The 72089-nt window shown below is 44.8% G+C and overlaps 1 protein-coding gene across 5 annotated transcripts; it reads left to right on the forward strand.

The window, feature by feature from the left end:
- The first annotated feature begins 491 nt into the window (after positions 1–491).
- On the forward strand, positions 492–26548 carry MTURN (maturin, neural progenitor differentiation regulator homolog). 5 transcript variants are annotated; one of them, XR_013811074.1, is made up of 4 exons: positions 492–821; positions 10223–10345; positions 24309–24470; positions 25867–26548. XR_013811074.1 is itself a non-coding variant. In XM_079711194.1 (4 exons), exons 1-4 carry the CDS (start codon positions 660–662, stop codon positions 24857–24859), a joined length of 447 nt encoding a protein of 148 aa, XP_079567320.1. In that variant the 5' UTR covers positions 492–659; the 3' UTR covers positions 24860–26548. The 5 variants fall into 5 exon arrangements, 4 of the variants coding, with proteins under 4 accessions (XP_079567320.1, XP_079567317.1, XP_079567318.1 ...); XM_079711194.1 differs by having other exon boundaries at positions 24309–24404; positions 24794–26548; XM_079711191.1 differs by having other exon boundaries at positions 24309–24404.
- Positions 26549–72089: the final 45541 nt, after the last annotated feature.

Genomic DNA, 72089 nt, shown 5'->3' on the forward strand with positions numbered 1-72089 from the left:
AGTCGCATTGGGGAAAACGCTTTCCCGGCCTTCCAACGGCAGAAAAACGCGATCCAGATAACTCCACTTCACTGCAACCTGGGAGCCGCGGATTTCGGGCCCGCGCTGTGACGTCACCGGGCTCGCAGGCCGCGGCGCTGGCCTCAGGCTCGGCTGATTGGCTGGGGCCCATGACGTCACGGGCCGGGGCGGCCCTGGGTTCGGGAGGGCCCAGCTATGCTCCGGGTTAGTTTTTAAAAAGGGCGGGGCGGGGTGTGAAACAGGGGAGCTCGCGGAGCGTCCGGTCCCTCCCGCCGCGCCGGGTCCCGCCCAGTCGCGCCCACCGCCAACCCCGCCCGGCCGCCGCGCCAGCCTCGGTGGCGGCCCGATAGGGGGCGGGCGGAGAGGCGGAGCGGGGAGGAGCCGGGCGCGGCGCCGCGCTGTCCCTGGTCGCCGCCCACCCCGTTACACACAGCATGTAAACAGTCCCCGCCGGGAGGAGCCCCGGGACAGGAGGGAACCCGCGTCGCCCGGCCCCGCCGCCTGCCCGAGAGCCCACAGAGCCGCGCGCTGCCCGCCCGGGAGGAGGGCGCCCGAGGAGAGGAGGGCGGGCGGCGAAGGGAGCGGGAGGCGGGCGGCGCGTGAGGAGGCTGAGGGAGCAGCGGGCGCGGCGGGCCAGGATGGATTTCCAGCAGCTGGCTGACGTTGCGGAGAAATGGTGTTCCAACACGCCCTTCGAGCTCATCGCCACCGAGGAGACCGAGCGCAGGATGGATTTCTACGCCGACCCCGGCGTCTCCTTCTACGTGCTGTGTCCGGACAACGGCTGCGGGGACAATTTTGTGAGTGCCTGGGGGAGGGACCGCCGCAGCGCGCGGGAGTGTGGACTCGCAGCCGCTTCCCTGCGCCCGAGCTCCCTCGCCGCGAGGCGGTGGGGCGGGAGGTGGGGGGGCGTAACCGGCTGACCGCGGCGCACCCAGCTGCTCCGCGCTCCGCCGGGGGAGCCCTCGGGCCCGGCCCGTTGGGGTCAGCGCTCCGGGTGCGTCCGGTAGGCGGCAGGCAGGGGCGTCCTTAGGATCCGGGGAGCCGGGCTAGAGAGGGCTGGTTCCGGGACGCGACCCCACGGCTGGAGCGCTGTGCTCGGCTTGGAGCATCTCCGGGGGTGTCTCAGCCTCGCACTAGTGAGGGCCAGGGCGCGCGGACCGGGGCGCACGGACCCTCCCCTCCCACAGGATCCGGAGTCGGGAGCTTCCTACACCCAGGCGTCCCGCCCAGGTGGGGAACCCCGTTACCCTCTAAATGCGCAGACACAACTCCTCGAGTTGTCCCCGCCGGGGAGAACCCGCTCCCGTCCCCCTCCCCCATGTTATTCTCAGCGGTGTTTGGACACAAAGCCTCCGTCCACACTAGCGATGCCCCATCTCCTGCACCTTCTTTGCGGAATTACACCTCGGATCTTAAAAACGCACTCGCGCGTGCGCATACACACACAAACACACACAGGCACGCCTATCCCCCTTTCCTCTCGTGCTTCCATTGCTTCTCTGTGAGCTTCCAACGAGGTGTGTGGAGCCCGAGAGGTTCTGTCCAGCTGAGGCGGCGGCCTCGGCCCTGCCAAAGCCCTTCGGTTTTTCCAGATGAGGGGGAATTCCCCCTCCCCACCCCACTCCCCGCCCTGCCCCAGTCTCGGAGGTACCGGGACCTGGAACTGCGGTTTGGACAACTGCGGTGTCCAAAACCTCGACTTTGCATCCTGCGCCCACCTGGGATCTTGGCGCTGGTAGTTTAGGAAGGGGATGTAGAGGGCCGGGGAGCTGGGCTGGGAGGTGCAGAGACTGGGCGAGGATGGCGCTTCATGAAGTGTTTGTAAGGACGAGGAAAAAATAATGGTCCCCAAATGTAAGATGGAGGCGGCTATGGGCTCAGGTTACCGGCCTGAGTCGCCGGCCTGAGCCTGGAGCTGGCGCTGCTGCCGCCCCTGCGGACGGAGGTGGGGCAGCGCCTCGACTAGGCCTGGCGCTGGCTCCTCAGGTGGGGTGAGACAAAGCTGGGCCGAGGTCCAGGCTGTCGCGCGCCCCTAACACCCACGGGAAGTTCGAGAAGGAGTTACAGAGACAGCAAGATTGTCTCTCTTGGCCCCAGGGAGATGAAGGCTTCTGTATGACTTGTCGATAAAGCATGCCCCTCCCACCACCTCCACCCCACCCCGCAAAGGTGAACAACCCACCTGGCCCCAGCCCTGCGACACTCTAGAAGAGGGATGGCATTGGGGGACAGCCAGATTTGAGTTCTGGCTGGGTGACTCTGGTCAAATGCATTTTAATGTTTTCAGATACTCAGTGTACACATCCAAAAAATGGGTGTAATACCAACCCCCAGGTGATCAAATAGATAAAGCACCTAATAGTCTCCACTGCACAGCAGGGGCCCCACAAATTTGGGTCAGAGATCTGGGGTTCCCCAGAGTTTAGAACTTGTCTCTTTTTTAAGAACCAATTTCTCACCTGTAAAATGAGGTTAATCAGAATGCCTCCATCATAGTACTTGTGAAAGAGCAAGTAAACTATAAATGTATGTAAGAACGCTGTTAACTGTAGTTAAAATAAGTAAATTAGTGTTGTCAGTGGGAGGTCATTAAAAAGGGATTTACTCCATTGTAAAAGTATAAGTATGCTCCAGGGATATAGTGGAAAGGGCATCAGGGTCCAAGTAATTGCAGTGTTAGGGTTTGATTAAGAGTCCCTTCTAGCCCTGGGCTTCCTTGGACTGTCAGTGACCTTTCCCCCCTCTTTATTGCTCGAGGTGGGACAAGAATCACTCATGGTTCTGGATTTTATGGGGGAGAGTTCCACACAGCCTTCCTGCTGGCACTGCAGGAGACATATCCAAAGAGAATAAGTGGGTAGAGAAAAGCAAGGCTATTCTCTTGCCTTGAATATGTTTATCAAACCATCATTCAGAAACATTAAGTATATCAGGGCTTTTTCAAGGCCACCCATATTATATTTTAAATGTTTTCCCACCTGTATGAATAAAGTGCTTGAAAGTATTTCTTTTGAAAGTATTCATTCACTGACAATTAAATGAAATAGATAGGGAAGAAAGATAATGGTGGGTGGGGGGAGTAATTCATTGGGTAGACTGGAACTTTTTCAGTTTCTAGAGGCCATAATGGACAAGATGCCAACCACTGGAGTTTTCTTCGCCCAAAACGTCTCCTCTAATCTGTCCCAGGCCAGATTTGTCAAGTGCTGTTTGCCTCTAGCTAAGGGAACTCAGACATGAAGTAAACGTCCTACCTCTGTTCTTTTCCTTTTCCCAGGAAAATCTGCTAAACATTAGAAGAAATTCGAGATGAAGAGAATGTAATCTGAAGGATTTGTTAACAATAAGAATATTTACATAACAATTCTCAATTTACAGTGTCTTTATATCATTCATTCATTCATTCATTCAACAGACATTTATTGAGGGCTCACTCTGCACTTGGCCAGGGCTACCTAGAATGGGGCCATTCTATTCATCTAAGAGGCAGTGTGGTATAATGGTTAGGGGCACAGGCTCTGGGGTCAGGCTACTCGAGTTTGCACCCCAGCTCCCCACATCTAACTTTGAGCCTTGGGGGAAGTTATTTAACCCCTCTCTGCCATGATTTCCACATCTGTAAAATAGGGATGATATTAATACCTCCCTAGCAGACGTGTTTGGGAAAAGTGCCTGAAGTGGGGGTGATGATATTAGTGGTTCTGGCAGGGTCTCTGCACAGCAGCCCCTCTGGATCTATTTAAAATATAATCCAAGTCATGTTCTCACCACTCCCTACCTCTCCTAAACTGACTTCCCATTATTGCAATAAAACCTAAGCTTTCTTGGCTTCAAGTCCCCACATGATTTGTCTCCTGCCACCTCTATGACCTCATCCTGTACCATTCTTTCCCCTTGCTTACTGTGTTCCTGCCACACTGGCCTTTCTGGTCTTCAGACAAGCCAAGCTCATTCCTGCCTCAGGGCCTTTACGTTTGCTGTTCCCTCTGCCTAAAATACTCTTCCCCCACATCTTTACATGGCCAGCTCCTTTTTGCCATTGTGGCCTGGGAGAAACCTTCCTGACCACATACTCCCTCCCTCACCCTTTTATTCTTATCATAGCACTCATCAGCACTTGATAGTCCACTGTTTATTTTCTGCCTGCCCCACTAGTCTATAAGCTTCACGAGAGCTTGTCTTATCACTGTATTGCAGCGCTTGGAACAGTGTCAAACATGTGATAGGCGTTCAATCCATGTTTGTAAGAATGAATGACTAACAGCCTAGTGTAGAAGATAGATGTTAAATTTCAAGAGTGACAGCTTCAAAGACAACTACCACTTAAGTGCAATTTACTGTGTGTCAGACTTTGCATATATGAACTCATTTAATCTTAGTAATCTCACAAGCTACTCTGTAATTATCTCCACTTTACAGATGAGAAAAGTGAAGCCCAGCAAGGTTTACTAACTTTCCCCCAGCTAATATATGGTAGAGCAGCTTGAATGGTAGCCTTGTAGTGATTATATAGCATCACAGAAGTGACAACAGGGGACCCAATTCAGACTGTGGGTTCAAGGGCTACTTCATATTGAGCCTCACAAATATTCTCTAAGGTGGGTATTATTATACCCCCATTTTATAGGTGAGGAAACCGAGGCTAATGAGTTTAAGGGACTCATCCAGGACTATGCCACTAAGAAGTAAGAGAGCCAGGACTTGAGCCAAAGCCCAGAGGGCTGTGCCTTCTGCCATGCAGACTGTACCCCATGCAGCATCAGGCTGGGGGCTCCAGAGGCCTAGGAACAAGGACTTCTTTTTGTCTGCCCTCTCTTTGGCAGCTCCTGGGTCCCTTGTGCACTCCTTCCCCTTCTTGCTTCACAAGCCATCCTGTCCCTGCAGTCCGTTTCCAAACTGCTGCCCTGATTCAGGTCTCTCTCCATGGACGGCCAAGGAGTTCAGGTCCTGGGATAAAATGCTGCCAGTGCCTTGTGTGTGCTGGGAGTTCAGGGACGCAGCTACTCTGCCTGGCTCTTCAGGTGTCATGGGGAAGTGGCCAACAGCTCACACAGGCAGTGTGCTCCCCTCTTCTGCCAGCTCAAAAGGTCCTGAGAGCTCGGTCTGGCTTGAGGAATGGGGTGTTGGCAGCCACTAACATGCCAGCCAGACAGAGGGGCACGTGCTCCTGGGCATGGCAGCACCAGCTGTTTCCCTTTTCGCCTAGGCCAGGAGAAAGGAGCTCTCAAAGTGCACTGCCCGGCCCCTCCCTGGTGCCTGGGCACTGCCGACAAGGAGAGGGGTGCTCCCTTACTGTCCACGACATGTTTGGGTCCACAGTTTTGTAGAGTTTGATCCCTCCTCAATGCAAAAACAAAGGTAGCAGTTGTCATAGTATTGAAGAAAAATGTTTTATTTATAGAGGGACTGTGTGATTTAATTTTATATGTGTGCCTATGCCTATGTCTTTCTCCATTTTCATCCTAGACATGTCTCTATTCTTAACTATGTGACTAAATAACAACCTTTTCATTTTGGAGAAAGAAAATACAACTTGTTTGAATGAGATTGCATCATGTTTACATGGTGGTATAGTGGAAAGAAGGCACTTTTTTGTTAAATTTAAACTCTATTCTCAGTTTCCTCTTCTGTCAAATGGGGATAATCATACCTATATCACATTATTATTTGCAGATTAAATGAGCAATAGTGGTAGACTGTAATGCCTTCCACAGTGGCCATGCATTATTCATACAGAGATTATTTCAGGGAAAAAGATACGCCCTTCATCATTCATGGGTGATAATCCTGAGGAGAGTAAAATTCTGCTAATATAAGTTCAAATAGGAGGGAATAAGCACTCATTGGGCCCCTGCCAAATGAGAGGCAGGGTTATCTACAGATTATCTCATGGAATGTTTATATCCACCCTGTGGGTATTATTATTTTCTGCGACTTACAAAGGAAGGAGCTGAGGCTCAGGTTGAAGGCATGACACCTCTCTTGACATCTTGGCTTTGCCTATTGCTTCCTGTGTGACCACAGACAAGTTGCTTAACCTCTCTGAGCCTCAGTTTCCTCCTTGGTAAAACAGATCAGTGTTTGACACCAAGAGCAGGTGGTAGGTGTGGCCAGCCATGCTCTTCCCTGGGCAGAAATATGTTGGCTGGCATGAGATGGCTTGTAGCTCTTACCCTCTTATACCATCTCTTCTGTGGAGAGCAGTCAGTTTTGTGTTAAGCTGCACCAACTTAAAATGCACTCCCCAGTACTGCTGACAGCAGAAAACCCATGCAGTGAGAGTGAGGCCCTTGGCAATGGCCCTTTGACACAGATAACTGAGTCCTGGGAGGACAACGGGCGTGTTCTTAGCTCCCCTGCCACCCCCAACTCTGCCTAAGCACCGGGAAGTCAAGCGCCATCCCCACAAGTGGTAGAACAGTAGGAGCACACAGACTGTGATCAATAAGTTGTTTGTGGGATTGAATTACCTTGATGATCTAATTCCATTTTTGGGTAAGCTGGATGTTCTCATCTATACTACAGAAAACAGACAGGCGCCCATTTTCCTGTTTGCAGATGACATTGTTATAATGTCTTAAGCTGGGCGAGCTTTAATAATAAACTCTGACCCAACTTAATAACAGAAAGAACGGCCGCTGATGGTGTGTGCTGAAATCAGAGTTCTCACTGGGGATTTTCAACTCTAAATGAGCAGGAATCTATAGGCTGCTCAAGGTAGGTACAAGGGGGGCCACTTCACTGCAACCCATGCCATCCTGAAAATTGGAGGTGGTTTTAGTCAGTAATGGCATTTAGATTTTTTTTAATGTAACGCCCACCCTCAAATATGTAGTTAGTCAAAGTTCCACTCTGGTTCTTGTTCTCAGATTGCGGTCCCAGAACCAGCAGCAGAAGCATTACCTGGGAACTTGTTGGAAATGCAAATTCTCAGCCCCATCCCCCATCAGAAACTCTGGGGTGAGACCCAACAATTGTGTTTTAATAAGCCTCCAGGTGATTGTGATGCAAGCTAAAGCTTAAGAACCACTGCTTTCCCCTCCTTTGCAAAGCCTTTTCTCAGCATTTCCCCTATTATAATAGTCCAGGTCTGCGATCTGCCTTGGCTCTAACTACCCTATTGGAAATTCAGTATATTCTGTCCTCAGATTTATATTTGCCAGGGAATTACACTGTTCAAAGGCACAGGTTCTCTGACCCCCTGCTATAGTTTTTTCGTGGCCAAAGTGGGTGTTTGGTTACATATGCTTGATATTTTCCAAGGTGAAGGCCTTGTAGCCACGCCCTGTGGTGCAGGACTCTGGGTCTTCAAGTGCCCATTTGTCTTTGTACAAGACTAGACCCCAGATCCTGCTTTCAGTAGCTTCAGCCCAGCCACCGCACGCTCTCTCTGCCTTCCCTTGGTTTTGGAATGGGCCTCTCTATTTTCCTAAGAGGTAACCCTCCTGCCCCTAGTCCCTTTCCTGTTAGTTCTGAAGAGCTGGTCCGTTTTATATGTGGGCACTGCCTCGGGGCACTGATGGCATGTCTTTCTTTGCATAGCATAGGCCTCTGGAAAGCAGTGGAGGCAAATCTGTGTCCCATCTGTGGCAAGTGCCAGGCATGTTTACCCGGCACTGTTTGTCCTAACCTCACTTGGTTTCACATTCTTCTTCTTCTGTTGTTTCCCCTTTGTCTTTATGTTCTCAACTGCAGACTTAATTTTTAGTTCATCTTATCTTGTATGCTGACTGCCTTGATTAATTTTAGAAGGAGACAGTTTCCATGAATAAAACTGAATACCTTTTATTATGAGATACAATGGACATGAAGCAGTTAACGTTTAGTAAGTGATGTCTTTTAAGTGGCCGTGCACACCTGGGCCTGTCTTATTCCAAATCCCCTGCTCCCTCACGTTATCATTTGGGCAGGGCTTCAGTTAAAACTCTTTTTTAAACCGCAAAACCAACACTACTGGGAATTCAGGATGAGTTAGACAGCCACGGGAAGGAGATGTAGGCACACTGGACATAAGGCCCTTTAGCAGGTGTTAAGTCTTTCTTCTCCAATATATTCATAAATCAACAACTCCAAAAGTGGAGTAATGAAAATTGTGACATGAATAATCTCCTCATGAGGCTATAGATGCCCTAGAAACGCTCAAACTGAATAAACTGATTACCAAGCAGTGGTGGATACTCTGTGATCCTGTTATTGTTTGAGTGATATACTTTCCTTAGTTTACTTTGTAACTTGAAGTACTTTTTTAAAAAATGTAGTTAAAAATAGCCATGCAAGGTTTTCATAGATACACCTGCTTCTGAATGAACTATATCCCAAGTTGCCTTGGATAGTGTTCTCAGTGAAGTCACATAGGGTGTCTGATTTAGCCTTGTGGCAGGTGGAAACCCCTACCCCCAATCCTCCTGCAGATGCAAAAGGGGAAATAGGCGACTTATATCCACCATTTATTGAATATCTACTATTTGCCAGCCAGGCACTGTGCCAGGCACTAAATAAACTTTTTACTTTTTCTCTAATCTTCACAACAAGCCTAAGGAAGGCAGGCTTAAAATTTTCTGTCGTGTGGTGCTAGGTGTTAACCCCATCTCTAACTTGGATAAGAATTTGAAATATGCTTGAACTTTTTAAAACTTGAGTTTGAAAATGGGTGCTGAGCTGAACTTATATAAAGTGGGACTTTATTATTGGTCTTGCAGAATCCCCACTAATTAAGAATGAAGTGCAGTAATGGATATAAAAGCACTTTGTACTATTATGCTTTTGTACAATGCAAGAGACTATTACATAAATGGCATTTCAGAGGCTCAACAACTTTAAGGGCCTCTAATTAATAGGGAATCGTGTTTGAGCTATTCTCTAAGGTTGGAGAATCTAGAAGTTATCTTTATTAGGTCAAGGCGATAGCTACTCTAGAAGTCTGCTGGAATTAGAGCAGCATGTGTCGGAAATGGACCTTCACATCTATGAAACACAGATAATTGGGTGGTAAAGATGGCATATTAGCACCTTGTTATTCTCTCTTGGATCTGAGCAGTGTTTTCAGTTCTTTCTAGTTCCTGGAGGTCCTGCAGTGAGAAAGAAGGAAGTGAAATATGTTTATTGAGTGTTGGGCATATGACTTTCTGGGGTGATGCTCTAATCATTTGTATTAATAGGAGGGGGCAAGTGCTTGACGTGGACCATTTCTCCAAATTGATCTTGTCTCTTGCTGCCTAGTCCCTACTCCTTGCTCTCTTCTGCCAAATATCTTCCTCTCCTCTACACTTTTTTCACCAACGTTGAGCTGTCATTGCTCAGGCCCCTCTAAACAGTGATTCTTGGTACCTGACTGATACCCCGATGTCATCCTGGTAGCTCAGTGCCCCCTCCATTGCTCAGATATGCAGGGGCCTTCTGCATCTGCATCTCTCAAGCCTGTTTCTTGGACTTATTCCAGATCCTTGAACATTTATGGGAGAAACTAGTCTTAAAGACGTGCTAAAATGGATATCCTCATTTGGGGAAAAAATACCCCACTTGTCTAGCCCTAAGAAAAAATAAAACCTAAATCAGTCTCCTCTTGGCACGTGTTAACATTGCAAAGTGTTGCTTGGGTATGATGCCCTCTTAAAGCATTTTAAGGGAAGGTGAGCTTTCAGAAAGCCTTTGTTTCCTGATGACTTAGTGATGACTTTCCTGTGTGTTCTCCTGAATTCATTTCATCTTGAAGTAAATTTATCATCACAGACTAATCTGGGTAAAGAATATCTCCAAGTAAGCAGTTACGAACTATGCCTAATTAATCCTTCAGCCATTGCTGAAGGCAAAGGTAAGGATTACACAGGCTCTTGGTTTCTCCTTCCTCCTGTTTTAAAACCACCCATAGCTGGTACCAGAAGGGGGGCGGTGGAAATCATGAGTGGGGGAATATTGATCCCAATGCCACTTTTACTACATATGAGCAGATCTGATGGAAAATTGAGCAGGTGAGATTATGGACCAGAAGCATGGGGGTTCTCTGCAGGGTATGCATTTTCTGATCTCCTTCAATGCAAACAAATCAAGAATGACTATATGGATTTTACTCTGGAATGGAGGCCTTCTTCAAATTCACGTAATTAAAGAAAAAAAAATCTTCTTGGCTTTGTGTATTTCAAACTGAGTATAATGACTGTGTGTCTTTGTTTTCTCCTTTCCCTTGCCGGCGGGCATGTAGCACGTGTGGAGTGAGAGCGAGGACTGCCTGCCTTTTTTGCAGCTAGCACAGGATTATATCTCCTCCTGCGGCAAGAAGACGCTCCATGAAGTCTTGGAAAAAGTCTTCAAGTCTTTCAGACCTGTAGGTGCCTGCTTGGCTTCTAAAGCCATCTTGTTGTCTCCAGTGATTGTGCTTTGAATAACATGGATTGTGGGGAAAGTGGGCAAAACCTGGGGTGACTAATTGTTTATCTCTTGTCTGCCCTGTGGCTTAAAGATAGCAGCTAGTGGAGGGAGGCTGAGGGCGGAGAGGGAGGGGGAAACGGGATGCGACACAGCTGTTTGTTGCAGGGATGATAGTTATTTCTAGCATCACTTGAGTTAAGAATCTCTGATTGGGTGGGAAGCAAACAGAGCCTTTATGAGACAACTGAGTATTCTGGTTCTCATCCAGTAGACTTAAAACCAAAATGCTTAGAAGTGCTATGGAGGTTCTCTTATGATAGGAAATTGCCAGAAGGCTATATAAAGGATGTACCTCCATGTTGATGGATATGGAGAAGGAGGAAATTGGATAGTTGTTCTGTTCTTTTCTCTTTTTATGAAGTCTCTTATAGAGAGCTTGCTTTCCCCCAACCCCCTTAGGATTTAGGAATCTGTATGTCTATGGTTAGCTGACAGTTTGTTTCATTATAGCTGAAAAACATGTAAAATGAATACTCACCCCTAATTTGAAGACTACTTCTCTCTTTATTTTTATTGGAAGAGAAAGTCAGATTACATGACTCTTGCCCTAAGTTCAATTCCCTGCCCACCATAAATACTCTACATGCTCAGTGTTATTTGCTCTAGGATTTCTTTCTTTTTTTTTTCTTTTTTCAAATCTTTTAAAATAGTATCTACTTCTTTCCTGGAATTTTCAAACTTGTCTTTTGTTTCTCTGAACATGGTAGGCTTGGCTGCATAAGAGACTGTCAGATATTCCAGTATTTCAAGGTTTGGGAGTCTGTTTTGTCAGCTTTTGTTACCACTGGTTCCCCGTCCTGGTATCTTGTTTCTTTGAATGTTGGATTATCTCTTCGTGCTTGAAAATTTGTATATTTGTATTTGAAAATTTATATGTGGGGTATATTGAGTCCTAAGATGATGGTACTTTCCTCCAGAGAGGATTTTTATTTGCTTCTGCCAGAGCAAATAAAACTCCAGAGAGTTCTTAGAACTCTCCAGGTGATGGACAGTCAGGTTGCAGGCCTGGTTGATTCTGGTTCATCCTTGTTCTGAGAGCCGCCTCAGTCTGTTCAGGCTGATATAACAAAATACCATAGACTAGGTGGCTAATAAACAAAAATTTATTTCTCATTGTTCTAGAGGCTGGAAGTCTGAGATTTGAGTGCCAGCAGATCTGGTATCTAGTGAGGGCCCACTTCCTAGACAGATGGCCATCTTTTACTTGAACTTCACTTGGTGGAAGGAGACAGAGAGAGCCCCAGGGCCTCTTTTATAAGGGCACTAGCTCATTTATGAGGGCTCTACCTTCATGAACTAATCACCTCTCATAGGGCCCACCTTCTAATACCATCACCTCGAAGGTCAGGATTTCAACATATGAATTTGGAGGGGGGAACACAAATACTCAGACCATAGCATAGGGGTCCTAGCCTGAAGTGACAATGGTTTATAACAGTTTGCTCCTTTGAAAGGCCCTGGGTTTGACTTTGGTCTCCCTAGCTCTTAGAGTAGGCCAAGAATGCAGTAGAAGTTTCTTCCAGGTCAGCAGATGTCCTTAGGACAAAAGCAGCTTTTTATGATAGGTTTACCTCTCTGGGTGCTGATTCTCAATATATTTAAGAAGGCATTTTTCATATTGAATCCAGATTTTTTAGTTCTCTTTGCAGGAGTTTGTCCCGGTCACTATCACTTAATGCATCATTATAAAAAGTGGAATTTCAAGTGGCTTTTGTCACTTTATCTGATTTGTATCATTTGTCCAACCATTTCTTTTTGTTGTTGTTGTTTGTTTATTTTCTAAGCCTGTTTGGCTTATTCAAAATAGATTTTTGACTTAAAGATACTGGTCTAGCCCACTTCCACTCATTCAAGATGTATTTACTGAGTACCCCGTAGGCACTTGGCACTCTTTACTGCTCTGTTCCTAGCAGTTGAACCAGACAGATGAAAATCTTAGACCTCACAGAGCTTGTATTCTAGTGGCAGAGAGATAAGATAAATAAGTACAACATAAGATAAATGAGTATAACACATAATGTGTTAGTGACAAGTGCCGAGGAGAAAAAAACATGAGTCAGGGAAAGGGGGTGAGAAGTGTCAGAGGCACTGACGATTTTGATTAGGGGAGCAGGGAAGGCTTCACTGAGAAGGTAATGTGAGTAAAACTTGAAGTGAGATGTGAGCCATGAGGAGAGCTACAGGAAGAGCTTTCCAAGTAGAGAGAACAGCAAATACGACCACAGAGGGAGAGAAAACTAGTGTTCAGAGAACAAGGAGGGGCTGGTACGGCCTGAGTTGGTGGGGGAGGGGAGGAACATCGAGAGATGAGTCCGAGGAGCCTCAGGGGCTTGCAGGCCACGGAAGGACTTGGGCTTTTACTCCCGTGTGCTGGGGAGCCGCTGGAGGGGTTTAAGCACAGAGGGATCTGCTGAGTAGAGAACAGGCTGTGAGGGGTGGGTGGGAGCAGGGAGCCCAGTGAGGAGGCTGTTGCTTTCATCCAGGCGAGGCCATCGGTCTTGGACCAGGATGGTCACAGTGAAGGTGGAAGAAAGGGGCCGGATTCTGGAGATGCCTTGAAAGTAGACCCAACTGGACTTGCTGATGGGTTGGAAGTGTGGTGTGGGAAAAAGAAGACATGGATGACTCCAGAGGTCCTCATCTACTCAGTGAAGGGAATCGTGTTCCTTGACTGAGATGGATGAGGCTGCAGGAGGAAAGTTTAGGGGCGAGACTATCCAGAGCTCGGTTATAGACATGTCAATGTTTGAAATACCTGTTAGACATCCAGCTAGAGATATCAAGGCAAGCAAAATTTTTTTTTTAAATTGGTTCCCTCAAATCTTAACCACCCCCCCCAACTATCTAATTAGGAAATGATACTCACTGTGCAGCTGGTTTCCTCAGGGAGGTTCCACTCATTAGCCTGCCACCTGATTCTCTGTATGTGGCTGTCATCTGTGGTGGCAAGCAACAGACTACCTGCAGAATGGGCTTAACTGCAGAAGGTGAGCTCCCACCAGGACTTCTTTTGCCGTCTTGCTCTACCAAGTCTACGGCTGTATTTCAGCAACCAGGCCGCCACATGTAAATGGAAAAAACTGCAGTCCAAAAAATCCAGATGCATAGCTAAAAGCGATTGACTTGGTTGAATACTTTCTTTCAGATCAAGCTGCTTTGTGTCATGGAGACACACAGATTTCATTTAACGCCGTTGGGCTTCCAGAGTTCATTTCTAAAGCAGAGCCTTCCGCCACAGTGGGCAGGGATGATGCTCCCAAAGTGGGGCCTTCACCTGGCACGGCGCCCCCTTTGGTGGGGAAGCTTTTGCGTGCTGGGCACTCTGGCTGGGTCTTTTTGCCTGCGGGAGAGGCTGGAGGCCTTCTCAGGACTAGTGAGGGTGAAATGCACACAAGCTTTGGGTTTCTCTCAGTCAGGATGTGCCCCAGATGGGATGAGAGGGCGTGTTACAGACCCGGGTGAAGGACTGCTGGAGATCGGTGGGGAAGATTTTACCCTCTCCCTCGCCACTGAAGAGTGTATTTCTTCCCACTGGTATTTATCTGTTTTATATAAAGGAGCTTTGGATTTAGAAATAAGACCCAGGAAAGGGTCTTACTGCTGTTGTAGCTGAAAGTATTTGTTGAAGTAACACGTACCCAAATGCTACAAGGTTATCCCGCAGGTAAGCTTGAGCACCTCATTCCCTGAAAGGTTTTGATAATCTGATCAATCTCTGTAGCTCCTTTTTGTTTACAGTTGGGGAAACCACAGAAGGAATATTTTTACCTTCATCTTAGAACAGCCTCATTCATGGCTTTGAATTCTTGTTTTACCTTGGCCAGCCCATTGCCAGCCCCTACCCTGTGTAGTCTCTCCAGAAAGATAAGGACCTTTCTGTTGACAGCCTTCTGCTGCCTTTTGGGGCATCAGTCAAGCAGGGTCAATTAACTTTGCTGAAGCCCACGCATGCCTGCCTGCATGGCCAAAGAATGGAGTCATCTTCTGGCCATCCTCAGCGACCCTGCCCGCGAGGCTCAGTGTGCCACAGTAGCACTCTCTACCTTTGGACATTCCAATTTCGTAGACTGTGTGCTTTTCCTCCCCTTTCTGTTTGCCTTCTCCCCACCCCCCTTTCTGTTTGCCTTCCCCCCACTGAAACAATATCACAAAGTCCATGCCCTACCAAAGAAATCTGTTGTTCAATTTGACAAGAAAAAATAATTATTCTTTTTCTTATTCACCATGTTACTCCTCCTCTTTTTTTCTCTATCTCTTCATCACATGATCAACAAAATGTATGATCATCTGCTATTTGCCAAAGCACCGCTTTGGAGAGTAAGAGGCAGGGCAGGGTGCCTAGTCCTTGCTCTCAAGGAGCTGGCCTTCTGGAAGGAGACAGAGCCACAAAAACGTACAGAGAAACTCCAGGTTACAAAACCGCGCATTTATTTTGGTCTACACACTCTGCTAGATACAATGCAAAGGAGTTCCATTCCCTGCTCTGCTTACTCCAATCTGCTGGTTCTCTGGGGAAGTGTTTCCTGAGAGGATGTCAGTGAGTGTGCACCGACCGCAGGGTGTTGGTTGTGGTCCCTTTACCTAGTTATGCAGAATCAGGTTACCACAGTGATGAGGAACCCAAGCTCTGGGGGCAGGCTGCCTGGATTCAAATCCCAGTTCTGTCACTTGCTGGCTGTGTGACCTCAGGCAAGTTACTTGACCTTGCTGTTTCTCAGTTTTTTCATTTGTAAAAGTAGGAAACAAATGATGATAGTTACCTTAGGATTGCTATGAAGATTATATGACACGATTCTTGTTGGGGACTTAGTGCAGTGCACGGCACAGAGGATAAGCACTGAGTAAATGCTGGCATTGATGGGGACAGGATGGGGACACTTGGCAAAATACTGTTGAGAAGTGAGCTCAGTAGTGAAAGCTTTCATAGGACCCTTAGGTTTTTGATGGAGGAAGAAAACAATTTGCTAAGTGATTTCAACACATGCTTAACAGAAGCATCTGGCTAAGATAAGAGATTTTAAGGGGGCAGTGTTGGGGTATTATTGCCAAAAGTTTATCGACACTGGTTTTGGCAAAATAATAATCATCCGTTCAGTACCTGATCCGTACAACTCAGTGGGTTTGAGGCTAGTGCTACAAGGGGGATGAATGGATGCTCCTGTCCCCCAGAGGGACATATGACCAAAGAACCTCTGGTGACAGGGTTATGGGTGATATTTATTTTCTCTTCTGGATTTTCTAAATTTTCCATGATGTCACAGAAAACATTTATAATCAGGAACTATGTTTTTTTTTTTTTTTAAAAAAAAAAACTGCCTTATCTACTATGTGTCAGAAGGACTGGGAATATCAGATGTGAGTGGGCTCATCGAGGAACAAAGTGCTGGCAGTGGCTTCACAAGGAGGGGGGACTTGAAAGGGAGAGATCTGGACAGTGTTGGAGCAGGAGGAGGGCCGGCCAAGAAGAAAGACCAGGAAGGCCCATCTTGGCCCCTTAGCTCAGAGAACCTTAGAGATGTCCCTGGGTGGGGCAAGGCAGCTTAGCCCTGGCCTGGCCGGCTCCCAGCCCGTGTTGTTCAGCCTTAGTGCCCCCGTCTTTAAAATGGGGGTCATACATGTTTCTCTGTCTTGTGGATGCATGGGGAGCTTCAAAATCAGAACACAGAGGGCTATCAAAGCCCAGCCACCCCACTGAGGTTTGTTTCAATTTCTAGCTCATAACTGCTGTTAGGAAATGCTTATTGGGTGGATATGTGGCTCCATGGATGCAGTGGGGCAGCTTCCTTCCTGGACTGACCTATATTCTGCTCCACTCCAGGGACCTCCTAGCTTCTACCTAGTTTTTTTTTTTTTTCCTTCCTGCTGGAAGGTCATATCCAAATGGTACATGTGTGTAAATGACAGCACTGTCATTGCCATCTGTGAGCAGGAGGGCTTATCCATGTCCTGGCACCAGTAATGGCTTCGGAGACACCTGTCACTAGCCTTGATCAATGCGAATTGGAGAATCGTTGGAATCCTACATTTTTTTTATTTAAGTGGCCCTGGATTGACAGTTGCCAGTCATCACATGATTGAGTTAGATAATGAAATAGTGGTTATGGGTCTAAATAATGCTGGCCATGCCATTCATTTTTTCCCTCCATGTTTTTGTATCTTTTATTTAGTGATGATTAACAGTCCTTCCTCCCCTCCACCCCCCCCACTAGAAAACAGTTCACAAAAGAAGAGAGAACTTACCATTTCCAAGTTAGCTGCAAAACCAAAGCTAATCTTTGCCTTTCAGTTCTCTCAAAGCTTTGCTCTATTCTCCTGGAGTATTACTCCTCCTCTTACTAGCACTGTGGACATTAGGGTCATGAGGCACCTGTTGCTGTGATGATTTTCTGTGCTGTTTTGGTGGATGTTCTTTTTTTTTTTTTAATTGAGGTACAGTTGTTTTACAATGTTGTGCTTTTTTCCACTGTACAGCAAAGTGAAGTAGAGTTCCCTGTGCTATACAGCAGGTTCTCATTGTTGCTTTGATGGCCCTACCTGGAGTGAGAGCCTGTGCTTCCCCAGGTTTTCTCACTCTGATTGACCCTGGTCCCCTGCCTGGGGTTGCTGTGTGACTCCACGTTTTTTCCTCTTGAGAAACAGAGATCCTTCCACCAGAAAAATTCCCTTAATTCTGTCTTACTGGCATGAGCAAGATCGGTTGTTGTTGGGTTTTTTTGCCACTAGTGGCTGGAGAGCCAGGGATTATACCCCACAGGAAAACCCTTTGTGACCCAGAAAAAGTTCAATTCTTGCTTCTACTCTTCTAGTCTGGTCAAGAGTCTGGAAGAAGAGAGAGAATCCACTTGTGGGAAGCTGCCCCAGTTGGTCAGAAAGTCTGGTAGGAAAGATTATGCACAAGTGTGGGTTTTAATAAAAACACATTGAATTAACACAACGTTGTAAATAAACTATACTTCAGTTAAAAAATATTGATAAGAAAACAAAAAAAAACAACCCACTACATCCAAAAAAAAAAAACCAGAACAAAACCACACACACACACATTGAATGTTGACAATTTAAGTTTATCGTGGCATTTGTTTTTTGCTCATATGGTGAACATTCAAACCCTTGTCTTTTGTAGAACGTGTGATGGCCCCTAAAATAAGAGGGTACCTATTTCTCTTGCCCATTTGGGTCTTACATCAGTCTTGCCACCTAACCCCCCCCTTTTTTTTTCTCTATTATCGAAAAGACAGACTGATCAGGATCCCATCAGAGGTTTCTTGGTACCACCAGCATCATGGATCATTAAGATAAATTGTGACAAATTCCCCAAATGCTTTAGGGTCTCAATACTCAGAGTGTGGTTTCTGGACCAGCAGTATCACCGTCACCAGGGAGCTTGTTAGGAAAGCAGAATCTCAGATCCCACCTGAGACCCACTGACTCAGAATCTACATTTTAGGTAGATCCTGGGTGAGTCATATACACAGCAAAGTGTGAGAAATGCTGCTTCAAAGAATCCTCTGGAAGGAGCTTACAGGAACCTCTAAAGCCACAGGGCACTTACTGGAAGCCCCGAAGGCCTAGCTGGTTGCCTGTGCTCTCTAGGGCCTAGATACTATCTCCCCTTCTTTTATAAAGACACTCTAGGGCTTCCCTGGTGGCGCAGTGGTTGAGAATCTGCCTGCCAATGCAGGGAACACGGGTTCGAGACCTGGTCTGGGAAGATCCCACATGCTGCGGAGCAACTAGGCCCGTGAGCCACAACTACTGAGCCTGCGCGTCTGGAGCCTGTGCTCCGCAACAAGAGAGGCCGCAATAGTGAGAGGCCCGTGCACCGCGATGAAGAGTGGCCCCCACTCGCCGCAACTAGAGAAAGCCCTCGCACAGAAACGAAGACCCAACACAGCCAAAAATAAATAAATAAATAAATAAATTAAAAAAAAAAAAAGACACTCTAGCCCAAGTGTTTGAGTGAGAGACAGCAGATGCTAAGTGCCAACTGAATAGAGCCTCTAACACTTTCAAAAAGACCTGGAGTTAGTCCTACAGAAAACTGATACTCTCTTGGGTCTGAAGAGCTTTAATTCTCAAGGGTTAGCATCTCTACCCACCAGGTACAACCCTGTTAGGATGGGTGGGCCCCAGTAGTTCTTATGTGATCAGAGACTGTTCTGAAGAAGCAAGACCCTGGGAATGCCAACACTGTTGTCCAGAGTGATCATAAAGATTTTTTCCCGTCAACTGAAAAAAAAATTTACTGAAGTAAGAATGAATGACTCTATCAGGAGCAATTTAAATATACTTGACAGGATTTCTTGGCCTGTCTCTTTTCCCTTATAAGAGTGTGTGGGTGCAGTAAAAGCAAGGACTCAGGATTCTTCCCAGTCTGTTTCTGATATGAATTCTTGACTGTTAAAAATTTGGATCCAGAAATTAAATTTTTTTTTCCAATCTGGCTATTCAATCTATTCTTTGTTTTCCCCCTCCAGTTTTATTGCGATATAATTGACATACAGCACTGTATAAGTTTATGGCGTACAGCATAATGATTTGACTAACATACGTCATGAAATGATGATCACAGTAAGTTTAGTGAATATCCATGGTCTTATATAGATAAAAAATTAAAGAAATAGGGAAAAAAACACCTTTTTTTCCTTGTGATGAGAACTCCTGGGATTTACTCTCTTAACAACTTTTTTTTTTTTTTTTGGCTGCGTTGGGTCTTTGTTGCTACGTGCAGCCTTTCTCTAGTTGCAGTGAGCAGGGGCTACTCTTTGTTGCAGTGTGCGGGCTTCTTATTGTAATGGCTTCTCTTGTTGCAGAGCACGGGCTCTAGGCACGTGGGCTTCAGTAGTTGTGGCTCACGGGCTCAGTAGTTGTGGCGCACAGGCTTAGTTGCTCCGTGGCATGTGGGATCTTCCTGGACCAGGGCTCGAACCTATGGCCCCTGCATTGGCAGGCAGATTCTTAAGCACTGTGCCACCAGGGAAGCCCCTCTTAACAGCTTTCTTATACAGCATACAGCAATGTTAATTATATTTATCATGATGTAAATTATATCCCTAGCACTTATTTAAGTTATAACTGGAAGTTAGTACTTTTTTGACTGCCTTCAGCCAATTTTCCCTCCCCTCACCCCTGCCTCTGGTAACCCAGAAGTTAGACTTACCTACCATAAATGAGAATGGAGACAGAGGTGGGAATGCTAGATTATTACATATCTGTATGATGTCCTTTGGAATCCCAGGCAAATTCTAGCTCTTGTGCTTTTTCTGTTTTCCTCCTCATGCTTCCAAATTGTACATACTCATAAATGTTGATATTAACATTGCATATTGAATTTTTTTAAGTGTATTACCGAGTAGAAAACATTGAAGGCTCCAGCTATAGGAGCAGCATGGACAGCTGGAAGGATATCTCCCAGGTAGCCTGGTGGTTAGGCGTGTAATGTCTACAACCTGCTGGCCTGGGTTTGAATCCTGCTCTGATGCTTACTGGGCAACTCTGAGCAAATTTACTCAACATCTTCAGATCTTCTTTGTGAAAGGGAGATAATAATAGTACCTACCCCATAGGGTTATTATGAGGACCAAAGGAATTAATATACAGAAAAGCTGCTTATACAGTGCCTAGCAGATAGTAACTTAACCAATATAAACTATTATTATTGAATCCGAAGTGTGACAAAATTGGTTGGTTCAATGGAGTGTAAGCCTGAGAATCTAATGCAGAGGCTGATAGAATTGAGTTTCTTAGTTCTCTTCCTACTTCCTACAGTACTAATTAACAATGAGGCAGTCCAGAAGCAAGCCCAGCAGAAGAGAGAGGAAGAAGCAGGGTCTGGAGACAGTCTACTGATGCAGCACTAACTCCCCTTGAATAATTGAACTGGCTGTGCTTTAAAATGAGAAGCAAGATAATATAATGTAATTAGATAATTCACATAAGACTCTACAGTTTGCAGACCATGACCACATTCACTTTCACATCGAATCTCCATAGTTTCTCTGGAGTAGAGCAGGTGTCATGGTTCCCACTTTCCAGAGAAGGACACTGAGGCTCAGCAAAGGCAGTGGTCCTCAACTAGAGCCCTGGCTTCCAGGTGCGAGGTCCAGTGCCTTTTCCACACAGCCTCTCAGCAAATCTTCAGATTCTCCGCTAAGGTGCCTTAAACGTCCTGACAGCCATTGAGAGCTGCTTCTCTTCTCTCTCCCTCCTTTAAGGACAGGGGGAGAGCAGCTCTCAAATTAGCATCTGAAGATTTCCTGCCAAAGGGGAGGGCCTCCCATGTGGCTGATGCTACAGACCCAGAACTATGTGCTTTGGATTCACATCAAGGTAAGGTACAGAGCTAGGAAAAGGAGAGAGGGGAAGGGTTTCATGCTTGGCTTGCTGGAGCCTCTTCTACCAAGCCACCCTAAGCTGAGGAGAGGGTGGGTGTTAAGGGGTACCTACAGTTTGAGTCCATGTGAATTACCTAAACATATTATGAAAGAGAATAATCAGTGGCATGTCACTTTAGGACAAGATGGCAAATATGTGGACGCATGCCTCAACTGCGCCCCCTGTACCCATGACAGCCATTGCTAACTGACCAGGATCTTTCCCACTGAGCCTCAGAATCCTCCTGAACCCAAGGCTCCAGGCATCCAGTCAGATTCGTTAACTGAGAAGGAACCCATTGACCATTCCTCTTTTAAGGAGCATCCCTTCAGTGCAGTGAGGAGTTATATTTATTATTGAATTAATGCATCTTCTTTTGGCATTTAGGTGATTCTGGAGTTCTTGGTAGTGGCAAAAATATTTATATTTTATCAACAGTTTAAATGTTACCACTCTTTTGATACTTTCACCTTGCTGTGTCATCTAGCAGCTCTTGAAATAAACTTGAACACCAAAATATTAGTCATCTGTGTTCATTGTAACCAGCCATTTTTTCCCCTCTTTAGAGGCAAACTTTACCTTTTATTCCACCCACTAAGATATGGAAGGGAGATAGCAGTAGGGGAAAGGGGCTTTTGCCTTCTCCCCAGCACACACGAGATTGGTGCAGACTATGTGATTGGTGCAGACTGTGCGAACAAGCTGAGATACGCCCCTCCCTCCCCTCCCCCCAGTCAGCAGTGTCTCTGAGACAGCTGTAGCCCTGAGCTCCAAGGGGAAGGCACGTGCCTGCAGTTGGCCGTAGTGCCTTGGCAGGCCACGTGCATCATATGACCCATAATGCCTGGCAGATGATTTTGTCCTGAGCGTGTTCAGAGGGCCCTCTGAGACCTGCAAGAGTTGTGGTCTGAGAACTTCAGAGTAAAGGTGTTATTTTGATCAGGACTCTGCTTACCCTTTCCTCCTGTAAGCCTTTGGGAGGGAACGGAAAGGAGGGTGGGTGGCAGGGCCCTGGGAAGCAATGCAGAGTAAATGGAATGGTCCATCTCACTTTGTCCTAATGCAGTTAGTATTTGGATCATAGGGCCATTCAGTGAAGTTGCCTGAAAATGGTCAACCAAGGGGCTACTATGTGAGAAAGGTTCATCAAAGAGCTGTGGGTCGGCATCCCCATGATGGCAGACAAGGCCAAGATGCCTGCAGCCGTGGCTTCCTGCCAGCACCAGAGCGTTCGTCCATATTGATCAGGCCCAGCAAAGGGCACTCACGGTTTCTAACCCAGGACCAGCCAGTGTTTTAAGAAAACGTTTACTGTGTATTTATTGTGAATTTCCCTGATGATAATTATAGAGCATTTGGAAAATACAAAAAGATAAAAAGGAAAAAATTTACCCATAATCACATTACCTAAAAAAGTACTCTTAAAATTTGGATATATTTATTTCATTGAAGTCTTTTTTTCTATGCATTTGTGTATACTTTTAAAAAAATTGTGTATCATAATGAAAATGCAATTTTCATCATGTTCTTTTTACACACATGAGCACATTTTTATATCATTAAATTCAAAGATAGTATTTTAAGTGGATATATAAGATTCCATTTTATGGATGCACCATAATTTATTTAACCATTCTGTTGAACATTTCAGTAGTCTCTATATTTTTATATGTGTGTTACGAATAATAGCAGCATGCATTTTTAGAGAAGAAGGCATAGAGGAGAATAGATTTTTAACATCTTGATGGGATAGTCAGCACGGTTCATTGTACTACTGCTGACAGCCCAGATATGTGTGTGTGTGCATAGATATTATATCTTTGTGTATACATGGATGATACTTAAAAGTAGAGAATCTCCAGGCTCTCCAGTAAAACCTAGTCCTTTGGGCACCAATCCATTGTACGATTGACACTTCCATCTAATAAGCTTATGAAAATAATTATAGAGGTAGCTGACTCCCATGAGAAATCCATAGCTACTGTGCTAATTCCTGTTAAGTGCTATTGAAAGTTTTTTATTGAAGTATAGTTGATTCACAATATTATATTAATTTCAAGTGTATAACATAGTGATTCAGTATTTTTATAGATTATACTCCATTTAAAGTTATTACAAAACAGTGGCTATATTACCCTGTGCTATACAATATATTCTTGTTGCTTATTTATTTTACACATAGTAGTTTGTATCTTTGAGTCCCCTACCCCTATTTTGCCCCTCCCTCCTTCCCTCTCCCCAATGGTCACCATGAGTTTGTTCTATATATCTGTGAGTCTTTTTCTGTTCTGTTATATGCATTCATTTGTTTTATTTTTTAGATTCCACATATAAGTAATAACAGAGTATTTGTCTGACTTATTTCACTAAGCATAATACTCTCTAGGTCCAGCCATGTTGTTGCAAATGGCAGAATTTCATTCTTTTTTATGGCTGAGTAATAATCCAGTGTGTGTGTGTGTGTGTGTGTGTGTGTGGTGTGTGTAACTCACATCTTCTTTATCTAGTCGTCTGTTGATGGAAACTTAGTTTACTTCCATATCTTGGCTATTGTAAATAATGCTGCTATGAACATTGGGGGTACATGTATCTTTTTGAATTAGTGTTCTTGTTTTCTTCAGATATATACCCCGGAGCAGAATTGCTGGGTCATATGGAAGTTCTGTTTTTAATTTTTTGAGGAACCTCCACACTGTTTTCCATAGTGGCTGCACCAATTTACATTCCCACCAACAGTGTAGGAGGGCTCCCTTTTCTCCACACCCTCTCCAACATTTACTATTCATAGACTTTTTGGTAATAGCTATTCTGAAGTTTGAGGTGATATCTCATTGTGGTTTTGATTTGCATTTTTCTCATATTAGTGATGTTGAGCATCTTTTCATGTGCCTGTTGGCCATCTGTATTTCTTCTTTGGAAAGATGTCTATTCAGGTCTTCTCCCTGTTTTTTGATTGGGTTGTTTTTTTGATATTGAGTTGTATGAGTTGTTTATATATTTTGGATATTAACCCCTTATCAGTCATATCATTTGCAAATATTTCTCCTGTTCAGTAGGTTGTCTTTTCATTTTGTCCGTGATTTCCTTTTCTGTGAAAAAGCTTTGAAGTTCCATTAGGTCCCATTTGTTTATTTTTGCTTTTCTTTCTTTTGCCTTACGAGACATATCCAAAAAAATATTGCTACGATTTATGTCAAAGAGCGTCCTGTCAGTGTTCTGTCCTAGGAGTTTTATGGTTTCTGGTCTTAAATTTAGGTCTTTCATCCATTTTGAGTTTATTTTTGTATATGGTGTGAAGAAGTGTTCTAATCTCGTTCTTTTACATGGAGCTGTCTAGTTTTCCTAGCACCACTTATTGAATAGATCGTCTTTTCTCCACAGTATATTCTTGCCCCCTTTGTTGAATTTGGATCAGATGCCTTTGGTTGTCTTCCTGCCTGTGGGCCATTTGGCACTCACAGCTGCTTCTCTTCTCTCCCCTGTAGTTACTGGGGCTTCCGGATGCAGATGACGACGCATTTGAAGAGTACAGTGCGGACGTGGAAGAGGAGGAGCCAGAGGCAGACCACCCCCAAATGGGGGTCAGTCAGCAGTAGACTTCCAAGGGGTCCCACCTGAGAAGGAGAGTGGGCCCTGTGGTACCCGAGGTGGGGTCACAAGCTCCTGGGTTAGCATTTTGCAATAGCACTTCGAAACAGGACGTCTGACTCCCAGCATCCAAATTAAAATGAAATACCTTTTTAACGACCACACGATATCTGGGATGAGCTTTGCTCAGAAGTGACCTGAATTTTACTCCCGTTTCAGTGGGTCTCTAATGGAGTTGTCTCAGTAGCCTTTGCCATTTTGAATTTAGAGTCCATTTTGCGGCTGACTGTTCTCTCTTGAGTTTATGTTGGAGAACTAACATTTGCTGACTCAAAAGTAGAGAACTCTGAATGTATTAAGGATATGTTTTGAGTCATCACAGGTGACATTATTGAGAGAAAGCATGGCAGAGAAGAAATGCAGTCTGCACTTTTTATGTACCTTTTAAGTGTATGTAAATGGAAGGTTTTGCTTATAAAGCATGAGTTTTAATATCTAGTCATTAAACTGCACAAGTGCAAATACAAGGGCAGAAAAGGAGTATTACTTAGTTTTGGATTAAGAGGGTGAGAGGCAAAGAAGCCTTTGTTTAAGTGTTCTGCCATTACTGAGTTACCTAGATATATAGCAACTGGTTCATGGTTAGGTAGAAACATTATTTGCATGTTCAGTTAGTTTAAAACATGCTGATTCCAAAGCCAGTTTTAAAGTCTAATAGTGGAGAATATAAATGGGGTGACGTAAATTATTGATTTCTTTAAAATGTTTATAAGCCACCCCACATATGAAACGAAACATTTACCTTCTCTCTTTATAACAAGATGGCAACTTGCTAAATCATGAAAACATCCCAAATCCAAGTGCCACTTAAACTTTGAAGCCATAGATGAATTTAATAGGAAAATAAACCAGGATAAATTTTTTTTAAATATGATGGATACCTTCTTTACTTTCTTAATCTGACTTTTATTCTTCAAAAAAAAGTCAAGAAAGGATCCCACTGTATAATTTATTTAAAAATTGTAATCAAGTGCTTTGAGGAACCTAACTGCAGTGAAGTTTTAAAGTGGTATGAAGGCGGGAATCTTTTAATCGTGGGTTAGCTTGGTTCAGAAGGGAAGTTTTAATGATCAAATATTCAGACAACTCACAGAAACAACTACTATCATAACTGGAAACACTGCTGTCATCACTTAGCAACACCCACTGAGGGGGGAAATTCTTTGCAATGCTAACATGGAATTATTTAAAACATTCATTTTGCTTAGACCCTTCTGCGTCTCTGGTTCTAATAAAAGATGCAGAATGCCTCTTTTACAACACTTGACTAAACATAACATCTGGGGTGGAATTGTTTTTAACATGCACACACATGCCTGTTGGGTTGTCAAAGTTTTAGATTAAAAAAAAAAAGCAGAGGCCACAGAGTTTACGGGAGTCTTGTATATCTTTCAGGCATGTTGGTGTAAACCTGATTATCTCAGCATTTTCTGTTTAATTGATTGGTGCCGTGAGGAGTACAGCTGCTCGTGATAAAACGGCGTCCTACAGTTTTAAGTCATCGGGTAAAATAATTTCGTGGTTTCCATCCGTGCTTCAGTACCCATGTTTTTTTCTTTTCTTGGAAAAACATATTAAAGGTTAACTTCAAGTGAAATGAATTTCCTTTGGAGTAGCCTATTAACAAAACAAACCTTGGGGTTTTATCCAGTGGAACAAGCGGATCCCGTGCTTTGCTCCCTTGCCTGTGTTCTGATTGGCTCTGAACCTGAGCACAGGTGATTGGGAGCTATGCCTCCCGTAGGTAGAGCCCACGTCTATAAGCTCCGTGTTCACACCGTAGTCTGAAAGAATGACTTCTGCCACGGAAATGAAGAAGCTTGACTGGCTTGCTCCATTCAAAGGTAAACTGGAATTTTGTACGTAGAGGCTTAAAATCTAAATTTACATATGTTTGAAAGTGGAATGGACATATAAAATGTATTTTATGAAAAAAGTGTTTAGGCTTTGACCAAATGCATTGTGGTATTATTATGTTAATGTTCTCTGTTTATAAAAATTGAGCCGAGATAGACTCAGCCATTCAGTGGGCCGAGGAGAAATCTGGCTTTTGTTCTGCCCCCGGGGTAGGAAAGAACATCGCTGTGTGTTACTTATTTTCGAGACAAAACCCCGAAGGGCGTTGCGAATCGGATTGTTTCCTCTAAAGCTTCGTTTTCTCTGATTGTGCACATCCCGGCCAGTGCATGCTGACACACATGCACATGTACACACTCACCTGCGCTGTGGATTCTCTGTTTGGGTCGTGGGTGGCATCAGAACTGGCTCAGTGCAGAGCTTCACCTGGCCGCTCAGGGATGCAGGCAGCCTGTGGTTCTCATTATGAAAGTGGTTCCCTGGCTAGACGAGTTCTGACTCTCACAAACATGTAAACACACCTACCGAGAGGCAGTGTGGTGCCACCTGAGAAGCGTAGACCCAGGAGTTAGGAGAGAGACCCGGGTTTAGTCCTGACTCTGCCAGTGACCATGTACGTGCCCTTGGACAGGTCATTTAACTTGCCTGAAGAAAGGGGCGTTGGCCCTTCCTGCTTGAACCACTGTCCTTCCTTAACTGCCTTACTATGTGTGTGTGTATGAAGAGCAACAATCAAGGAAACTTTTCGAGAAATGCGAAGGAAATGCATTTTGAATCTTGCTGTCCCTAGGATCCTGGCCACAGGATGACCTTAGAACATGTTTGTGTTGGTCTGTGAGTGTTGAAACCCCCTCAGGTCTGATGCTGAGGGGCTGATGAGATTCTGTCCTCAGATGAGAAGGTAAAGGGGGGCCCCGGAGATAGGGAAGGCATATCAGTACTTGTCCCAGTTGGCTGCTGTGCTGTGGAAGGTATGGATTTGCCTTGTGCTCTGACAGACTGGGGCTTTGGAAGTAGAGTAAGTTTAACTTAACTGAGTCGGGGAATTCGCATGAAGAATAGCTGGAAGAGAGTGAGAGATGAGTACTTTGTTGCCATGTCATCCAGTAGAGAGAAAGAGAAGTAACAGAGAGAAAGTGACTGAGTGTGTGAGTGTGTGTGTGTGTGTGTGTGTGAATAGGGGAATGGTTGATTGCTTGTTGATCACTGTGGGCTAGCTGTGAAGTCACACCTGTGATAACGTTCCAAAACCTTGGTCCCAGGTTTGAGTGAATCACAGAGACATTTTTCTAGTGGTTACCTGGTTACTTTCCCTGCCTGATAATCATACCAAGGAGACTTCGGGGAGTCGGAGAGCAGATTCTGGAGGGAGGTGAGACCCCACAGTATGCCTGCCACCACCATGGACACTACGGTGTCCACTCAAGTCTCCCAGGCTCCCAGCAACACAGAGCTTTTTTTCCCCATGCCTAGAACATGAAAAGTCTCTAATTTAGGAATTCTCCTTGTGTCCTGGCGCCAGAATTGAGGTTTCCAGTGTCCTTAAGTGAAAACCCCTCTCCTCGTAGTCACTATGTTTCCACATAGGAGCAGAAACCTTTCCCTAGCACAAGTACATGTCTAAATATTGCTTCTGTCTCATAAAAGCACAAAGTGTATGGACCTAGGAGAGCTGTGATACTAGAGCATCATTGGAATTTATATTTTAGGAATCTGCCTCATGTTAAAATGTACAAGTTGGGAAGCTGTGGTATGAACAGATCGTATTTCTCCTGGTTTGCGAAACACAGAGGAATAGGCAGGACTTAACCTGGGGCAGGAGGAGATGAATAAGGTAGAATGGGAGAGTTAGGGTCTGATTTTTTAAATAAATATAAAGGCAAGAGGCAGTTATCATATAAAATACAAGAGAACTGTTGTCCTGGCTATCTCACCAGGATCCTGCTTTCCTCAAAGGGACTGCTGGCATGTTGAGAGGCAAGGCCTCTGTCGGGGGTGGCTTTGTGGCTTTAAAAATGCCCCCCAGCCAAGGAGACAATGGGTGTCTTGCAGATCTGGTGGAGTTCTGTTCCTCACTAAACCAGCTGCCAGAGAAGCCTGTATTTCCAAAGTGCTGACAGATCTGAAAGGGGCTCCAATCACCTGGCAGGCAGAACGGGAACCAAACTTGACCTCTCTGTCAGCTGCAGAGGAGGCTACAGATCAGGAATGCCCCAGCCGGCCAGAGGGCAGAGCCTACCTACTCCACCACGCTTCCGGGTTGTAAAAGAGCACAATTAAAACCCAAGTGGATCACAGATCCCTCTTCCCTCTAGTGAGTGTCAACTCCAAAGAGATGTCATTGCCTGATTGCTTAGTCTTCAGATTACCAGAGAAGCCTCACATTTTTTTGAATTAAAGACTAATCCTCTTCCATAAAGACACAAGCAGTTATCTTGGTTTGGTGATACCAGGTATGGCATGAAAGGCTGAAGTCTTTTAGATTTTATACAGAGTAATTCTCAGACTTGCCAGAATGCCGGTAGCCACTGGTATCCGTGGCAACGTGGTGTCCATGGTAAAATATCTATAGCTCGTGTTCCTTGGGCAAATTGTTAAATAATGCGTTGTCTTTGGTATTTTTATTTAAATTTGGATTACAAAAATAGAGGACCTATGAGCATTTCATGTTGTAGAAAGTCTACTTAAAGCACGGTATGGCTGAAGAGGCCCAAGTAGTTAAAAGCAGGCACCAGGCCACATACAAATAAACATTTAATTTTCTGAGAACTGTGTATTCAAGTTATTCAGTACCACAGAGACAGCTGACAGTCTGTTCCTCGTAAAACTGCCTTTGCCTGTTTTTTTTTTCTTTTTTGTTTCCTCAGATTCATTTTTTACTTTAAGTACCTTCTGATAGCTAGGCAGATAAGATACAGAGCAGTACTCTGTACAAATGTCAGCTTTTTAGAGGAGAAAGTAAGTCGTCAGTTCTAGGGAAAACTTGAAACTATCTGTGAACCAGTCTTAATTTGTGTAAGAGAGCAAAGTTTAGTATCTACATAAGAAGCAAAAGCAAGGAATGGTTTGGGGGTTTTGTTTTTTAGGTGAGAAATGTTTCATGCAGGGTGTCTCTGCTTTCTTTGCCTTTATATTCCTTTCAAAGAAATCTCTTGTAAATTACAAAACTGTGAAATGGGTTGCCAAAAATCGTGGCCCTTCATTAGCTGCTTCAGCAGTGTAAACGCAAAATTGAACCCTGTCCACACCTGCTCCTTCCTCTCTCCTCTGAGGGTGAGGATCTCATCCAACGATGTAATTACCATACGCTTGCTATTAAAGAGCCTTCCGAACTCCGCTGCTATGTGCCTCTTGTTTACTTTCTCCACCACGTTTGGCCCTAAAGGACGCCTAACTTGCTATAAAGGAGGACCCGGAATTGGGACCATCAGCCAGCTTTGTGGTTGCTGATGTTGGAGCCTGGCTGTGGGGGGCAGGGGGATGGGGAGGGAGGAGTGATTACAAGAACCACTGATATGATTCAGATGTTAATAATTGATGCATTTGGAGACATTAATCTATCCTGATGCTGTACCTGGTGTTAAGTAATTTTCCACTCTTCCTTCGAACTTTAGATCTTTTCCCGTCCTAGTTAGGAATCCTTTATGGCATCAATTAGAAACCTGTGGTCGTTCTACGATGACATGACACCATTTCCCATTACTTTCCGCCCAATTGTTATTCAGAAACAATGGCATTTAAAAAATAAGTCTGGAAGTTGGTGGTGAGTCCCATTATTTGATCAAGAGCAATTTTCTTTCCCCAAATGAATAGGTCTCCATAGATTGTTAAATTAGATTTGCGAGTGCCTTAATAGGCACAGCCTAGAGGCTCCTGTGTGTGTTTCAGGTAACTTAATTCGTGCTTCTTCGTTTTCGACATGGGTGTTGTCAGAGATTGTACGGAGTGGTCGGCTGTGTGCAAGCACTCCAGACCTCACTTAGTGTAAGATCCTGACCTCAGTGGGCGGTGACTTGGTCTTCCCCAGACAAAGGCTTTCTTACAAGAGAACTCCTTTGTTACTGTTAGTTGAGCGCTCTCACAGATAGACTTTTTTTTTTTAACTTTGTATTTTATATTGGAGTATAGTTGATTAACAGTGTTGTGTTAGTTTCTGTTGTACACACTGCTATATTTAAAATGGATAACCAACAAGGACTTACCGTATAGCACAGGGAGCTCTGCTCAACATTAGGTAACAACCTAAATGGGCAAAGAATTTGAAACAGATGTAAGCTGGCTCCTCTCTCTGAGTGCAGGGACTGGTGTGGAAAGAGCCACTTTCCCCTTTGCAATGAATCTTTCTCAAATTGGTTCCCGGGGGACAAGGTTCTAGCCCAGTCTCCTCCCTGACTGGCTGTGTGATCACAGGCTTGTCACCAGCTCCCGCTCGCCCCCTGCCGCATCTTTGTTTCCTCATCTGTAAAAATAAGAGTGTGGACTCATTTCCAAGTTCCCTCCAGGCATTAGCGTTGTAGGAATGTATCTTGGCTAGTGAGATTAGGGCAGGTGGGAAGCAAAGTTTATAAGGAAAATACTGTCTCAGGAAACGAGGGCTGGGCGACTGACATTGACCTATCTTCTCTAAGGTCCCTTTTAGAAATAAAGACCCCAAAAGAGAGGGATTAATAGACGGAGCACAGAGGATTTTCAGGGGTTTTTAGTAGGGAAACTACTCTATGTGATACTGTAATGGTGAACACATATTATAAATTTGTCCAAACCCATAGGATGTACAACACCAAGTGTGAACTATAGTGTAAATTATGGACTCTGGGTGATAAGATGTGTCATTGTAGGCTCATCAGTTGTAACAAATGCATCACTACATGGGGGATGTTGAAATGAGAGATGCATGTGTGTGGACTGGGGCTAAATGGGAAATCTCTGTATCTTCTGCTCAAAATTGCTGTGACCCTAAAACTACTGTAAAAAGTAAACTCTAATAAAAAGAAAAAGATCCCAGCCAAAATAGTGGGTGTATATTAGCTCCAGTGCTGACATCCCTGGATACTTTCTCCTGCCTTCCTACATGTCCCTTCTTTCTGTGATCAAGAATACAGGATTAAAAACGACCAGAAAATAGGAATATTTGGGGTGTTTTGCTTAGGGACGTAACAAATAGTATCGTTTCCTTTAGAAACGAGTCTGGTTTTCATAGTAAAGTCAGGCCGGGTGGGATACCCCGTTGTCCCTAGTGTTCACTGTGGATGTGAACGGGTTGAAATAAAACAAAGTAAGCAGAACAAAACCCACTACCCAGTGTTTGGACCCTGCCGCGGGGCTGGAGCCAGTGGGCTGGCTGCATGTGTGCAGGAGGGGCTGGCAGGTAGTACCCCCTCCCCACCCCGTGCTCTCCTGCTGAATCAGGGCGAGGGGTGGGGTGCGGAGCGAACATGCCTTCCTCCCTTGGCGGGCCTGGCCGTCTGGTACTTTGAAAACTCGAGAAATGTGTCCCGAAATAGCTGGCACAGTGCTTTTCCTCTTAGTTTCATAGTGGGCAAATACTAACTTTGAAATACTTTCCTGATCTTTTGACCTACCTTTTTCCCTTTTTTGGAGCAAAAAGCAATGGCATTTCTAAAAGTCTGAGCAGGCTGTAATTAGGGAGCCAAAGAATAAAGTAGGCATTTCCTATTAGGCAACATTTAAAGGAGCAGAGAGATTTTTCTCCTCTTTGTTTTCCAGGAAAATATGGCAACGATGCGGGATGTAAAAACCTACGGTGAATCCAAGTTGGTCCTTTGGGATGCTTTTTAATTGGAAGCCTCTAGAGGTCAGCACTGCATAAGGAAAGGGCTTTCTAGTGCTGGGTAGCCTTTTGCCCATTTCCTTGTGGAGCCTTTGGGAGAGGTGTGCTAGCAGACCCCCAGAGTGGCGTGAAAGGAGCGAGCGGCCCAGCTGTGCATAGGAGACCAAGGTGTAGAGTCCCTTCTTTATACATAAACCCTAACATTTGACTCTGGTTGGTTTTCTTCCCTTCTCATCCATCTTTCTCTGCAGCTCCCACACCCCCGTATGTACACACTGTCAGCTCAATAAACATGACTTATTGACCGATCGATGAACCGTGGCATTTCGCTCACTCTGAGAAGGGCTGGGGAAATGCCAAAGAGGAGATGGATGACACATTTCATTTTGCTCTGAGCAAGGTGAAAGGCTGCTGTGTGTTCCAAGGCTGCCCGGGACTTTCTGATGATTAGCCGGCAGGCTTTGTGAAGCCCTGTGACTTCCGACCCAAATTCAGGGTGCCAAGGGCGGTGCTGGGACCACAGGTTTCTACTTGGCTGAAATCAGTCTGCCTGAGGCCTGCACAGATCAGGGGTGGGTGGGGAAGGATTTGAGCATCTGTAGGATATCTGGCCAGAAGTGAGGTTGTTGGGAGCCCCTAAAAACTGGTCGACACTCCTGGGAGCTCCAGGGCACAAGATGCAGTAACAACATGCGGTGATGGCCACGGGTGTCATAGACCACCGCAGGCCAAAGCCCAAACTGGAGGCAGCCTTGGGAGTTCCCAGCGGCTCCCAGAGTTGCCCCAGGGTTTCCTTTTGGCCCAAGAAGGAACAGGAAGGCCTTTCCTCCCCTCTCTCTGTGTTGCCCCTTCTGTTCAGGGTTTTTATTCTTTCTACTGAATTAGGTCTAACCCATGTCACAGTCATGGGATTGACAGTTGTCCTTTGCTGGGTGATTTGGCTGAGCCTGGGACACACTCCCTGAGAAGGGATATTGGTGAAAAGGACAGTAAACATATCACAAGCATAACGGAAGCCCCTTCTCCCCCAAGAAATTCTCAGGCTTGTCTTGGTACAGTATCATGCAGGAGTGTATGGGAATTGGAGAACACATTTCAAAGACAAATTCCATTCACTTTGAGTCTCATCTGCTTGTTTGGATGATCTCTTTAGCTGTTTCCTCCACCAGTGCAGGAAAAGAAAAGGTGGCCACATCATATCCCATAGGAAATGTTAGTGCTCCAAACCTACTTTCCCTGCTTCTGAGATCCCAAGTGTCATCACACAGATCTGTCATGGTTGGGACCCCATGGGTCGTGCATGTGAGCGTGGGCTTGCTGGTGAGTGGCTCCAGGGAGAGGGTGCTAAATCCCGGGAGCGGTGCTTTTCCACTTTCCACACGATGCTGGGATGTGAGGAAGGAGAGCAGAAAAGGTGAGTCAAAACCAAACCCTTGAACATACAAGTTCTCCAAGGAGCATGAAGCTGCACAGGCTCAGAAAGAGAAGGGGATAATGTCACATGGTGATGAAGAAAAGTGGGGGTCTTGGATGGGAGTCCTGCTTCCCACATGGCGTTGGTGTTTTGTTTTGTTTTTTGTGGCACGCGGTCCTCTCCCGTTGCGGAGCACAGGCTCTGGACTCGCAGGTCCAGCAGCCATGGCTCACGGGCCCAGCCGCTCCGCGGCATGTGGGATCTTCCCGGACCGGGGCACGAACCCATGTCCCCTGCATCGGCAGGCGGACTCTCAACCACTGCGCCACCAGGGAAGCCTGGCCTTGGTCTTTTAAATCTTGAGTTTCTCCTGCTTAGAAATGTTATGGGCCACTTTGAGCCTTGGGCTGCAAGGGGCTCTAAAAAGACAAACTCCTGTGGAGGATCAGCTTTAAAACGGGTCTGCAAAGTGCCCGGTCTAACAACTGACTCCAGCAGTCCTTGTTATCAGAAATGAAAATCTAGCAACTGAAGGGACACGAACTACACAGCCTCCCCCAGATGTCACTCTGCAATGGGACACGAATTTGGTCAGGTGTACCCTGCTGAGGGCTGTCTCCAGGCCTCTGTTTCCCACCACACCCACACTCCTTCCATCCCCTCCTCTCCCAGCTCGCCTGACATTGAGCCCTTTAGAATTCAAAGTTCATCTAAATTAAACATGGGGATATAATGAAATTCTTTACTAGACAGCACTACGTCCTTCATATTTGCAAGCGGCCTTAGCTCAGAGGAAAACCCCTACGTGGAAAGTGACTTATTTAACCTGTGCCATTTACTAGCCAGCTTGTACAGTGCCATTAAAACTGGTAATTTCGCTGCAGAGTGGGTGATACTTGGTGAAAGAGCTAAACTATCCACCTCCTTCCTTCAAAGACTATTTCTGACGCTGGCCAGCTCCTCAGCGACTCCTGTAACTGGTTACAAGAAGGGCTTAGTGAGGGCTTCCCTGGTGGCGCAGTGGTTGAGAGTCCGCCTGCCGATGCAGGGGACACGGGTTCGTGCCCTGGTCTGGGAAGATCCCACATGCCGCGGAGCGGCTGGGCCCGTGAGCCATGGCCGCTGGGCCTGCGCGTCCGGAGCCTGTGCTCTGCAACAGGAGAGGCCACAACAGTGAGAGGCCCGCGTACCGCAAAAAAAAAAAAAAGAAGGGCTTAGTGAGATAATATGAGTGACTGCGTGTAAAGCTCTCGTTGTGCAGGAAACACAAACCAGCGCCCTTCTTGTGGCAGGCGGGAAGCACCTTCTCCACCTATACCTCCCAAGCTTTTGAAAAAGATCTGTTGTTACCCATAAGCAAGGCAGAGCCATCATCTTGCTCAATGGCTAATGAACTCATCCAAGCCATCCACATGGTCCAGTCTCTTTAGAACTCTGACCAAACCTTTGCTTAATGCATGAAAGCTTATTCCCTGAGGTGCCCTTCAAACCTTACTCTGACCCTGTGCTCTTCAGCTCTGGAAAAGCACAAACAAAACTGGCCACAGGCTCTTGAAAATTCCATTTGGAAGCTAGTGGTGGTGATTCCAGACAGAATTTTGACAAAAGACAATAAACACTGAGCTCGATATGCTACTCGCTGCTTAGAGCCCCTCTCCCGGGGACGGTCCTGCCTGCTGCTGGGGAAGAGGGTTACAGATGTGGAGTTGGGCAGAGCAGCTGCTGGGAAATACAATGGCCTTGGTGTGTTAGTTCGTCATCAAGACAATGGCACTCTTGTGAATCCTCTAGAAATAGAACTTTTCATCTGGCACCACAGTGGGCTATGCTTTGGAGCGGTGATGTCACAAGCAGGCAGAAACTAGGGAATTCATCCTCTTGGGCAGGGTGACTAATTCTGTTTCCCAACCTCTGGACATTTACTGATGTCATCCATCTTCTCCAAACTGCACCAGCCTGGGGTGAGGAGAGACTCACAATTACAGACACGAATTCTTGTTTCTCTGGCTCTGACACTTACTTTGGGGATTCTCAGCCCTCCTCAGATTCCTCCCAAATATTCTGGGGTGGCCCTTGTGGTGTCTCATGTGTGTTTGACAAGCTCATTTCTGTGGCACCTGCTGTTCTCCTTCCTGGGCTTGCACCTCCCTTCTCAGTACTGCACAGACAAGCTTTCCTGTTGTAGGCCTGCCTTTCTCCCTGTGACTACTGGAGCAGGCTTTGGTTCCCAGGAATGGTCACTCCAGCCATAGACTTGACCCTTCTGCTTTAGACCCCATAGAAGGTTGAGTGGCGTTTCCCTGCTGTTTCCAAAGATGGGAACAGGGATTTTGGTTTGAGAGAGCTGTATTAAAGCTCTGACACCTCCTCAAAGCCAGGCCACTGGGCGGCAGAACTGGGTTCTGATTGGGACCAGGCACCCCCCGCCCCCCATAGCATCTTCTTCCAGTAGGGTCTGTGTTGACCTCAGGGAGCCCCCAAGTCATAGTAACTTGTTTACAAAGACCCAACTGGAATCACTGTCCAAGAGGATCAGTGAGTCTGGAGTGACAAAAGAATCAGGTTCATTACCTGCTAGTCACATCAAACCTCTGAGCTCCCTGGACTCACTGTGAAACTAAGCACAGCTGCCTGCAGCAAGGGTCTGCCCCCGTGCTGGTCTGTGATGGCCCCAGGCTAGGGGATTCGAACAGCTGCCTATTGACAGCACCCGGTTCCTCTCCCAAGATTATCTTTCCCACCACGCCCACAGCTGGTGCTCTGCAGAATGTATAACATGGTACGGATGCTGTTCAGGCTGCCAGGCAGTGGAAACCCTGAAAAGGACTTCTATTAATAGAGAAGGCATTCCTGGGGCACTCAGACGCTCTCGGGCCTGCTGAGAAGTAGCCAGATTCCCGACAGGCACTGAAGGGCGGGCTGCAAACCCCTGCCAAAGAAAGGCCTTGTTCTGCCACAGACAATGGTCGGGTGGCCCTGGCATGATGTCAGATGAGTTGGCAGCAGCGGCTTGCGCGTTCCCTCTCCAACTTTCCAGCTGAGCTCTGCCAGATCCAGGGAGCCGTATCAGGTTTAGATTTTGGAGAATGAATTGCACCCAAAGCGAAGGACTGTCTAGCCCTAATCGGCAAGTAAGGAAATGGCTGTAAACCAGAGGTTACTACTTAGTTCTGGCTGCCTGTGTCTTGAGGGGCAATGTAATTGCTCTCCAGCTAAATGCTGTAGCATGGGCAGTCAGGGCCAGTGCAGCACAACAGTCATGGTCAGTCAGATAGCCTGATGGCCTTCCCCAGGGCCTTCATGGAGGCCCAGCCCCTGGAGGGAGCTGCATCATACAGCTGGGATGTTTCAGTTAAAAGCAGGAAGGACCAGGCTTCTGCAGGACAGTGATAGCCAGCCTTCAGGTTTTGGGGGGTTTTTGTTTGTTTGTTTTTTTAAGGAGATGAAGGCTAAGAATAATTAGGATTTTTTAAGGGGGGGCCACATGGCATGTGGGATCTTAGTTAGCTGACCAGGGATCAAACCCTCACCCCCTTGCATTTGAAGCGCGGAGTCTTAACCACTGGACTGCCAGGGAAATTCCAGCCTTCAGGTTTTCATTCATTAGTTAACACTGACCATATGTGAGAAAGCAGAACAACTGACCTGTACTTTCGAGAAACAGAGCCAAGCTTAAGTCCCAGCTCAGCTGCTTACTACTTGTGAGACTTCAAGCCAATATAGAAGTTAACTTAATTCCTCCAGTGCTCAGATTTTTCATTAGTAATTTGGGATAAATAACCCAACAGAAAAATGAACCAAGGCTACAGAGAGACAATTCACTGAAGAACAAATACAAATGGCCAATAAATACTTGAAAATGTGTTCAAGCTCTCTAGTCATCAGGAAACTGCAAATTAAGACAAGACCTCCTTCGTGGCAAATTTTTAAAAGATTGAGAGTGTCCAGCATTGGTGCAGAGGCATCGTCACCCGCTGTTGGTGAGGGTGTAAATTGGCTCAGACACGTTCAAAGAGCGTTTCGTCAGTTTCCACCAAACATTTCACGTGTAAACACTTTGACTTTACCATCCCAGTCCTAAGAATCTATCCTGAAGAAATAATTGTGCATATGGACATGGATGTTCATTGTAATGTTGCTTGTAATAAAAATATGGGGGCTGGGGAGGAAACAATCTGTTCATCAATAACAGAAAGGTGGTAGGTAAGTCATGGCCAGGTGAGTGCAGGTAGCCCCATAGGTTCTGATACAAAAACAATTCTAACATACGTGGTGGGGGAGGAGTGAGGACAGCAGGACAGAGAAAGGAAGATGTTTGCTTTTTACTCTTTTTACTTAAATCTCCATTTTTATATCTTTCACAATATGTATTGTAAGGTTATTCTTCTGTCATCCCAGTTCCCTACAGAGGTGTCAGAGCAAGAGGAAAGTGGGAGGGCTGCAGCTGGAGCAGAATCTAGAGGACGAGTTTGAATTCTGGAGTTCAGATTTGGACCTGCTAAATTTCAGATGCCAATTAGATACAAAGCGGAGATGCTGAGCAGGCAGATGGATAGAGAAGGCTGATGTAGGGTTTGGGAATCACCATCAAAAAGGGGTCCCCTGGGATTCCTGGGCCGTGTGGAGAGGAGTTCCATGAATAAGATGGGGTGAGGGCCTGGAGCCTAGTGCCATGGGTACCCAAGCCCTGGATTCCAGTGCCCTTGACACAAATTGATTTCTGCCATGTATTTAAACAGTCATAGTGTCCTAATCTATTCTTCCCACTCATCGGCATCACTGGCACCATATAAAAGGCTCCCTCCATCTCATTCTTAGCACTGTTTCCCACTTTTCCTTTGAGTCTACAGCTCTGTCTGGCTGAACTCCTTTGGTGGTCTCTGGGGCCCCTAACTTTGTCTTCACTTGACATCCTGTCTTTAGATCCCTGTGCTCCAAGCCTCATGGCTACGGGGAAGCCCTTCCCACTCCTGAGTAATTCCAACCACTCCACTCACTCCCATTCCTCCAACTCCAGCCCAGGCAAAGCCCAGATCCCTTACTCAGGAGATTTCAACATTGGCACACTTTTGGGCACACTTTCTCATTTAATTCCTCAAAGTCAGACGTATTATCATTTTTATTATTGTCCCTGCCTTTTTGACAGATGAGAAAACTGAGGTTTATAGAGGAGAAATAACCTGCCCAAATTCACCCAGATGGGAAGTGTCTTAGTGTTCTATTGCTGTGTGACAGATTGCCACAAATGTAGCAACTTAACTCACCTCTATCATTTGACAGTTTCTGTGCTTCAGGAGCCTGGGCACATCTTAGCTGGGTCCTCTGCTTCAGAGTCTTTTATGGGCCGACATCAGTGTCAGCCAGGGCTGGGGTTTCATCTGATAGCTCAGGTGGTGAGGATCTACTTCCAAGGCACTCAGTTGTTGACAGAATTCCATTCCTTTTTAGCTGTTGGACGGAGGGCCTCAATTCCTTGCTGCCTGCTGGCTGGAGGCCACTGTCAGTTCCATGCTGTGGGGGCCTGTGGGATGTGGCTACTCACTTCATCAACGTGTGTGGGCTGAGAAAGCACAGTGTCTGCTAATGAGACAGAGCCTACAATCTCTTATCACCTAATCTCAGAAGTGACATCTCATCACCTTTGCTGTATTTGGTTGGCTAGAATGAATGCTGCCACTCAAGGAGAGGGCTGGCCTAGCAAGGGCATGAATTCTAGGAGGGGGGAGGATGGGGGCCATCTGAGTCAGCCCGCCACAGGAAGTAACACCTGGGGGTTTAACTCAGGTCTGTCAGCCTCCAGTGTTTGGGTTCTTCTTTCTATGCATGCCTGGATACTCAGTGCTTTCTTTAATAAATTTATTTATTCATTTTTGGCTGCGCTGGGTCTTTGCTGCTGTGCGCGGGCTTTCTCTAGTTGTGGTGAGCGGGGGCTACTCTTCATTGCGGTGCGCGGGCTTCTCATTGTGGTGGCTTCTCGTTGCGGAGCGCGGGCTCTAGGCATGTGGGCTTCAGTAGTTGTGGCACATGGGCTCAGTAGTTGTGGCTTGTGGGCTCCGTAGTTGTGGCTCACGGGCTCTAGGGCTCAGTCGTTGTGGTGCACGGGCTTGCTCTACAGCATGTGGGATCTTCCTGGACTAGGGCTCAAACCTGTGTCTCCTGCATTGGCAGGCAGATTCTTAACCACTGTGCCACCAGGGAAGCCCAACATACTTTTCTAAAACAGTGTTATTTAAAGCTGAGCAGCTTAAGTGATGAAGGGAGGAGCAAATGTTGCCCTGTTATCAAGGCAGCTGATAACAACTGTAGTCACCTTTTTTTTTTTTTAAACAGGAGAGGGGAGAGTGCAATTTTATTTTATTTTAATATTTATTTATTTATTTATTTGGTTGCTCCTGGTCTTAGTTGCGGCATGTGGATTCCTTAGTTGCGGCTCACTGGCTCCTTACTGGCGGCCTGTGAACTCTTAGTTGCAACACGCATGTGGGATCTAGTTCCCTGACCTGGGATCAAACCTGGGCCCCCTGCCTTGGGAGCTTGGAATCTTAACCACTGCGCCACCAGGGAAGTCCCAACTGTCCTCACCTTTTAATGCAGTCCTGCACTCAGAGACCACTCGAAAATTATCTCTGTATGCCCGGCCCAGCAAATTGGCCATTAATGGAACACTGCCACTCTGGAGAAACAGGTGGGGCAGAAGAGCATGAGGAAAGCAGCCCGCACACTGTCACAGCAGCCTTCTCTGGGAGCCACCTTCTTCCACGCCACTGGGGTAGACAGAGCTTCCAGTCTGTGTGATGGACCAGGGCCCGACTGACGGCTGTAACATCCTTCTGTGATGACAACTGGGAGAGATGGTTAGTGTCAGCCCTCTCTTCCTATCTCCCGCAGCCACCACCATCACACCCTGAAAACTCCTGGCACGGACAGTTTCTAGCGCTGTGGCTTCTTGGCAGCTTGGACAACAGTCTCGGACATCCCCTCTGCTCATACCTGTTTCTCAGGCCGCTGTTGGGTGGGTCTTCTCTCCCCGCTGCCTCCCTCTCAGAATGCTCACTCAGTTCCCACGACCCTCATTCATCTCATCATTGGTGACCTCTGTCTCTAGCTTGAGTCACATGGGCATATTTACTTAATAACTATTTATTAAGAAACCACCATAGGCCAGATACTCTTGCAGGCACTGTAGAGGAGATTGGGCTTGTATGTGGGTATAAATGTACATAGATACCTATGAGATAGAGGCTAAGGGCATGGCTTTGAAGTCAGATAGGTCCTGCCATTTAGAAACAGGAAACTCTCCTTTGGCAAGTTACTTAAACTTTCTGAACCTTAGTTTCTTCTTCTGTAATTTGAAGATCATTATTCCTACCTTGTAGGACTATAGTGAGAATTAAGTGAAATAATTTGTGTGCAGCACTTCATATCATGCCTAGCACGTGGTAAATACTTAACAATACTTCTATGCGATAGGCACAGGACAGACCATTAGCAGAGATTCCCCATCCCCACCAAACTCTAGGCTCCATGAAGTCTGGGACCACATCTGTCTTGTTCACAGTTGTGTTCTTAGTACCTGGTACAACACTTGGCACATGATAAGTGCTTAAAAAACATTTGTGAAATGCCTTAATCAATGAATAAGTAATATTGCAGTTAATGACAAAATATTTATCTAGTGCATCTTTCCAAGATGCTCAAAGATCTCTCAATATCATCTAATTCAAAGTCCAGCTTGGATGATAAATAACAAGTTTGGCCATTTATTTAGACATGTGACCAAGGCCCAAAGGGGTAGGCTTGCCTTGCCTAGGACCATATAGTTGAGCTGGCATGGTTATAGGGTTGGGATTCAGATTCTTGTACTCTCAGCTCACAGTTCCTACATATCCAGTATGCTGAGGTCATCTTCCCAGCCTGACTGATTTAGCAAGTAAAGAAAAGCCCCATCTGAATAGGGAAAGTTCTAATAGGGAAAAACCCCATTAGAACTTTCTAATTCCTTGTGACCATGACTCACTTAGGAAGAAACCAGTCAGTTGTCCCAGGCCTTGGTCCTGAGCAAATGGTGGAGCAAAAGCCAGCTGCCTTCTACTTGTTAGTCCAAAAGTATGATCTGAACATCCCTGCAACAGTTCACCCAGTGCCCCCATGGGTGATTCTCCTGCATGGAGAGGCTATCTACTCAAGTGCAACCAGCAGCCATTCTTGGAGAATGAGAACCAATCTCAGTATCCAATGATCTGGCTTCTAGTCCCAGCTGCACTAGCTGTGTGACCTTGAACATGTTTCCTTAACCTCTTTGCATTTTTATTTTCTCCCTCGAAAAGGAGGGGAAAGAACACCTTGTAAGGATTTAATGATATGATGTATGACAAAAGGTACCTAGCACAGTTCCCAATGAATACTTGTGCAGTTTGGATTGGAATGCAGGGCAGGCCCAGGAAAGTCTTCCTATCCCCCGTTTCTCCCCCATAGTCTGGCCAAATTCCCACTGGCATTTTGGGCAAGGGAGTGATTTTTAAGATTTATCGCAGAGCAGAACTCTCGTGTCAAGCACTTAACATGGAATGGAACTGAAGTATATGAAACTGACAAAGTGGAGCTTATTCATCAGAGCAGAGCTGGGGACAGCCTAGATCCTTGTCTGGGATCTGCCCGTCGACAATTTTCTGTGAGCCCCAAAGCTTCCCAGAACTTGGTTGGAAAACATCTGAACTAAAGTATTCTGCATGGTCCCTGTCAAAGCAATAGTAATATCAATACAATATTATGATATAAATACTAGCTTATTATTTATTATTACTACTGGCATTTACTGCAGTGGTTTTCAAACTTAGCTTGAGTCAGTGTCACCTAGAAATCTTATTAAAACAAAGATTGTTGGGCCCACACCCAGAGTTTCTGACTCAATAGGTTTGAGGAGGGACCAAGAATGTGCAGTTGTAACAGATTCCTAGGGATGCTGATGCTGGCGTCTGGGAACGCACTTTGAGAACTGCTGATTAACTGTGTGCTTTCTGTATGATAGGCGCCACGCCAGGCACTTTACCAAGATAGTTTTATTTAGTGCTCACAACGTTGCTTTGAGGTAGGTATTATACTATTTATATCTCTTATTTACAGATGAGGAAACTAATCCTTAGAGACTCTAAGTGACTTGCTCGAGGTCTAACAGCTATTAAGTGGCAGATTCCAATCCACGTCTGACTCTAAAGTCTTAACCGAAGTTTCACGCTTAACCATGGCATTAAAATGAAAATATGTCATAAGGGATGAATACATTTATTCCCATACACTTACCTGCGTTCATTGACCCATTAACAAACAAGTTAATGGAATGAACTGGCTCTGAGGGAAAGAATTCAACATAGTTAAGGCTTGATGGAGAGCAGAAAAACAAGACAGGAATTCCTGAAGAACATACCATTGTTCATCATGGTCTGCCCATTAGGGGCATCTGGGCGGCCATAAAACTCCTCAAGTCACCTTGGAGATATTTGACCAAGGGAGGTAGACTTGTGACAAAGGACAGAAAACAAATTTCACTTTATTCATTTATTAATTAATTTACAAAATACTTACTGAATGCCTGCTCTAAGCTGAGTGCTCTTTGGTGCTAGAGGTACAGTGGGAAGCAAAAAATAGACATGGTCCATGACACTTGGAGCCTACAGACCACTTAACATTATTAAGTCCAGTAGCAATTTTGCCCGTCTTGAAATCTTGAAATTCAGCTTTGACCACATGATTATTTTATGTCTGAGCCCATTGGTTCTGACTCTTCCAAGTCTTATTATCTTATACTATTCACTCTGTCCATTGACCCAGTGAATTTCCATTCTGACTCATGTAGTTCAACCCAATTCTGACACCATGATCTCAAAGGTCCGCCTTCTCAATAGGTGTTTTATTATTCTTGATTATAGACAGGATTTGGCTGGTGTTTGATAATTGGTAACTTGCAAATGTGACTACTAGGTAGAGGTTTTTTAAATTGGTCTGCTCTTGTGTTCTTATTCATTATTGCTAATTACCCAATGTGTCCAGTATACCAGATAGACGCTCAAGGAATGGCCTAATGACAAAATGTGACACACCACATTCAGGTTCAAGAGAACCATGGTCCTGGGAGAGAGGTTGGTGCAGTTCTCCATTCTGCCATCCAGCACCTTTCCTTTTAGAGCAGGTTTGAGGAGGCCAGATTAGAGCCTGAAGATCTCATGACATTATTTGATTCCAAGGAAATTTCCCCGCATCCTGGGCTTAGCATACTTTCTGTGCAAACTCATTTTGAGGAAAACTCTGTCTTGTTCCAATTTAGATTTGCTCACTCTGGCAGTGTTGTGACCTATAAAAAAGTAATAATAGATATGGTAAGTCCTGACAACTGAAAAGCTGAATTTCAAGGAATCATGTGAAAGAAAGAAGAAAAGGAAAGAAAGGAATGCTAGGAAAGAGGGACTAGTAAGAAATCCGTGACATAATGAAATGCAGGGTTTTCATAACAAGCTAGAGAAAACCTCTAGGCTGCCCCCTAGAGATGCAATTTCCTCCTATCTAATCTACAGATTTATTTGCATTAAAAGCAAAACTAAATTTAAGCTTCAGAGCAAACACTCAACATTCAGGGCAGACATATGGACTGTTTGCTTTGAATGAGTGGCAGCAGCCAGTCTGATAGAGTTGACCCAGAGAAAAAGTTTAAAAAACAGACTGTAATGCTAGCTGGTGCATGAGACCTGTGGAATGAAATAAGTTTTTTCAAAAAGAAAAAATGAAAAAAGAAGAAGGAGGAGGAGAAGAAGAAGAGGAGGAGCTGCCGCCCACACATTCAGTTTTTTTGGTTAATATCAAATTTTTCTCGCCAATCCTAACAGACCCACCAGTGATTATCCCTATTTGGGTATTTCCAGTGGAAAAGTATCCGGTTTGTGAAAAGCCTCAGTAGCTGTGTTATGAAGGACGCTACTTTCATTTGGGCACAAAATTAGCCTGGGCTGAATTACCCCCACCTAGAGAGTTCCTACTGCCTACTCATGCCCAGCCCTGCCCTTGTGTTTGGCAGGGTACCCCTCCAGCATGACATTCAGTTTTGGCTCTGTCCCCAGGTTGACTGGCCAGGCCCACATCGGAGTGGGAGGTGGAGGAGTTGTAGAGCTGAGTGTGTAAGAACTCAGGCCCTGGAGACAGAAAGACCTGCGTTCAAATCTCAAGTCGGCCTCCTACTCTATGACCCTGGGCCTCGGGTTCCAATTAAGTCTTGATAGTAACATGGGTTGTTTTTTTTTTCTTATTTTCAGTAACGTTTTTTTGGGGGGCGGGTACGCGGGCCTCTCACTGTTGTGGCCTCTCCCGTTGCGGAGCACAGGCTCCGGACGCGCAGGCCCAGCAGCCATGGCTCACGGGCCCAGCCGCTCCACGGCATGTGGGATCCTCCCGGACCGGGGCACGAACCCGTGTCCCCTGCATCAGCAGGCGGACTCCCAACCACTGCGCCACCAGGGAAGCCCCTCAGTAACTTTTTAAAATTGAAGTCTAATTGGTTTACAATAGTGTTTTAGTTTCAGGTGTACATCAAAGTGATTTGGTTATACATATATATGTAAATATCTATATTTTTTTATTCTTTTCCATTATAGTTTATTATAAGGTATTGAATCTTTACTGTGCTATACAGTAGATCCTTGTTATTTATCTATTTTACATATGATAGTGTGCATCTGTTAACCCCACACTCTCGATTTCTCTCTCCCCCCAACTTTGGCAGCCATACGTTTGTTTTCTATGTCTATGACTGTTTCTGGTTTGTAAATAAGTTCATTTGTACTATTTTTTTAGATCCCACATATAAATGATATCATAAAGTATTTGTCTTTCTCTGTCTGACTTATTTCACTTAGCATAATACCCTCCAAGTCCATCCATGTTGTTGCAAATGGCAAAATTTCATTCTTTTTAATGGCTGAGTAATATTCCATTGTACATATAAACCACACCTTCTTTATAACATGGGCTTATAAAGATTCGATGAGATAGTATACACAAAGGGCACAGTCAGTGCCTGGCACAGGATATGTAATCAACAAATGGTACCTGTGATCACTGGCAACCTTGGTCTTAGTATTAGTCTGAGCAGTTTAAAAGAGGGAAGTAGGTGGGTCAAGAGCAATTCTCAAATGAATTAGTACCAGATTATGAAGTTTGTCAAGTTAGTTTCTAAATCCATTATATACTGCTGTCCAAAAGCACATTCTGCAAGAATAGAAAAGTCCTATATCTGTGCTGCCCAATACAGTACAGCCATGTCACATGAGGTATTGAGAGCACTTGAAATTTGGCTAGAGGAAGTGAATTTTCAAATTTATTAAATTTAAATAGCCATATGTGATCTGTGGCTACCATGTTGGACAGCAGAGCTTTTTAGGATTAAAATTGCCATATCTACGTGAGAAAGGGCAAACACTGTCAGGGAGCAGTTAAAGGTAAATATAAGGAAGCACAGAGGTTGTAGGGTTGAAAACATCAGAAAGAACCAAATTTTTAATGAGTGATGAATATCATTCTTATTCTATCCCTTTAGTGTAAAAACAAGCAAAATCTGAACCATTTCTAAGTGTTAGATGTCAAAGGTTTTTAGAGCTATCTGGCAAATTGTAATTCTACTGGAATAAAAGAGATTGAACTTTGACTCAGAACTTAACAATCACAAAATGTGTGCCCTTTGGTCAGCAACCATAATGCACAAATGAAGCAGCATCAGATCTCATCAAGCAGAGGGGAGTTTCCTAAGTGTCCTTCTCGAAGTACATGTTGAACCTGTACAGGTGAGAGTCATTTTGGGGGGGAAGATAAAAGAGGAAGCAGTGCTTATGTAACCCACTCTGAGTTGGCAATGAATTCTCTCGACAGCCTAGTGAAAGAGCCCATATGGGGAGAAATTAATAAAGTTGGCATGTTTTCTGTTCCTACTGGCACAACCAAGGATATAGGTATAAATGGTGTTTGTTCACTAATAACTCAAATGTGTCACAGACATTGTGGGAGAATGTCTAGTGTCTATGGTAAGTTTAAATGTTAGGAGAATTATAACCCAGAGGATCAAGGATCCAAGATGAAAAAAATAATGTTTCGGGCTTCCCTGGTGGCGCAGTGGTTGAGGGTTTGCCTGCCAATGAAGGGGACGCGGGTTCGTGCCCCGGTCCAGGATAATCCCACATGCTGCGGAGCAGCTGGGCCCGTGGGCCATGGCCTCTGGGCCTGCACGTCTGGAGCCTGTGCTCCGCAGTGGGGGAGGCCGCAACAGTGAGAGGCCCACGTACCGCAAAAAGAAAAATAATGTTTCAAATATCACTGCTTTTACATTGCCCTTAATATTTACATGGAGGTCCCACAAAGCTGAAATAAGAGTGGCCCTATATTAGGAATTAAGACATATGGTTTTGAGACTTGGTTTCTGCTGGTTACCAGTTTGGAGTCCTTCAGCAAGTTACTTACTCTGCCTCATGGTTTCCATACACGTAAAAATGGGGTTGAGACTAATTACCTCATGAGATTCTTGCAAGGGTTAAATGGAAAACCATTTGGAAAACTATAAAGCACTTTGCAAATGGAAAGTACTGTTACCATCATTATCATCATCGTTGTTTTGACTTTCTCAACAATCCTCTGGGGGAGCTAGATAGAGCAAGTTGACCATTTTATAGTTGAAGAAACCAAAGCTGAGAGGGGTTAAAGGATTTGCCCAAGGTCACGAAACCATGACCACCAGCATTCTCATCCAGCTGATAAACACAAAGGTTTCACATTTCTTTTGAATCCATTGCTTTAGAAATGCTTAAATTCATGGGATTGTAGAGTTGGAGCAGTCAGAACTGCCTTTAGATTCAGGGAAGAGAGGCCCCTGCCCAGGGCCCTGTGTGTGTGTTAGTGTGTTAGCAAGTTAGGTAGTGTGTTGGTTAGTGAGATAGTTAGTGTGTTAGTTAGCTGGCCTGCCAAGTGGACCAAATCCAGCCTGTTTGGGTAAATAACATTCTATGAGAATGTGTCCACGCTCGTTCACTTAGGAATTGTCCTTGGCTGCTTTTGTACTACAAGAGTGGAATTGAGTACAGTAATCGCAATAGAGACCAAAGCCAAAAATACTTACTCTTTGACCCTTTACAGAAAAAATGTGCCCATTCCTGCTTTCAAGGACCTGAATAGCACAAACCACACACACACACACACACACACACACACACACACACACACACACACACACACACACACACAAAAAGGATTAAAGAACACACAGCCGTGCTGCCCCTGGCCATCTAAGGATCTGCACTGGCAGCGGGTGACCCATACCCCTTAATATTAATAGCCACTATCATGACTAGCACACCTCAGGCTCCAGACCTCCACATTGGCCTTGTGTCAAAGGAAGGTTTAGGGCTTCTGTGTTCCTGACTCAGGTGGGCACTGCTTTGGGGTGCAAGGATGATTTGAGCTACCTAAGTACTTAGATAACAGAAATGACAAATCAATTAACTGGTCAGATCCTTCCTCTCAGACAACATAAATGTGGTGGATTCTTGCATAACAAAAAGTATCAGTTCCTGGTGCAGCCAGGCATCCTGGCTTCTCTTTGAGTTTCAGTTCCTGGTTCTGGTTCTGGGGGTGCTCAGCTTGGCACGGTATTTACAACAGGTGCACGTGGCAACTGGAGAACATTTTGCAACGTTAAACAACTTACATTAAGACAATTTTTTTTTTTTTTTTTTTTTGCGGTACGCGAGCCTCTCACTGTTGTGGCCTCTACCACTGCGGAGCACAGGCTCCAGACGCGCAGGCTCAGCAGCCATGGCTCATGGGCCCAGCCGCTCTGCGGCATGTGGGGTCTTCCCAGACCGGGGCATGAACCCGTGTCCCCTGCATCGGCAGGCGGACTCTCAACCATTGCGCCACCAGGGAAGCCCTAAGACAATTTTTTATATAGGTCTTGCTATAATGTGAGTGAAATGTGACACATTTGTTACGTTGGTGACTCGATGGACTTTGGACACTAGAACCGTGAACAGTTTTATTTTTCTAAAATGATTTTATTTAAATAATTTTGACTCAAACTTTTAGCATTCACTGTAATTTGTATTTTGCCTTTGAATCTTAAAGATAAATTTTAAAGTTTTAGAAGACAAATACATATTCAATAACATTTTTAATTTTTTTACATTTATTTTAATTTACATTATTCGATGAAAATATCCTCAAATTTTATATCCTTTGAATACCATTTTGTCTTATCTTTATAACCCTTTGAGCATTAATGTCAATGAAATAAGATGCAGGTTTCTCATTTATGATGGTAGTTACACGTTTTTGGTTTTGGCAAGAGCGGAAATAATACGCCTGTCTTTGATTTTTTTGTTGTTTTTGGGGGGCTTTATTTAGACAACAGATGGGAAAGTGACTGAACAGAATCATTAATATGGTTATTTGTCCCCCATCCCCCAACCTCCCGATAGACATTCTCTATTTGGAATTATGTTGATTCCATTCTACCTCAATACCTCTGGGAAGCTGTTTCTCAGAAAAAAAGTTCTCTTCAGTTTTGGGACCACACAATCCTATTTAACTGCTTTCCCAGTGGATTTGGATATCTTTTTACACTGACTGATTCACTGGGAGGCTCATAGTCAGAGCTTCCTGTGGCTGCCAGCACCGAGTTCCTTGAAGCCCCTTCTGAGGCTGCCTTTCCCAGGAGGAGGAAGGAGGGGCTGCAGGGCTGGCCTGGAAACTGGGAACCTGGTGGCTTTTGGCCCCTTTGTCCCGAAGACAGCTGCTTGCCCTGGGGTGCCATTAGGACCTGCCATTCAGGGAGCCAACCAAAACCCTGCTTCTCTTGTAGTAAAGAGACACACTTCCAAATCCACCCAGGGTGCTGCTGGAAAACTGGCGAGAGCGTTTTTTAATTACCTAAGTGGGCTCTGGGGCCAAGGCTTGGTTCTGCCGCCCCATTTCCTGGGGGAGCTTCTCCCACACATCAGAGGAAATAATGTATTCATTTGTGAGCTCATTCATTCATTGAACAAATACTGACTGCAGGCCTACTGTGTGCCAGGCATGGCACAACCGTGAACATGGTCAGCATCTTCCTGTGGTGTAATAGGAAACGTGTTTGGGCTTTTTTTTTTTTTTTTTTGTACTGAAGTATAGTTGATTTACACTGTTGTGTTAGTTTCAGGTGTACCACAAAGTGATTCAGTTATATATATCTATATATATATATACATATATATAACTATATATTTTTTATATATATATAATATATATATTCTTTTTCAGATTCTTTTCCATTACAGGTTATTATAAGACATTGAATATAGTTCCCTGTGCTATACAGTAAGCCTTTGTTGTTTATCTGTTTTATATATAGTAGTTTGTATCTGCTAATCCCAAACTCCTAATTTATCACTACCAATCCCCCTTTCCCGTTTGGTAACCATAAATTTGCTTTCTAATCTGTGACTCTACTTCTGTTTTGTAAATATATTCATTTGTACCCTTTCTTTTTAGATTCCACATATAAGCAATATCATATGATATTTGTCTTTCTCTGTCTGACTTTACTCAGTATGACAATCCCTCGGTCCATCCATGTTGCTGCAAATGGCATTATTTCGGTCTTTTTTTTTTTTTTTTTTTTTTTTTTTGCAGTACGCGGGCCTCTCACTGTTGTGGCCTCTCCCGTTGTGGAGCACAGGCTCCAGACGTGCAGGCTCAGTGGCCATGGCCCACGGGCCCAGCTGCTCCGTGGCATGTGGGATCTTCCTGGACCGGGGCACGAAACTGTGTCCCCTGCATCGGCAGGCGGACTCTCAACCACTGCGCCACCAAGGAAGCCCTATTTTGGTCTTTTTTATGGCTGAGTAATATTCCGTTGTATCTGTATACCAAATCTTCTTTATCCATTCCTCTGTTGATGGACATTTAGGTTGCTTCCATGTGTTGGCTATTGTAAATAGTGCTGCTATGAACATTGGGGTGCATCTATCTTTCCAAGTTAGAGATTTTTCTAGATATATGCCCAGGACTGGGACTGCTGGATCATATGGTAACTCTGTTTTAAATTTTTTAAGGAATCTCCATACTGTTTGTTTGATCTCTGTCTCTGGTCCTTGGCACTGAGCTTCCAAAACCCTAGGAATTTCGTGATAGGACCATCTAGAGATCGAGCTCTACAAACACGCTTGAACACGGAGATTTGATGAGCTTCTGGGCTGGCGAGCACATGCCCCTGCTGGGAGGGTGACATACCCCAACTACGTGGGGACAAAAGCTCCTGCACTCAGGGCCCTTCCAGACTTCACCCTATGTACCTCTTCATCTGGCTGTTCATTTGTATCCTTGACAATAAGCCAGTAAACATAAGTAAAGTGTGTTTGTGAATTCTGTGGGGTGTTCTAGCAAATTATTGAACCTGAGAAGGGGGTTGTGGGAACCCCTGATTTTACAGCTGGTTGGTCAGAAGTACAAGTGGCCTGGGACTTGTGACTGGCATCTAAAACGGGGGTAGTTTTGTGGGACTGAGTCCTCACTCTGTGGGAGTCTGTGCTAACCCTGGGTAGTTAGTGCCAGAACTGAATTGAATTGTAGGATACCCAGCTGATGTCCACAGAATATTGCTTGTTGTCAGAAAACATCCCCAAGTTCCCTCACCCCCATGAGCTTACAGGGTAGCACAGAAGGTCCATAATGAAACCAGTAATTACAATAAGGTGATGAGTCTGACAAAGGGGATGGATGAGGTGTCCTAGAAGCCTACAACAGGGGTCTTATCCTAATTGAGGAGATGGAAAAGCTGTCTCTGAGGAAGAGGCATTCAAGGTGAGACCTTGATACATAGGAGGAGACCAGGCAGAGAAGTAAGAGTGGGTCTGAATTTGAAGGACACCTGTGCCAGGTAACACAAACCCTGGGAGAACCCTAACCTCAGGGTGTCCTATAACTTCACAAAGCCTCTTGGGTGCCCTGTGGATGTTCAGAATGCTACTGAGCCTCATTCATTTGTTCAACAAATGTTAAGTAAGCACCTTCTATGTGCCATGTGCTAGGTGAGGAGCTGGGAATATGAAGTGAAACCAGACACTGAAGGAGACTGCGCTCTAGTTGTGAAGACAAGCAGAGTGGATGCCCACTTTCTTCTGCCCAGCATCTCTTTGTGGGGAGTCCAACTCCTAGTCAGCGTGCTTCGAGGGATGCTGTGCTATCTTCACCTCTGCTAGCTCCAGGGATAGGCATATGACCAGGCTTGGCTAATCAGAGTGCTGTGGTGACTGGTTCGTAAGTGGACATGTGACCTGAGGTCAGCCACTTAAATCCTTCCCCAGGACTTTTGATGGAACTAAAGAGAGACTCTTTCAGCACCTGAGATAGCAAGGTAAGGACAGTGTAAGACTGGAGATGCTAGGAGCCACCTTTGCCACCTCATGGAAGAATCTTGCCTGAAATGAGAGCTAACCTAGAGGAGAGAAGAGCTAAGAAATGGGTGAGAGAGAGTCAGAGCAAGGGTGTGATTACATCACCTTAGTCCCTGGCCCAGCAGTACTTCATCCTAGACGGATGGATAGATAACCAACTTTGTAGTTATACGAATCAACAAACTTCCTTTTTAAAGTTAATTGAAGTTGGGGTTTTCTTCGCTTAAAATCAAGAGTTCTGATTAATAGAGCAGACAGGCAGAAAATCTACTTCACAAGAATGTGACAAATGCTATTATAATAGAGGGAAGATGGGGAGGCAGGAAAGCATGATGGATGAGGGGCTGGTACAGATGCCGTTGGTGCCCTGCCTCTATCCACTTGGACGTCTGGATGTCTCCTGCAGCTTCTAGGGACCATTTCCATAGTCATCATCAGCTTCCTGCTTGGGTACCTGTGTCTCTCTGCCTGGAGGAGTGTGCTCAGCCCACCACAGGACAGGCTAGAGTGCTGAGGGGTTAGAACCCTGAGGACCAACCTTCCACAAACAAGGGACTGCAGTTATGGCATCAGCTCCCCAGTCCGCTCACTCCTGGGTGCAGCAATTCTGAGGTGTGCTTTCCTCAGCACTTCAGAAGGTCTCTGGCAGGCTGGAGCCCTGTTGTCCTCAGCAATAACCCTGCTCTGCCTGCTGACTCTTGCTCATGGAGGATCCTTTTCTTATGTTTATGTTTTGTAATCTCACTCCATCAAGCCTCTGTCTGCACAGTCTGGGTTGAAGATGTGTCCCTCAGGGTGGTTTTGCCTTTGATTCTGCCGAATGTCTCAGGGTCATCATAGGCTTAGGACCAAGTTTTGTGTTCTTTTCTTTTACCAGACATGAAACAATGCAAATTTAAAGCCCCAATACAAGTGGAGTTACGGATAATCATGAAAGACATTTTCCCCATCCAGAGCCAAGTCAAAGACAGACAGCTTTCTCTGTCGTCTCCCTTTGCCATGAATGGACTGTATCCGGCTAACTGGCTCATTAAGTGTGTAGCCCTGATGGGGCTCTGCTTTCAGGAGGAGGTTTCAGTTCTAACTCTCCATCTCATGAACCCAAGGCTCTCTCTCCTGTTCTCAAAGGACATTCAAACGCAAACACCTTGAATGTGGTATTAACTGGAATACAGTATTGATATAAGCAGCTTTGACAGAGACCCTAAATAACAATACCTGAAACGAGAGAGTGTATCTCTTTTTCACATGACAGTTCATGGTGGTGTAGCAACCTGGCCCTGTGATGTTGTCAGGAGTTCAAGGTCCTTCCATATTGTCTTCCCATCATCCTAGGGTGCTGACATGCTCCAGAAGGGGTCTCAGCCATGCCTATGTCCAAGTGTCAAGCTAAAAATTAGGGAGAGTTGGAGAGTATGGATATGGTGGGATGCAGAAACAAGATCAGTCTCTACCACAGTAGTGGAGACCAAAGCTCTTCTGCCCCGGAGCAGATGAAATCTGATTTAGAAAATCAAAGACACAGGACACTACTTCACCACCTGTGGTAGATGCTGATTAATGCCCGTGACACTTCCTAGTCGTGAGGAAACGGTCAGGCAATGGGTGGTGTGGACAAACTAAATAGGTTTAAAGGAGGAAGTGTCTGTGTATGCGTGTGTGTGTGTGTGAGTGTTATTTCAAGTGTTTTTATTCTGAGTGGTAGGTACCAGAAATACTGACAGATGTGTCTTAGTCTGTATAGTTCAGCAATCGCATAGGCTCTCAGTCTCTGATTTGATCCACTTTTACAGATTTAACAGATCCTGAAATCCATTTCAGGGCATATACTTCCTCCTTGCTCTCACTGGCAATCGAGCCAAAGTTGGAAATATGCATTTTCAGACTTCAATGAGGAACTCCAGATGGTGTCCCGCTGGGATGTGGATTGAGTCCATGGTCAGAAAAGATGGATTAAATGGGAACAAAATGGGAAACATGTGCTTGAAGTCTAACAGCAGCTGCCAAGGGTCATTCTGCTGTAGTAGCTATGCCTGGATTATTAGTATAAAGACCAATGTTACCCGTTCTTCAAATTCATTCAGGGGATTGGGGGTATGTTTGTGTGTGCGTGTGTGTGTGGGCGTGTCTGTTTGGTGTATGTGTCTGTCTGTGAGTATGAGGTGCTATATGTGTCTTTGTGTCTCTAATGTATGTATTTGTGTTTATACGTGTGTGTAGGGGTTATGTGTGTACCTGTGTCTCTGTGTGTGTATGTGTGTCTATCTCTGAGCCCCGTGGGACTATACCCTTTTATCTGTCACTATTCAGCATGATAAACAATAACTTGTCATAATAGAAGTGATCATGTAGGGACCTCCCTGGTGGTACAGTGGTTAAGAATCTGCCTGCCAATGCAGGGGACATGGGTTCGAGCCCTGGTCCGGGAAGATCCCACATGCCACAGAGCAACTAAGCCTGTGAGCCACATATCCTGAGCCTGAGCTCTAGAGCCCACGAGCCACAACTACTGAGCCCCCATGCCACAGCTACTGAAGCCTGTGCGCCTAGAGCCCGTGCTCCGCAACAAAGAGAGGCCACTGCAATGAGAAGCCCGCGCACCGCAACAAAGAGTAACCCCCGCCGCTTGCCGCAACTAGAGAGATCGCGCGCAGCAGTGAAGAACCAACGCAGCCAAAAATAAATAAATAAAATTATTTTTTTTAAAAAAGAAGTGATCATGTAATTTAGGATTAAATCACTGTCTATTCTAGCATACTAAGTGCAAATCTTAGCCCACAAACATAAGTGTGCATGAAATAAAACTGTTTTACTTCAGCAGAAGTTAATGTATATCATAAGCCTCCTTTCTGGAGGTAGGGGAGGAAGAAACTGAATCTCAATAAAGTCAGCTTTCTTCTTCTCCCACCACCCCTTCCTTTGAGATTGTCTAAGTTCCCCAGGACTTGAGTAGCACTGATATATGGGTCACATCTGGTCTTCATGGGCATCTGTCCGTGTTGGCATTGACCAGGACCAGGGCTGAGGGACAGTGGGGGACAAGGAAGCCAGGACCCATTTCCAGGGCCAGAGGTTTGGAAGGGGGTCGGGGTCTGACTAAGCTGCATTGTACAGATCTGCCTGAATCCTCTCTAGGGACCCCACCCAGGGCCTCCCTACCCCTTCAGATTGTTGAATTATGGTTATTTGTTGTTTGGGCTGTTGATTCACCACCGAGCAACCCCTTGTTCCCTCCCATCCCTGGTCTCTCTTTGTGTGAGTCTAGTGCCCTTCTTGGGCACCTGGGAACCCAGTGGCTCTCAAAGAGAACTCAGGAAAGTCTGCAAACATCTTCTCTGCCATCTTGCCACTTCCACAAATCTGCACACTTCAATTCCTCCCACGTTCTAGATTTTTCCATCATCTGTCCGCCTCTCTGAGTCTCAGTCTGTAGTGGAGAGCAGGTCACAGTGCACCTCCAGGACCCATTAGTGTCTACCCACTCCTTCCTCTCCTTTCCCCAACTGGGAGAGTTCCAGATTGGGTGAGGAAGTTGGAATAAGGTAAACTATGGCCCCTAATCAGGTGTTGTTCCAAATGTATTTTGGATGCCCTCGATTTTTCTTGCTAATCCTGAGGCTTAGGCTTTTAAAAATCAAAAGCTAAGAACCGACTCTTTAACATATTGCTCAGCTTTCTGCAATGTCTCTTCATCTCTGTGGTAAGCTGGGTGTCAGGCTGACTGATAAGGAAAGGACAGAGAGTAGAAGGGCAGAGGGGAAGGGAGAAACACATCCAAAAATACACCATTCTAGCACCTGACCACACCAGGAAAATCACGGGGCTACAACTGAATAGGATACCATAACTTCCTGTAATCAGGATGTGGAAACCTGTTTCACACACCTATGTCTGGGATATATTTTGCCCTGGAAGCCTCAATAAGCCCTGAAACGATTTGAATTTTGTAGAGAAAACTGTGCACTTTTCCCCATCTCATCTGCTAGGTTGTGGACCAATTTCAAAGTAATAGCAAATACCATGAAAATTCTCTGAAATCCAACATTCATAGGAAATGTGCTAGCCTCTGATCTGCTGCCAACATAAGTGTCAGATGTCCTTCCAAGGCTGCCACTCATCCCTGTGACTGGCCCAGAGTCTACCTCTGATCAACAGAACATTGCCGTGTCTCTAGGAATGAGTGCACACTCAACCCAAGCTGGGAGTTGGCAGCTCTATCCCATAGTTGCCAGCCTTTGCAAGACTACGCTTCAAGCTTCCCACTTTCTGGTCCTTCAGGTTTGGTCCTTCTGGTCTACCTGCCCAACCTCATTTGCAGGGTATGTCAAGGTCGTACAGAAGAAGAAGCCTGACAGATGGTCAAGGTCACCTTTCAGAAGAAGAAGGGAAAATGTGTTGGTAGCTAAGGGCCTGCATGTCTCTTCTGGCACAAATTTCTTGCAGGTGCATATCTCTGCTCCACGTGCATGAAAACACTATCAATGAACTTCAGGCAGATGTGTTTTTCCTAAAGTGGGTTCTGTGCAAAAGTGATAGATATTATATGAAAATAGGAATATATTTAGCAGGTCAAATTCTCAGAGTCTTTAATATAGAACTGTACATTGTAATGCTCCAGATGGGGGTATAATATGTGATGTTGACTAATTCAGTTGGCCCCCAAAGACTTTCTGACACAGATAGCTCCTGGGACTGACACAGATAGTCGCTGGTTTGAACACACTTTGAGAAATGCCATGGCAGTGTACACTTCTCTTGTTACAGTATATTGCTCTGTGGTTCTGACCGTTGGGGTTAAAAAAAAAATATTATCTCGTAGAAGCTAAGTGACTAAGAAGCAGCAGTTTGGAATCACTATCAAAGCAGCCTCTCATCCTTCCTGTAAATGTCTAGATTCTAAGAAATCAGTGGCTGGATTGTTGTCACTGCTCATTTCAGAGCTGGGTTTGTCTGGCTTTGTTACTATTTGTCCAAGATCCAAATTGTTTCTTTTATTTATACTTTCTTTTTTGAAACACAGACACAATCTTCAATAGCCCTAAAAGATTGTCGGGAGGGTCTTATGAGCATCTCAGAGTCTTTTTGGGCGATAAGCCAGTAGCCTATTTATTATTATTATTATTTTAAATGTATTTATTATTTATTTATTTATTTTTAGCCACGTTGGGTCTTCAATGTTGTGCACAGGCTTTCTCTAGTTGCGGCAAGCGGGGGCTGCTCTTCGTTGTGTTGCGTGGGCTTCTCATTGCAGTGGCTTCTTTTGTTGCGGAGCGTGGGCTGTAGGCGCGTGGGCTTCAGTAGTTGTGGTGCGCAGGCTCAGTAGTTGTGGCTTGCGGGCTCTAGAGCACAGGCTCAGTAGTTGTGGCACACAGGCTTAGTTGCTCCGCGGCATATGGGATCTTCCCAAACTGGGGCTCAAACTCGTGTCCCCTGCATTGGTAGGCGGATTCTTAACCACTGCACCACCAGGGAAGTCCCCCCTATTTATTATTAAATTAATTCATCCACCCAATGATTAGCATCAGCTATGAACTGGGCCCTTTGGAACATACAAAGTTAAATAAGGCAAACTTCCTATTCTTTAATATCTTCTGTGCCAGCTCTGTCTTGATGTCTTCAGCCATTATGTTCTAGAAAACATTAGAGTAACATGTTTATAGATAAAGGAACCCATCTGGAGGTGAAGTTAATAGGTGGTTCCAGGTTGGCTGCTGTGAGGTGAGAAACTGTTCCAAAGCAACAGGATAAGGAAGGAAGATCATTACTTCAGTTCTACTTAATTTCAGTGAACTTCTTGGAAGAGGTGGTATTTTAAAAGATTTGAAATAAGGACATTGGACTGATTTCAAGACTAGTTGTTCAATAAATGTATGAGGATCCGGCTTGGAAATGTCAGCACAATGAACGAAAAGAATAACCTCCACCCACAGCTGAGAAGCAGTGGCACTGGGTATCCTAAACGTCTTTGTTCACAGCTGAAGACAGCATCTCCTATATTTCCTTAATTCCCACTGTTGTGAACTCTCAAACCAGTGTTTCATTATAATCTTGGCCCTTCAACAGCACAGTTCATCCAAAGATGACAGGGTATTATGAACAGAAATTAGACCTTGGACCCAGTTTGTAATAAATCATAAGCTTCATTGTATAGATGAGGAAAAGGGACCAACCGCTAGATGACAGATTTGCCATGGAGCAAGAGGGCAGACTCCACGTGGGCATTGCAGAAAGATTCCATTGTGAATTTTGACCGACCCATGAGGCAACTCTCTTTGGGGGAAGTGGTGTGGAAGGAGAACAATAAAAGGCAGAGAAAAAGAGGGATAATTGGGGGCAGATGTCCCTCCATCCAACTACTCCATCAAAATCATTTGAACGCCCAGATAAATGTTAGCACAGCACAGTGCTTACTAAATATTAAAGGAGAAACTCAAACTATTTTCCTATTCAAACCCAATTAAGATCTACGTGAAGAACAGGAGAATTTTTCCTCTGACTCAAAATGAACAAAAGGCATATGAATAATGTTAGGATGTGACCTCACTGTGGTTAAAAATATTTGCATTGCTTGTATGTAAAATGGCAGGTAAACCACTCAGGACTAGTGTGGGCAACAAGAAATATAAACATAAAAGAGAAGAGGAAATGAAAATGCAATGGTAATAATAGACTTGGATTAATACCAGTATTTTCAAAGGAGCCCAAACAACTGCAGATTCAATAGAAGTTTCTTTGCCAAGGACTCCAACACATTCCATCTATCAGCAGGCTGGCTGCTGTTTCCTAAGGAATGTCTCTAAGATCAGCCCTTTCCCCCTGGCCCTCCATACAGAGGCTCATGACCCACATGGCTTGCTTTAAGTTTCAATTTCCTCTTAGGCTTCTGAATGGAAAATTTGTCTTCCTCTCTATAATACGTTCAGTTTGCTTTCATATAAAAATAATATTAATTAAGATTTCACCCTCAAGTTGAATTGACTTTTAACCTGGCGTCTTGAGTAACAACCATGTTAAAGTTTGGCTCCAAAGATTCCTGCTCATTCCCTTTGCCCTGGTTGTTTGGTGAAAAACAGAGTTACATAAGGAAACCGCTATGCAGGATTTTCGTAAGTTAGTGCCTTTTAGATTTCACATGCCTGATTTAGTTCTCTAAAAACAAAATTCAAAACAGCCTTCGTCCCATTTTTTGTTAATGCTGAGGCTATTACAAATGTTTTAATTACTTGATTTGACAAAAAAGACAGAACATATTAAAAAAAAAAAGTCCAGAGATGTTTATTGAATCCATGTCCCTCTTTGGGGTGGGCAGCCAAGGTGTGAAGATAGCTAATGTCTTTTTTTCTGCCTTATATTCACACCTTGGTGAGTTTTCCTCCTGCTTCGGTTGAGGTCACACTACCTAGAAGGTGACAAGCCAGAATCATAGCCTGGGCCCTGGAGAGTCCCCTGGAGTCCCCCCTGCTTTAATGTTCAAGCAGGAATCCATCAAGATTACCTGAGATCAGGGAAAAGGCACCTGAGTCTGCTCCTGGACAAACTGAAAGCCCCTAGTTCCCTTTATCTCTTCTCAGTGTTCTTATTTGCCTATCTTCAATGACCTATCTAGTGAATCACTGAGAAATTCACTGTCAGAGGCAGAGCAAACTCAATGAGCTGCCACCATCAGCCGAGGAATAAGCATGAAAAGGAGTCGCCCTAGGACCAGCTTCTCTGCATCTCACTTCTTAATTTTACCCTCTGATTTTTCAACATAGACTTAATGGCCATTATACTGACATAGAATCTTCAAAAAAGTTATTGAAACCAAAAAGAATGGAAAGCAGGGACTCAAAGAGATATTTATACATCCATATTCATAGCAGCATTATTCAAAACAGCTAAAAGGTGGAAGCAATCCTTGTCCATTGATGGATAAATGGATAAACAAAATGTGGTCTATACATACAATGGAATATTATTTAGCCTTAAAAAGGAAGGCAGGACTTCCCTGGTGGTGCAGTGGTTAAGAATCCGCCTGCCAATGCAGGGGACACGGATTCAAACCCTGGTCTGGGAAAATCCCACATGCTGTGGAGCAACTAAGCCCATGTGCCACAACTACTGAGCCCATGTGCCACAACTACTGAAGCCCTCTCACCTAGAGCCCATGCTCTGCAACAAGAGAAGCCACCGCAGTGAGAAGCCCACGTGCCGCAACGCAGAGTAGCCTCCGCTCACCGCAACTAGAGAAAGCCCACGCACAGCAGCAAAGACCCAATGCAGCCAAAAATCAATTAATTAATTAATTTTAAAAAAGAAAAGGAAGGCAATTCTGACACGTGCTACAATATGGATGAACCTTAAGAACATTATGCTAAGTGAACTAAGCCCGTCACAAAAAGACAGATACTGTATGACTTCACTTATGTGAGGTACCCAGAGTGGTCAGAGTCATAGAGACAAAAGGTGGAAGGGTGCTTGCCAGGGGATGGGGGGAGGAGGGAAAGCAGAGTCAGTGTTTAATGGGCACAGAGCTTCAGTTTGGGAAGATGAAAATTTCTGGAGGTGGGTGATGGTGATGGTCGCACAAAATACGATGTGCTTCATGCCACCGAACTGTACATTTTAACATGGTCAAGATGCACATGTGATGTTATGTGTATTTTACTACAGTTAAAATTGTTGCAGGGACACAACATGGGAAGAATCGGTTGGGAGGAGGTGATGATCCCTTCTCCTCACCCCCACCCCAGACACACCTGGGCAGTTGGAGTAATTTATTGACGTATTTAGTTTCCATGTAAGCACCCAGTTAGTGATTTATTTTGCTGCTTTACACTCCTGAGCGTAAGAATACAACAGCAAACCCCTCCCTCTTCCTTCACAGTGAAGGGTCAGGTTTTCGGGTTCTTTGGTATTCTCCCCCCTTCTCCCATGGAGAACGACCGGCTTTCCTGTGTTCTAAAGGCTGCTTAAAGGACAACCCCACCTGGGTGTGGATTTGGTCTTTCTGGACCCATCTAGGGAGGGTTGGGAGCTATCCCAAATGGCCGTGGGTTGGAGCAGGGAGGTGGGGCCTAGGAGTTTGAGATGGGGGCTTTGAAGGGCTATGAGAGCTTGCAGCCCCAATATCAGGAAGGGTTGAGGGTTTGTGGATTTGCGAGCTGGGGCCCCAATGGGAAGTTATGTTAATACCTGGAAGAAGGAGTCACTGGTTGCAGTAAGGGGCTTCACGGGCAGGTGCCCATATGCACACAGCATGGCAGTCCTGTGAGGACGTGCCCACCAAGGGGACATAGGGAGGCAGACACTGACACTGGCAGCAACACAAGTGGCAATAGAGCAAGTACCCAGGACAACCACAGTGGATTAAGGAGCTTATGGGACCACATAATCTTCCTGTTCCTGTGCCAGTCACTAGAGGGAGGGGAGGGAGCCTGGGCTTGAGGGGCAGGGGAGGAATATGTGCTCAGAGCTGGATATGAGTCAACGGGGAAGAAACCAAGAAGTGTGTCGCTGTCTACACCTTTAACGAGTGCCTTGGAACACTTCCAGCTGTCACAATTGTCCATATTTTGCTCTGAATCCAATCTGTGATTCCTATTGTCTTCTTACACTGTGGGATGCTTAGGAAGATGTAACAGATGGCCGTGTGTGGCAAGAATACTCCTTCCCTACTGTCAGGAGTGGTTTTTTTTTCATATATTCCGTTTTCTCTCATCCAAAAATAATTTTCTTTATATCAAAAGCAATATGCTGTTTTCATATTGTAGAAAATTATAAAGAAGAAACTTTAAATCTCCCATTATGCCACAGCCACTGAGCAACCACTATTAACTTATTACTGCATCTCCTTCCCAGGTTTTCCTGTGCATTGTTTAAAGTCTTTGGCCACATGCCTCCTTCAGGTCCCACTGCCCCAGGTGTGCCAGTGAACCTGTACTAAACCTTTTACATGCCACTCATGCCTACAGTCGCAGATGGAGCCAGGAGTGCCATATGTGACCCAGAACAGAGAGAAAGCTAATCCGCTCATAAAGGATGCAAACCCACCACCTTCTTAGCAGATTCCCCACCAACCACAGATCTGATCCTGATGCAGGCAGTTTAGATGACACTGAGCTGTTTCCAAACGTTTATTGGAACTTGCACGATATTTATCTATAAAAACAAGATTGTAAATATTGTTTAGATTTCCAGGCCAGTTCACCGAAACTGAAGTGACCAACAACGTAACTGAGAGATCGTTGATAACAGTTCTGATCACAGATTCCTCCAAAGTCCTTCTGAATTCCGGGTCCCTCTGAGACCCGAATCTCAGCTGTCTGAGTCTTAACCCCTTCCCCTTGTCTCGGCCCTCTAAATTTGGAGGGTGTGTGGATTTGGCTTGGCAGATAGCAGTGGAAGGTCAAAAGCAAGATGAGAGGACTCAATGGGGGAAGGATGGCATCATTTACATGTCTAGTGCTATGAATCTGGGCGTCAGAGGTGAAATCTTGGGCTTGGGAGTCAGTCTTGACCTAGGTTCAGATCCCAGCTCTGCCTTTTATTAGCTGTGTGAGTTTCGGCAAATCAGTTAACCTCTCTGAGTCTCAGTTTTCTTATCTATAAAATGGAAATAGTGATACATATTCCTAAGGACTTATGAGAAGATTACATGAGATAGGACATCATTTCTCAGACTTGAGAGTGACTCTATCTTACAGATCCCCACTGTTGATTTGAATTATTTAAGTTAGGACATGTCTTAAATACTAACAAATATATTCTTATACAACTATAAAACCAAAGGCAAGTTTACAAGTAAAAAGGACAAACAAAAAGCCAACAAAATTAAAATCAATTAATGTGAGGGAAGATGTTATTTTGCTGAAATTAATTCAGCTTCTTGAAACATTCACTTCTAGCAACTGCCAGGACATGGTTCTTTTGAGCTTGGCATCTCTAGTCCACTACATGCTGTATGATGATTAGCCTCACCTACAACCTAAGCCTTAGACGTTGTACCCTGGAGGACTGCAGGCTGTCTTCAGCCCAGGGACATGTTTCATTTGCCCCTCACAATATTAGGGTTTTTTTTTTTCAATTAGTTGCTATTATAGAAGAATTAAGACATTTCACACAAACTCTGCCTTTCCAGCTTCTCTTGAATAGCTGGAAGATTTGCCCCACGAGGCCCACATTCCCACGAGGCCACAGAGTCTGGAGCTGAACGGCGGCCCCTCTAGCCTAAGCCTGGGCTTCGGTTTTGCCCCCAACTCCACTCCCCCGGCTGTACTCATTCATGTCAGCTGCCAGCCCCTGTGGTATTCGGGTCTGTGACCCCTCCCTATGTGACTTGTTGAAAAGCATCTGTTCTTTCTTCACTAGCCAGTGACAATTAAACAGTGCTTCAAGACACCCACAAAAGGTGAGAAACCCAAGAGCAAAAGAGTTGCTGAAATTATGAGTATTCAGTTACAAGGTGTCCATCTAGATGACCCAGCCAAATATGTTTATGTAAATGTGTTTGAAGATTACAGACATACTTTGTTTTATTGCACATCACTTTATTGTGCTTCACAGATAATGCTTTTTTTTTTTTTTTTTTTTTACAAATTGAAGGTTTGTGGCAACCCTGTGTGGAACAAGTCAATTGGCACCATTTTTCCAACAGCATTTGCTCACTTCATGGCTCTGTGTCACACATTTGGTCATTTTTGCAATATTTCAAACTTTTTCATTATTATTATATTTGTTATGGTGATTTGTGATCAGTGATCTTTGATGTTATTATTGCAAAAAGATTACGACTCACTGAAGGCTCAGATGATGCTTGGCATTTTTTAACAATAAAGTATTTTTTAATTAAGGTATGTACATTGTTTTTTAGACATAATGCTATTGCACTTTTAATAGACTACAGGATAGTATAAACATAACTTTTATATACACTGGGAAACCAAAAAATCCATGTGACTTGCTTTATTGCAATATTCACTTTTCGCAGTGGTTTAAACCCACAATATCTCCGAGGCATGCCTACCTTATTGAAGTGAAAATACAAAATGTTTAAATTCTCCCAGGATATTCTTAGTCCCTGTGGGGTCCTTGAACCCCAGTTTGAGAACCACTAAGATAAGGGTGTCAAACACTTAGAACTGTGCCTAGCGCAAAGACTAATAAAAGGGCAAGGGTGTTTTAATGATATGGCCTGAACAATGGGAAAGTTGCCAGGAGGTTCCTGCCGCCTGCCTGCTTGACTCTGAGTCACAGGTTAAGCTCATTGACATTTGACTTGTGGTTCACCATCCTTTGCAGAGCTCTTTCTTTGGGGTGTACACTCCAAATTGTCCATCTGCTCCGAGAGCTCTGCCCCTAAGACTTCTCCTTGCAGACCTTCATTTGCAGGGACCAGAGTAGCAGAGAGGTGACTCCACCCCTCCCCTTCTGAAAAGAAACCATGCAATTTTAGCTTCTGGAATCTGTGTCAGGTGGTTAATCCTCACTGCTCATGGGGGGCAGAGATTCACATGCAAAAATGAAGTCAAGGGCTTCTCCAAACCGATTACAAGGCATTTGCTGACTTTTCTTTTTTTTAATAAATTTATTTATTTTTGGCTGCATTGGGTCTTCGTTGCTGCATGCAGGCTTTCTCTAGTTGTGGTGAGCAGGGGTACTCTTTGTTGCAGTGCGTGGGCTTCTCATTGCGGTGGCTTCTCTTGTTGCGGAGCACAGGCTCTAGGCACACGGGCTCAGTAGTTGTGGCACGCGGGCTCAGTAGTTGTGGCGCATGGGCTTAGCTGCTCTGCGGCATGTGGGATCTTCCCGGACCAAGGCTCGAACCCGTGTCTCCTGCATTGGCAGGCGGATTCTTAACCACTGTGCCACCAGGAAGCCCGGCATTTGTTGACTTTTTAAGCAGCTCTTAACAAAAGGAGGTGGGGGAGTAAAGGGAGATATGCTTATTTGATTTGAATGGTCTTAGAGAAATCAACAATATGAGAGAAAGTAGGAGGAAAAAGTACAGGTCTAGAGATCACACATGGGAATGAAAGGGTGCCACTGAACATTGTCTAAGGTAGGGACACATTTCTAAATCCCAAATGTCCAATAAACAGGATCAAATTGATCAGCACCAAAAGATGAGCCCACTACCTGGACACTGCTGAGAAGTAAATGGAAAAAAATCAAAACTATAGGGCATGGAAATCCATTTTCCCTTTGTGGATCAAATTAAGTTTCCATGGCAAGCATAACCCAATCTTTTTATTGTTTGAGGCTCTTAAATAGTAGTAAGCCACCTCTGAGCATATACCCCTTCAAATTTTCTTTGCTAGTTTACTGTGAGTGGACAGTGATGAGAATGGAGAATAATGGGGGAACAGATGGAAAAGAAGTGGTGTCTGAGTCTTGCACGTGCTGCTGGCGGATGCCTGGAGGGAACTAGTGCAGGGAGAGGATGAAAGTTCTTGAAGCACTTTTCTGAGAGTTGGTGAGCAACCCAAAGACGCACTGAGGACTTTTCTTCCCAACAGGCTCATGCTGACCCAGCATGTGGACAGAGACTGGTCAAGGGCAGGATGGTACACAGAGCCCCTGACTTCCTCACGGAAGTGAGTAAATTCCTCAGGATCGAAACAAACAGCACACTCCTCAGTGACTATAATCATGACCAGTCCTGCCCCACAGGAGTCCTGCTGCACCATCCATGGCCACTTTTGGTCCATGAACGGCTGGGGAAAGAGCCTTCACTCTAGTAGCTGGTCCTGCTTAGAACTGAATAGGGGACTGTCTTGGCCTTCTCAGGCTGACATAACAAAATACCCTAGAATGGGTGGCTTAAACAACATAAATGTATTTCTCACAGTTCTAGAGGCTGGGAAGCCCAAGATCAAGATGCTGGTCCTCTTCAGTGGTCCTCTTCCTGGCTTCAGATGGCCGCCTTCTTGTTGTGTCTTACATCTGCCACTCTCTGGTGTCTCTTATAAGGACATTAATGTTATTGGATCAGGGCCCCACCCTTATGACCTTAATTACCTCCTTAGAGGCCCATCACCAAATACAGCCGCAATTGTGGGGCTTAGGGTTTCAACCTATGAATTTTGGGAGGACACAGTTCAGTCCATAGCAGGGACTGTCCATGCGTTATCATTTGAAGTGTCACAAACACACCCACCCAGTCCATCCCAGTGGCTTGATTGATGTGAATACAGTCTCCACAGATAGAAGTAAGGACATACTACACTCGTCCACTTAACCAGACCTACTAAAAGTTTTACCTACCAGCAGTGACCAAAGAATGCCTTTACCCTGACCACAGAGAGCTTCAGCTTGAGGGGAGAAGGGAAAGAAGCCTTAAGTTTCCTTTAGAGGCCAACTTCTCCATTTTGCAGATGAATAAACTGAGGCTCAGAAAAGTAATGCTTTTGGATTTGTTAGGGACTTAGAGGCCCGTCCTCATGCATTTATACTCTGCACCAGGTCTGTTTGAATTTGTAGAAAAATTTAGTTTCATGTATGTTTTCCCATGTTAACATGCTGAGGACAGTACTGGGAATTCTCTATGGGACTTCAGCCGTGGAGCCAGCCATGGACACAGGAAACAGAGGGACCTTCAAAGTGTCTTCTGACCATGCTCAGCTGAATTCCAGAGTCCAGGAGTCTGGAGAAAATTCTGCCCTAAGTTCTCAAATATAAGAAACAATGAGCTTATGGAATGAAAAGTCCTTTAAAAAGAGAAGATATTTAAACCCAGGGTACAGTTCCTCAGATTAAAGTCATTCATCCCCCCACCTCCCTATTATCCTGTTTTTTTTTTTTTTAATAAGAACAGATGAGATGGATTGCAAAGCAATTCTGCCTTTGCACCACAGTGGCTTAATGCTTCAGTAAAAACTTCAGCTTTAGTCATTATTATGGGTTGAATTATGTCTCAGAATGTGAACTTATTTGAAAATAGGGTCATTGCAGATGTAATTAGTTAATTTGAGGTCACACTGGAGCAGGGTGGGCCCTTAATCCAGTACAACTGGTGTCCTTATAAAAAGATTCTGTGATGTTACAAGGGAGGAAGGCCATGCGATGACGAAGGCTGAGGTGGGAGGGATGCCACTGCAAGCCAAGGAATGCCAGCAGTCACCAGCAACACCAGCAGCTGGGAGAGAGGCTTGGAACCAACTCTTCCTCAGAACCGTCAGAAGGAACCAACCCTGCCAACACGTTGCTTTTGGACTTCCAGCCTCCAGAACTCTGAGAGAATATATTTCTGTTGTTTTAAGCCACCCAGTTTGTAGTAATTTGTGAGGACAGCCTTAGGAAACTAGTATTGGTGCTTTGCGTAGAATTAGACCCCAGAAAAGAATGAACTGGCTGGGACTGTCACTGAAAGAAAGAGGGAAGAGTCCCAGTCCAAAAATGCAAATATGCAGTTCCAGTGTCGCCAGTCCCCTATCACTTGCCCCAGGTGGACATGGCTAATGGGTCACAGCCGGCTCTCCCAAGGGGCCAGGGCCAGGCCTCTGAGTGCTTCTCCACCAGCGCTCCAGGCTGCCACTCACATCAGAGACCCCTGCACAGTTCTGATCCCTTCCTCTTCAAGAGATACTTTCAACTCCCTTGTGCCTCCTTAATCTACAGTCCACTCTTTCTCTGAGTTTTTAGTGAGCACCTGATAGATTGAACCACCAGAACAACTGCATGGCTGAGAGAGACGGACGAGAAGCTGGGTCCAGCCCAGGAGTGGGAGATGCTGCTAGGAGAGAGAAAGGCCAGGAAACACATAGCATATTAATTCACATATTAATTAATTCCTATTAATTAATTTATGCCAGGCAGACCGTGACAGCATCTACAGACAATGCCCTGAGTATCTAATAGTGAAATCTATGTTCCTACTTAGCAATTCCAAACAAAGCTGTTTTCTCTTTTAAGGAAAAAGGAAACCTAAATAACACTCCAATCTTCAACAAAACTGTCTGCACAAACAAACCATTCATGCAATGTGGGTTTTTAAGGACAGGTTTCAATTTGCAGCAGGTGCTTCCAAGGCATGGTGTGAAAAGTTGTGTTTCCTCTAGCTCTCTTTTCTGTGCAGCCTGGACGCAACTGCATCAGTGCTTTCCCTGCCTTTCCTATCACTACAGTCACGACAACAACTCAAATGAACTTTAAACAAAGACATGTCTTGTTGTCACGCCCACTTAGCCCACTGCCGGCTGTCTGAGTAACATTTCTGTCTGTCCTTCGGTCTTTGGAATAAACTGACTCTATTTTATCAAAACTTATGTCTCCTCATCTGTTATCTGCATGCCCTTCACACTGACATGCTGTGTTCAACTTTTTAACCAAGTGTTTACTGCTGGTGGCACTTCCACCCACCCCACCCCCACCCCCAGCCGCCCCATTCACTTCCTGCCATTCTTGTATTTGCATTACATTGATATGCAAATGAAATGAAATGAAGCACTTGTTTATTCAGTTGAGAAGTCACAGTTCTAGGGCTGAAGATGGGCTGGTTTATTTTTTAATAGATTTTTATAACACCAAGTTTTGCTGCTGTTGGAAAGCAGATGTTTGCCTGCCTTCTTTCCTTTTCTTTTGTTTCTTCCTTTCTTCCTTCCTCTTTCTCTCACTTGCCCTTGATGGTGATCAAAACAGGCTACCCCAAAATATGGCACCTTGGCATATTAAACATTTTAAACTGAAAGAGTTTGAGAAAAAAGGCAAAAGCAGGAAGGTCACTCTGACCTCCCCCCACAAACTTTCTTCCCTGAAACAGGTCATAATCTTCATTTCCTTATGAAGCCTCTCATGTCACATAAAACTTCTATTAAATAAAGTGTGGGGACTTCCCTGGTGGCGCAATGGTTAAGAATCTGCCTGCCAGTGCAGGGGACACGGGTTTGAGCCCTGCTCTGGGAAGATCCCACATGCTGCGGAGCAGCTAAGCCCGTGCGCCACAACTACTGAGCCTGTGCTCTAGAGCCCGTGAGCCACGACTACTGAGCCCACATGCCACAACTACTGAAGCCCACGTGCCTAGAGCCCGTGCTCCGCAACAAAGAGAAGCCACCGCAATGAGAAGCCTGTGCACCACAACAAAGAGTAGCCCCAGCTCACTGCAACTAGAGAAAGCCCGCGTGCAACATCGAAGACCAACGCAGTCAAAAAAATTATAAATAAATAAATTGTGTGCTTTTCCCTGTTAATATGTCTTTGTCAGTTTAATTTTCAGACCCTAAAATGTCAAGAGACCCTAAGAAGGGAAAGAAAACTTTTTTCCTCCCCTGTACCCTCTCTTTGTTTCTTCCTTCATTTCTTATTTATTTATTTTGTTGTGGTAAAATATACATAACATAAAATCTACCATTTTAACCATTTTTAAAGGTACAGTTCAGTGACACCAAATGCATTCACCAGCAAGTTAATTTTGTAAATGTTAACAAACTGATTCTAAAGTTTGTATGAAGAGGTGAAAGACCCAGAATAGCCAACACTGTATTAAAGGAGAAGAGTAAAGTCAGAGGATTGACACTACTTGACTTTGACTTACTATAACACTATGGTAATGAAGACAGTGTGTTTTGGTGAAAGAATAGACAAATAGATCAATGGAACAGAATAGAAAGCTCAGAAAGAGACACAATACAATGTGGAAAAGATAGTCTTCAATAAAAGGCGCTGGAACAACTGGACATCCACATGCAAAAAAAATGAATCTAGACAGAGAACTTATACCTTTCAACAAGGTTAACTCAAAATGGTTCATAGACCTAAGTGTAAAATGCAAACCTATGAAACTCCTAAAATTAACACAGGAGAAAAAAGCTCGATGTCTTGGGGCATGGCAATGACTTTTTAATACACCAAAAGCACAATCCATGATAGAAATAATTGGTAAGCTGGACTTCATTAAAATTAAAACCTTATGCTCTGCAAAAGACACTGTTACGAGGTTGAGAAGACAAGCCACAGAACTGGGAGAAAATTGCAAAAGACATTTGATAAAGGACTATGAGTCAGAGTATACGAAGAACACTTAAAACTCACAAATAAGAAAACAAACAACCTGATTAAAAACTGGGCAGAAAAACCTGAAAGGCACCTTACCAAAGAAGACAAAAAGATGGCAAATAAGCATATGGAAAAATGCTCCACTTCTTTTGTCATTAGGGAAATGTAAATTACAACAATGGGATACCACTCCATACCTATTAGAATGGCCAATATCCAGAACACTGACAACACCAAATGCTGGGGGGGAATGTGGAGCAACAGGAACTCTCAGTCTTTGCTGGTGAGAATGCAAAATGGTACAGCCACTTTGGAAGATCACTGACAGCTTCTTACAAAACTAAACATACTCTTATCCCATGATTTAGCAACGGCACCTTGATATTTACCCAAATGAGTTGAACAGTATTGTCCATACAAAAACTTACACATGGATCTTTTGTTTGTTTGTTTGTTTGAGGTACGCGGGCCTCTCACTGTTGTGGCCTCTCCCGTTGCGGAGCACAGGCTCTGGACGCGCAGGCTCAGCGGCCATGGCTCACGGGCCCAGCCGCTCCGCGGCATGTGGGATCTTCCTGGACCGGGGCACGAACCCGTGTCCCCTGCATCAGGCAGGCGGACTCTCAACCACTGCACCACCAGGGAAGCCCCTATACATGGATCTTTAAAGCAGCTTTATTCATAACAGCCAAAACTTGGAAGCACCCAAGATGTCTTTCAGTATGTTAATGGATAAATAAATTAATCCAGACAATAGAATTATATTCAGCACTAAAAAGAAATGAGATATCAAGCCATGAAAAGACATGGAGGAAACTTAATGGCATATTAAGTGAATGATACCAATCTGAAAAGGCTATATACTTCATGATTCCAACTATATGACAGTCTGAAAAAAGTCAAAACTATGGGGACAGTAAAAAAAAAAAAAAAAAAAAAATAATCAGTGGTTGCCAGGGGCTGGTGGGGAGGGAGGGATGAATCTGCAAAGCCCAGAGGAGTCTTAGGGCAGTGAAATTATTCTGTATGATGCTATAATGGTAGATACATATGATTATATATTTGTCAAAATCCATAAAATGTACAACACCAAAAGTAAACCCTGGTATTAACTATGGACTTTGGTTGATAATGGTATGTCAATGTAGGTTCATCAATTATAACAAATCTACTACTCTGGCGCAGGATGTTCATGGTGAGAGGGCTGTGCGTGTGTGGAGGTAGGGGATATATGGGAACTCTCTGTACTATCTGCTGTGAACCTAAAACTGCTATAAAAATAAAGTCTAGGGCTTCCCTGGTGGCGCAGTGGTTGAGAGGCCGCCTGCCGATGCAGGGGACACGGGTTCGTGCCCCGGTCCGGGAAGATCCCACATGCCGCGGAGCGGCTAGGCCCGTGAGCTATGGCCGCTGAGCCTGCGCGTCTGGAGCCTGTGCTCAGCAACGGGAGAGGCCACAACAGTGAGAGGCCCGCGTACCGCAAAAAAATAAAATAAAAAATAAATAAAAATAAAATCTATTTAATAAATAAATATTTTTAATAATTCATTATTCACCTGCTGCTGTATGACCTTGCTATTCCATTCCTAGCTATTTACACAAGTGAAATGAAAACATATGTCCACACAAAGACTAGGACACAAATGCTCAGAGCAGCTTTATTCACATGAACTAAAAACTGGAAACAACTCTGATGCCTGTCAGTGGGTGAACGGATAAACAAAATAGGGCATATCTATGAAATGGATACTAGCAACAAAGAGGAACAGACCACTGATACCCTAAACTCATTATGCTAATGCAGAGAAGCCAGAAGCAAAAGAGGACAGACTATATGATACCATTTATATAGAATTCTAGAAAATGTAAATTAATCTGCATGGTGACAAAAAATAGATCAGCAGTGCTGGCTGAGGGGTAGAGGGAGGAAAGTACTGGAATGGGCATTGGGAAACTTGTGGGTGATGGAAACGTTCTGAAACCGATTGCTGTGGTGATTTCACAGGTGTGGATTCCTGTTAAACGTCATCAAATTGTACACTTTAAAAGGATGGAAATAACTTTATTTACAAAACAGAAACAGACTCATAGACTTAGAAAATGAATTTATGGTTACCAGGGGGGA

The sequence above is a fragment of the Hyperoodon ampullatus genome, assembly GCF_949752795.1.
Source record: "Hyperoodon ampullatus genome assembly, chromosome: 9".
NCBI lineage: Eukaryota > Metazoa > Chordata > Mammalia > Artiodactyla > Ziphiidae > Hyperoodon > Hyperoodon ampullatus.

Excerpts from the sequence above, each read along its gene's own strand:
- MTURN (XM_079711191.1), top strand. The coding sequence starts at position 660 with ATGGATTTCCAGCAGCTGGCTGACGTTGCGGAGAAATGGTGTTCCAAC. Across the intron at positions 10,346-24,308 it reads TCTTCAAGTCTTTCAGACCT|TTACTGGGGCTTCCGGATGC; the intron begins GTAGGTGCCTGC and ends TCTCCCCTGTAG. Across the intron at positions 24,405-25,866 it reads CAGACCACCCCCAAATGGGG|GCATGTTGGTGTAAACCTGA; the intron begins GTCAGTCAGCAG and ends TATATCTTTCAG.